The sequence below is a fragment of the Pinus tabuliformis genome, chromosome 9 (genome assembly GCF_031772625.1).
Source record: "Pinus tabuliformis cultivar Carrire ecotype Pingquan chromosome 9, CPIR1, whole genome shotgun sequence".
NCBI lineage: Eukaryota > Viridiplantae > Streptophyta > Pinopsida > Pinales > Pinaceae > Pinus > Pinus tabuliformis.
Window position 1 is genome coordinate 1,415,028,200 of NC_142307.1, and position 72,089 is coordinate 1,415,100,288.

A 72,089-nucleotide genomic window follows, 5' to 3' on the forward strand; every position below is an offset into this window, starting at 1 on the left:
ATCACTAACAACCGGTGCCTCAGGAGCAATAGAAGATGGAGACCCTTGGTCACTTGGAACGGGAGACGGGATCGGTGATTCCGCCAGGATGATTCAATTCAAAAATCCTAGGAAAACTTAACGAGAAAGAACCCTACACAAGCTAAAACGCAAACAAGATCTAATAGGGTAAATGTGAACGTGGCCGAATAAATTTTAAGACATAGGAACAGAACTTGATCTTTTCATCTTTAAAGAGTTGAGAAAAGGATGAAAAGATGACTCTAGTCGCCTTCGAATATTTAATGAGCCTAAAGTGACAAGTGCTCAAATGGACCTTTTCTTTTAGGGAGTCCGAAAAGGAATGAAAGTGACTACTCTGGAGGAACTAGGCAAAAGGTTTACCAAACAACTCGTAAAACTGCATATACACCTTGGCAGTCATATGAAACCAAGGACTTTCTGTACGACAGTCAATCTTCCTGAATGCTGTGTTCGGTGTGTTATGGTTTGCAAGGTGGAAGACATGGCTTCCTAAGGATAAAGGATGATAACCTAGTGGGGTCTCCCAACATATACTCGACGGTAAATGGGAGCACAATTCCGTACTAGACCAATCACCCAACCTTGAGTGCAAACAATAGTGTTTAGGTTTAATGACGCTGGAGCACGTCTCTAGCCTAGACCTCTAAACAGTGTGCGTTATGTTCCAATGCATTGTTAGGTTTATTCAGTTCATTTTAGAGTTGATCTTGAATTATGTTTCAGTTTTCAGGCCTTACCGTATGTATACAACAAATCCTAGGATGTAGCTAGAATGAGCGAAATATCCTTTTACTTCAATGAATACCTATGTTATCGGGAAATCTAGTGTCTATTGAGAGCTGCTAGTCCAACTAAGACGGGTAGCTATATTAGAAACAAACAGATTAAAGTGACTTATTTTTCCTTTACGAGAGAGAGATGAGAAAGAAGTAGAGAGTACCAACCTCAGTCTTCTGCTTGGCTCCTTGCTTGTTTCCTTTCCCCTTTGACAGAATCTCGCCACTGCTTCCTTACTTGTCCAGCTTCAAAGAGCACCTGTAGATTCAAAACAGCATAATACCATCAAAGCATAGAGATCTTTCACTGTAAACAATATAGGATAAGATATATATTGACCATACAAATGCATACAACAAACACAGTATTCAGAGATACAGAAGAATATGGAGGAAAACTCAAATAGCCTTATTAGTAAAAGTCACGGAAGAGAGGATTACAACCACTTGGTCTAACCCAGCGCCATCCTCCCAGCTTGAAAGCCCTCTTCACCTCACACAAAGCAAGATCACCCAACAATGTCTTCAAAGAGAAACCAACAACACCTCTTTGCAAATTACCGAATTCCAACCTCTGGATCTCTTGGATGAGGGATCCATTTATAGATATTTGCAGGGGGGTGAGTCAGCTTCTGGGATTTTGATTAGTGTCATCTCTTTGATAGTTCCTAGTTCCACATGGAGATTTTAGATCTCTTACTCATCCCTGGGCGAACTCAGGGAGGAAATTGTCAAATGAGCAGTTTCTAGAAGATTCTCTGGGTTTCCACCTAGAAAACTGCTTGTGCCATTTGTCTGCTCTCGCTCATCGCACCCTATAAAAGGGATTTCTAGTATGCATCGCACTTTTTGCATGTGGTAGGTGAGATGCATTGCACCTTTAGCACTGGGCAGTCTGTATGGTCTTGCTTTGACTAGTTCTGAGTAGCTTTTCATGGAGAACTTCTAGGAGATGATGTAATCAGCTGACCTTGCTCCTTTAGGGTATGAAACAACACTTTTAAGGACTTAGAAGCCCTTGGTTTATGGACATATGTGATTAGGGTTGCAGTGCCCAAATATGTCTATAACAACCTACCTATGGGAGGGTAGAGAGATCATTCCCAAACCAAGAAAACCAAGATAAACAAAGACAGTCACTCAATGCATACATACATCATTTCCTAAAGTGCACAGATACTACTAATGAGAGATTTTATCATTCGATTTCCAATATGAAAACTTGAAATGCAAATTCAATTTCACTTTCGTATACTAAATGAATGTAATCTTTTTGATTTTGATGTCTTTAAATCTAGGAGAAACAAATAAGCAAACAAGCAAGTGTAGAAAAAACCGGTTGATCCAAAAAATTGTGATCTATGTTCGGTAGTGAAAAGAAATCGAATCAATACCAAGGATTGGTTCAATAACAGTCACTAAATAATCAACCAAAAACGAGCAATGGGGAAGGCTTAATCAAACCAACAAGAAAGATGCAAACAAACCTTGAGCAAACCAGCAACCAAGCCAACTGATTCAAGAAACTTGAAATAATGAACTAGGTCACATAGGAGAAAATGCAAGATTCGTTCAACAAAGCTAACGAAAGAGTGCCTTAACCATAAATAGTGAAAAACAAGCTACTAAGAAAGTGAAAAAAATCAAGGGGCCAGTAGGACTGATGGACTCAGGAGGCAGAATTGAAAAAATCAATTCTACAGCAATCAGCATGGGACATACACAAGCAACTAGCGCTGATAAAGAACTAACTGCAGCAACAGAGCAATGTCATCGCGGAAGTACATGACTTTTCCGCGATGGATGGATTTTCAGAGTCGTCGTGACTGTGTGACGTTATTAAGCGACGCACAAGATATTACAAAAGGGTGAGCGCGATGACAACGTGACTGTTAAACTATTATTCGTGATGATGTTCAAAACAATGACAGGCGAACAAAAACTCCCAAACCAAAACCAGTCAATCCTTCAATCAAATAGAGGTATTTCCCAGATCAACCCAGGAAACTCAAAAGACTAATAGTTAATCCCAAACTTCAAGAGAGACCAAATCAAGATCAAGACAAGAGAAAACAAGAGAAAAACATAGGCCAAACTCCGCAGCGGAGTCGCCAACTTGTGATGCAGGAAAGTGTTCCCTCTGCGGACAGAGACAACCCCTCTAGCCCTAGAGTGGGTCTAGTCACAACAAGGACAGATCAACAATAGATTTCCTTAAATAGTCATAGTTGGAGGCCTACCTCAATCGGTGGTCGATGGGGTTTCGTTGCACTGCTCCAGCTTTTTCTTCCTTCTCCTCGATGAGTGATCAACCTGAAACAATGCAAAGGAAATACAACAAAGCACGTAACCGGAAAACAACAATGATCTATTTACTCACAAAGTCAAGAAGTCATGAGCTATCAAGTAAATTACATACAAGACATAAGAAAAAATCATTGATTGTATTAATAATGAAATGAGAGCAAGCTTACAACCAAAGTCTTGATGTCGCAAGCCTTCTCAGAGGGTCCAACTAGTGTATTTCTCAAGCATTCACTATTTGAAGATGGATCTCCCAACATACAAAGTTCTCTCTCACTCATAAGTTTTACACAAAGTTAAGGGCACTTCACAACCTCTCACAGGCTATCAACAATCCCACACTTGTCACACCCACACCAGCTATCTAGTAAAAACACTAACAGCACAGCTCAATCCAAGAATTTACCAACTAGCCAACTAGTAGAGCATAGCAATGGTGAGAGTTTAAATAGGAGAAGGAGTCTCCATGAAAGGTTGAAAAGAGAGCTTATCCCCAAGGAAGGTAGCACAATTGATGGAATTTCCATACCAGAGAAGGAAGGGCAACACAAGCTATGCCAACGACCAAGTCTAGAGACATCCAGAAGGCCCATTGTTGGAATGAATTCGCCCAATCTGAATCGTCATGAGTGTATAACAGATCCTTAGCGCTGACATCACTAGTGAGCTATGTAGCCAGTCAGATCATCGCTAAAGATAATAAGTATCCCCGCGCTGGAGCATGAAATCGGTTCGTCACGGGAAACAGATTTACTTCCGCGCTGGAAGCGCGATAGACTATTTACAAGCGCTGTTCATCGCGTATATTAAGTCCAGAGTCGTGATGAGGTAGAAAACTTAGGAAAAGTGGGTCATGGCAACATCATAGTGCATTTGTTCAGTATGAGCATGTTTCATTGGGACACATGACACAGTAGAAAGACTGGGATGAAGGTAGTGACAAATTACTATGTAACAAGCAACAACTGAGGTGCGGGCAGCATTGGAAACGACACAGAAAGTAGCTGAGTAGGAAAAGGCTGCAGTAGCAGCAACAACACAGGAAGAAGCCGCGAAGGTGGGCAAGGGCCAAGCAACACCTTCGCAAGAGCAGGAAGTAGAGGAAGCCAAATCAAAAGAAGGAGGCATGGACCCACGTACCATGTCCACACAGTTGAAGCACCAAGACCTGGTAGAGTGAGTAGGACCGAGGAAGAAGGTCAAGGCCTCGAAATTGGCCATTGACTCGATCACCCTAACCGAGGGTGATCTGCATGACATCGGCAAGACGGTGCATGATGTCACAAATGAGGCTCTTTAGGATTTCATGCGAGAGAACCAGATTGTGTTGGGTGCCCTCCAAGTGCAGTTGCAGGAATTACATGTGTGCCCCCCTCAGGTTGGTACCCTTTCAACCAACCTCGCAGTAGGATCCTCAGCAGTAGAGCAGATGTTGCATGCGAGGACAACAAACACAATAGTGTTGTTGGAAGGGGCGCTAATAACATCAAATGAGGCCGATAGGTTTTTGGTGAGCACGATGAAAGGTCTCAGTGTTAATCTGGCTGCCCTCCTGCGTGAGACACTATATCTGTTGCAGGATGGGATAATAATTGAGTTGCGCGCTAGGGAGAGCCACGCGCTCCAAGTCCTCAGTGAGAAAAAGATAAATATGGAACAACTCAGCTTGTAGTGCGATGAATTGGTGTCGTAAAGTCAACAACTCGTGCAGGTGGTAGGCGATGCTTGCCGAAGTGTCTCGGAGCTGGCCATCCTAGCAGTTCTACCAACGGAGGTGTGGAACCACAGGCTAGCATGAGGAGTCCGCAAGGCCAAGGAAGAAACGAAAAACGTTCAGTTGGAGTTGAATATTCAAATTGCCAAGCTACGGTTAAAGGCGCAGCCATCCACTCCCCCGGAAGTCAGGGAACAACGCGCTAGCGCTATCACAACGGGATTGGAGGAAATCATAGGTGCAGTGCGAGACTGCACCAATATGTTAGAAGAACCACTTGAGGTCCTCACAACTCTGTAGGAGGACCCCAACATCTAGTGCTTAGAGACAAAGGCGCGTGAACTCCAATAGTAGTATGATAGTGTTCGAGGAACTGCACAGATAGTGGTCCTCACCCAGAGGCTTGTGAGGATAAAGTAGGATAAGGCACTAAAAGAATAGGTGGACGGGACATGGCATAAGGAGGCAGTTCTAAAAGCATGCGTCCAGCCTTGGATTGACCAGGCCTTCACCATCATGGTAAGCATCGAAGGCAAGCTCATGAACATACAGAGGATGAACACATTGATGAAGAGAAGCACCCCAGACACAGAGGTCTCAGAACAACGGATGTAGTAGATCCAACAAGCAGCAGCTCAGTGCGCTGTGGACCTCAGCACAATTCGAGAACAGTTGGAGGGACTCCGTGCCAAGATCACCGCGCCGACCGAGTGACTCGAGGGCGAGTCACGATGTTTGTGTTTGGGGCCTGTTGGGCATGGAATCCCCCCAAGGCATGTTTTGGGGCTCAAAGCCCAAGTTTTGACCTAATCTTGTTGTAAAGACTCCGCGAATTGCGGGCGTGGAGCACGAAATGTATGATAGAGTCACAGGGTTGTCTGCCCTAGTTTTGTAATGTAATATCGGCCTACCCATGGTCCGTGGACCATGGGATTGTATAAATAGAGTGATGCTCTAAGTGTAAGAGATAGCGAAGTAGAAGAAGTAGAGAGAAAGAGAACGAGTCTGAGTGACTAAGTGTGTCTTTGGGTAATAGAGTAGGAGAAGGATCTGCAGTTGAGTGCGCAGAGGCCTAGTAGTCCGCAACTGAGGGTGCGGACCCCTGCAGCTGAGTGCGCAGGGTGGAGTCGAGTCTATAACCGAGGAAGAATTAATAAAGAGAAGTTTTGTTACCAATTTGTGTATCTGTCCTTGGGTTAATGCATGTTTGATATAAATTGCAAATATACTATTTATTTACTCCGTGCACCTGTATGAATGGTTTATATTGTTGAGTATAACTTAAAGTACGCAAGTAGGCTAAGTTAATAAACTAACAGTAGAATATCAGTGAAGTCTTGGGTAATAACGTAGAAGAACAACGTTCGACTCCTGAGTAGGGCTATGCGAAGGCAGCGTCTCAGGCTGTGAGGTACAGGAAAGTGTGCGTAGCGACGTGCGTGCAGGGTCGAACTGCCGACCACTTGAAATCATCAGACATCTCTAGGGTGCGGAAACCTGATTCTAGCACCCTCCCATACTACTTCGAGTGAGACCTCAGTCTGTGCTTCGTGAACTGTTGCTGAAAGAGCTAGTAGTACCGGGATTTGTTTGGCTAACTTAAATCTGAACCTGGGTCAGGCCCCAATAAGCCAACAAAAGGCCATAGCAGTAGTAGCACAGGATGTAGGCAAGAAGGTGCGTGAGGGCCAGAATTCACCTTCGAATGGGCAGAAGAAAGAGATGGAAATAGAGGAAGAAGAGGGCGGCACAGACCCACAAACAACGTCAACACTACTGAAGTGCCAGCACCCGAGCAAGCAGACAGGGCTGCGCAAATAGGTGAAAGCCTCCAAGCTGTCGATTGACCCAATCACCCTTACTGAGGGTGATCTGCATGACATAGGTGAAACCGTGTGCGACGTCATCACTGAGCCCCTCTAGAACTTCATGGAGGAGAACCAGATTATGTTGGGGGCCCTCAGAGCGCAAATTCAGGAGTTGCAGGTGCGCACTCCTTAGGTTGGTACCCTTTCGACCAGCCTTATAGTAGGGACAGTTGTCGTCGAGAAAATGCTACGTGCTCGAAAAACCAACACCATAGTGCTGCCAGAGGGGGCACTAGTTACAACAAATGAAGCCGACAAGCCTACGGTTAGTGCACTAAAAGGGATAGGGATCAACATGGTTGCGCTTCCCGGGAGACACTCTATGTTATGCAAATGGAATTACTGCAGAACTACGGGCGAGGGAGAACAACGTGTTGCAAGTGCTGAGGGAGCAAAAGATCAACATGGAGTAGTTGAGCTTGCAACGCGACGAAGTGGTGTCGTAGAACAGGCAGATGGTACAGGTACTAGAAGAAGCCTGCTAGATGGTCCCTGAGTTGGCCATCCCAGTAGACGCACCAGCAGAGGTGCACATCCATAGATTAGTAGCAGGGGTGGGAGAGGCGTGAGAAGAAATGAACAAGGTTCAGCTGGAGCTGAACCTTCAGATAGCAGAGCTGCAGTCTAAGGCGCAACCGTCCACCCCTCCGGAAATAAGAGAACAATGCACCAGCGCTATAACATCGAGGATGGAAGAGATCAGTAGTGCAGTAAGGGACTGCACCAGGATGTTGAAAGAGTCATTTGAGGTCCTCACCAATCTGCATGAGGACCCTAACATCCAATTCTTAGAGACTAAGGTGCGTGAGCTCCCGCAGCCGTATGACAGTGTCAAAGGGACCGCGCAGATGGTGGCCCTCACTCAGAGGCTCGCGCTAATGCAATAGGGCAAAGCACTGAAAGAGCAGGTGTACACAGCACGACATAGAGAAGAAGTCTTGAAGGTGCACGTTCAGCCTTGGACCGACGAGGCCTTCATCATTACAACAATAATTGAAGGAAAGCTCGCACAAATGCAGGGGACGTAGGAACAGATGTAAGGAAGCAGTTCCGACACCGCGGTCTCGGAACAACGTGTACATGAGATTCAGTAGGCATCCGCTTAGTGCGCTGCCGACCTTGCAGCTATTCGAGCGGAGTTAGAGGGTCTTTGTGTGAAGATCTCTACACCGATAGAGTGACTTAGGGGCAAGTCACGATGTTTGTGTTGGGGGCCTGTTGGGCGTGGAATGCCCCCAAGGCATGTTTTGGGGCTTAAAGCCCAAGTTTTGATTAAGTCCATTGTAAAGACTCTGTTTTTTGTGGGCGCAGAGCGCGAAGTCATAATAGAGTCACAGGGTTGTCCACCCTTGGTTTTGTAATGTAATGTCAGTTTGAAAGATCTATGCATGGTCCGTGGACCATGGGATTGTATAAATAGAGCGAGGCTCTAAGTGTAGAAAGAACATCTAAGGAAGCATGATGAGTCTAAGGGATTGATGAAGCGTTGAGTCAAGTGTAAATTGTGTCTTTGGGTCGTAGAGTAGGATAAGGCTCTACAACTGAGTGCGCAGAGGCCTATTAGTCCGTAGCTGAGTGCGTGGACCCCTGCATCTGAGTGCGCAGGGTAGGTCGAGTCTGTAAATGTGGGAAGAATTAATAAAAGAGAAGTTATACCATATTTCTGTGTATATTTTCCTATTTTATGTATTATTGGGTATGAATTGCAAGTTTACTATTTATTTGCTGTGTGAAATCATATGAATGTGTTGTATAAATAAATATAACATAAGGCATCCATTTACGTGAAGATAACTAACTGGTGTAAGAAGATAAGTAAGATCTCGGGTGTGACTTAGGGAAATAGTGCAGAGCGCTGCTCCAGTAGCACGAAAGCTCCACAACCATGGTTAGGGCTGCGTGAAGGTGAATATATTAGGGCGCGAAGGCCAAGGAAGTGTGCGAAGTAACCTGCGCGAAGGGACTAATAGTTGGGCCAAATCAAACCATCAGACATCTCAAGGGTACAAAAACCTGGTTCCAGCACCGCCCCGCCATACTACTGCGGGTGAGACCTCAGTCCACGCTATGCGGACTGTTGCCGAAAGGGCCAGTAGTATAGGGATTTGTTTGGCTAATTAACTCTGAACCTGGGTCAGGCCCCAACAAGCCAACACCTGCAGTCTATTCTAGGATATTGAATGACCTAGAATAGTCCCCACAGTCATCAAGAACTCACATTTTTCGGGACTAAGGGACAATTTCATTTCAATGCATTTGTTTAGCACCTTACCCAAGTTGGACAGAGCCTCCTGGAAATCACACCCATAGGGTGTAAAATCATCCATATAAATTTCTACTGCCTCATGGACTAGCTCGGCAGAGATACTCAGGACTGCCCATTGGAAAGTGACAGGGGCATTTCATAGGCCAAAAGGAAGGACCCTATAAGTGAAAGTACCCCAAGGATAGGTGAAGGTGGTTTTATCCTGATCCTCTAGGCTAATATAGATTTGATTGTCCGTTGAATCCGTCCAGGAAAGAAAAAAACTTTTTCCCTGCTAGGCCATCTAGCACTTGGTCCATAAAAGGTAGAGGGAAATGGTCCTTCTTGGTTGCTTTATTTAATTCTCTGTAATCGACACAAATCCTCCAATTCCCATTTTTCTTTGGAACCAACACCAAAGGATAAACCCACTCACTGTCTGAGATAGGGTAAATGAATCCTGCATCTAGAAGCTTTTGTAGTTCTTCTACTATATCCTCGAGAGCTGGATTCATTCTCCTTTGGGGTTGTCGAACTGGTTTGCAACCTTATTTGATATAAATATGGTGAGTACACACCAAGGGGTGCACTCCATTCATTTCCTTGCAACTCCAAGCAAAGGCATCCAAATGTTCCCTTAGCATGTTACACAACTTTTTTTCTTGGTGTACAAAAAGAGAGGGGTTGATTTTCAAAGTTCTCTTAGGGCTGAATTCTATTATTTTGAAACAAGTAGGGTTTGAATCAGATAAGCATAGATCAATCTAATGGTTTCTCTTGGTTTCCTTTACTACTTCCTCTAAGGACAAGGTGCTGGGAGTTGGACTTTGGAGTATGTGTTCAATTAAATCATCTTCAATCGACTGTCCACCTCCCATGGCAATTTCTAGGGTATAGAGTTGGGCTGAGTAGATTTCATCTTATTCCTCCTCTTATAGCCATAAAGGTAAGTCATGTTCTAGAGATGGTTGAGTAGGAGGGTACAATACCAAGTGCTTGGAAATATGCCCATTTTTGATAATCATATTTTCATCCCTGCAACTGATGTAGGCATCGACAGTGGCTAACCAAGGCCTCCCAAGTATGAGAGGATGACCACTAAGCTTGGCCTTAGGTTGGAGAACTAGGAAGTCTGCAGGGTACTCCTAGGAGTCAATGGAGACCATCACATCCTCAACAATCCCCTCAGGGGCTACTGTGGAATGGTTTGCAAGTTGCAAGACTGTTGTGGTCTTTCTTAATGAACCTTGGAGATTGAGCTTGAGCATGGTTTCCTTAGTCATTACATTAATGGAAGCCCTAAGATCAATCAAAGTGTGTGGGACAATGGTGCCATTGATGTGCACATCTACTACAGGGCTTCTAGGGTCCAAACACTTTGGGCAAATTACCTGCCCCAACATTAAGTTAGACAACTTTCCAATGACATTAATGGTAGGGGTGTCTCTTTTTCGCCTCCCTGGATGTTTGAAACACTTCTCTGTAATGGCTTGGAGAAGTGGAATTTTGACACATAGACTTTTCAATTCACCCAGAAGTTCATTCTATTCTGGGGTAGGCTAAACTGGATGAGTTAATCTCTCAGGAAAGGGTGGTGGGTTCACTCTACGCATGCTTTCCTCTCTTTCCTCCCCACTCTCCCTAGGTGGAGATGGAGGTTGGTTTTCCGGGAGTACTCTCCCAGATCTTAGGTTGATTTCCTGAATCTCCAAAGCATAAGAAGGATAGGATGTCTCTCCACTGTATACTTGCTGTGCCTGTCTGTTTTCAAGTTTGGATTTGGTTGGGCAGGCATCTGAGCTTGTTTAAGTGGAGCAGGGTGTAAAAGCTGTTGTTGAGTAGGAGGTGAAGGCAATAAAGCTGGAGAATTGTTGTATGGGGGCCTCCACCCCTGGGGTGATGCATTCTACTGAGGCTGTGGCGGAGTATATGGCTAAAATGACTGGTTGGTCAGCTAGGAATGGTACTGAGGTGCAAAAGACCAAGGAGAAGGTGTAGACCAGGAGGGATGAGCAGGGGGCCCCTAAGAGGGAATGTATGTGTTCTTGTTAGGGTTGTAATATGCATGGGATGACCCTTGCATGCCCTGCTGGTATGGCTGAGACCCATGGGGTCTCCTTTGATTTATGTAGCAGAGATGTTCAGTCACTCCTTCAGTTCCTTGATACACAACTTTTAGTCCAAGTAGAGAAGGGCACTTGTCTGTAGAGTTATTTTCTTCACAGACTGAGCATATTTCAATTAGGTTTAATGGAAATTCATTCCTAGGGTGCCTCCTTATGCATCTAGGGTAGAAGATGGCTAATGCTCTCTTGGGTTCCTCCTGCTTTCTCTTGATGTGCATAATGTCCATCTATAGGGAAACGGTTTGTAACATTTCACTCTTGAAATCTTGCAGCATATTTCCAATTTCACCTTTTATGGATGTGTTGGAAGAGGATGAGCTGGCCATTGGTTGACTACCCCTACCCTTTTTTCTAGCTACCCTAGAATGGTTACTAAAGAAAACCTTGATATCTTCATAAGGTAGCTGGTAGATGTCCCCTCCTACTAGCAGGTTCAAGGTATCCAGAAGATATTCCCTTACCCCTCGGAGCAGGACTAGCTTCAGCGATTCAAGATCAAGTGTGCAATTGGCCCTTTTGTTGGCTTGATGGGCCTTGACCCAGGTTCAACATTAGTTAGCCAAGAAAATCCCCACACTACTGGTCCTTTCGGCATTGGTCTGTGGAGTGCAGATTGAAGTCTCACTCAAAGCAGTATGGGGGGGATGCAGGAACCAAGTTTCCGCACCTTGAGATGGTTGTGATGTCTGTTCTATACCTTAAACCCTTCCTTCGTGACAATAGATAATCCCTTAAGGCTTATCAATGTACTTTCTCTTCCATCTCTTAGAACCTCCACGAAGGTATATGATCATCCTTTGCACAACCCTAACCAGTGACTCAAAAACTTACATGCCTTTGTTACTACGTTAATGTATAATTTCCCGAATTATCTTACGTGTTCGCCAATTTTACCATGCAATTAATATTATTTTCGTGTAAACATATATCCTTATTTTGCATTCATATAACAGATAGAAACATATATATTCACGCATCAAATTAACATTATAACATAAACCCAGAACTTAACATAACATAATCGCATGTAATCCACAGAGGCAAAAAACACAGTAACTTCATAATACTTCTCTTTATTGATGATTCGGATTTCCAATACAGACTCTATCTGCCCTGTGCACACAACTACAGGGGTCCACACACTTAGCTACAGACTTCTACCCTAGGCCTCTGTGCACTCAGCTGCAGAGCCTCTTCTTATGCTAAGACTCTCGATGTTAGCTCCAACTTACTTAGAACTCTACTTCCTCCCCTTAGACTCTTCTAAGACTCCCTTTTTATACAATCCCATGGTTTGCAGAGCAAGGGAAGATCTCTAAAGCCGACACAAGCTATCTAAACTAAGGGCGGAAAACCCTTTTTGACTCTTGATATCTTTGTGCTCCATGGCCACAAAATGCAGAGACTTTACATTCCTTCATACAAAATTCGGCCTTTCTGCCCCAAACTTGGGCTTTTATTCCAAAAAATAACCCTAGGGGACCCGTTCCTAACAGGCCCCTAACACAAACATGGTGACTCGCCCTCGAGTCACTCAACTGGTGCGGAGATCTTGTCGCGAAGACCTCCTAGCTCAACTTGGACTACTGCAACTTCGACGGTACACTGCGTTGCCTCCTGCTTCATCAGGGAAAATTTTAAGAACCCCCCATAAATTTATAAATATAATAAATGGGCGAATCTCCATGGTATATAAGAAAAATGGAAGGCGATTTTATCAATAATATAATATGTATATATAATTTTTTGGCGAATCTCTCACCAGGCATGGCGAATATTTTACTCAATTATAAAATCTTTTAAGATCTTGGCGAGTCTTTCACTATAGAATGAAACTTTGTAAATTCCCCCATTTAAATAGGCTACATTCCAGGTGAATACCATGGGTCAATACCATGTGCCATTTTGGTGAATACCATGGGTCAATACCATATGCCATTTTTATTTTTATTAATTCTAATATTAGGGTTAATAATGGTTTTTTGCATGGTATTAATAACAATCTAGTCCATGGTATTTGTCCCATAGTATTTTGGCCATAGGTTTCACCTAAATATAACCCATTTTTTGAGTGTTCGTAAATATAAGGTGACTTATGGAGTAAATATAAAAAAAATGTTTTATTTGTTTACCATACCTCTCGTTTATTTATATTTTTATTAATTTACCATACCTCTTTTACAAATATGATATTTGGCCCATAGGATTCACTTAAATAAAACCTCTTTCTTGAGCCTTCATAAATAGAACGAGGGTTATGGACTAAATATAAAAAGAGGTTTTATTTATTTACAATACGTCTAGTTTATTTATATTTTTATTTATTTACCATACCTTTTGAGTAAGTATAAAAAGACGTTTTATTTATTTACCATACCTCCACTTTACTTATATTTTTATTTGTTTACACCCTTACATGTATATAAGGTGACTTATGGAGTAAATTTAAAAAATGTTTTATTTATTTACCATACCTCTCATTTATTTATATTTTTATTAATTTACCATACCTCTTTTATAAATATGGTATTTGGCCCATAGGATTCACTTAAATAAAACCTATTCTTGAAAATGGGCGAATGGATTCACTTAAATAAAACCTATTCTTGAAAATGGGCGAATTGAAGGTTGTAAGTCCTAATTTCAAGGGCTAAATTTACCTTTTTTACCCCCTCCCTTAAAATAAGGTGGGCTATTTGAGGTGATTTGTAAAAATGTACTATGATACAAAATATTCGCCCACTAAAAATTTAAAACCCCTTAATCTCGCCAAAGGGCGAACATTCGCCCCTAAAATTATCCTTGTGCTTCATATTCTCGATCAGCTGCTCCATTGCTATCCTTGCACCGTTTGACTGAATCTTCTGCTGAGTCTTCTAGAGACTAGCTAGCTTGCCTTTAATAGCAGCTATGATCAAATAGGCCTCGTCCAACCAAGGTTGTAAGCGAGCCTTCAACATTGCTTCCTTGTTCTAAGCTGCATCTACCTTCTCTTTCAAAGCCTTGGCCTCCTGCAGCTTTGCTAGCCTCTGTGTGATGGCGACAGTGCGTGTCGTTGCTTTAACTTCGTCGTAGCATTGTTGTAGCTCCCACACTTCTGTTTCCAGCCTCTACATAGTGGGGTCTTCTTGCAGGCTGGTGACCACCTCGAGCGACTACTCAAAGAGTGTTGTGCAGTCCTTTACTACGCTGTCCACTGCTACTACGACGTCTTTCACAACTGAATCACATTGTTCTCTGATTTTTGGTGGAGTCGAAGGCTGGGCCTTCAACTACAACTCTACGACTTTGAGGTTTAATTCCAACTGGACCTTTTCCAATTCTGTGCGTGCGTTGTGTACTCCAGTAGCGAGCTTTCGAAGTTGCAAATCTACTGGCTTAGCCTCGGGAATGTCCAGCTCCGGGACAGATCTGTATGCCTTAACCACAATCTTAGCTATGCGCTGAATCTTGTTCGTAAGGTCTTTCATGAGGTCAATGGCGGAGTCTCGCTGTATAACCATCTGGGAGTTGTTGATCTTCTGGTCATTGATTACCTATAATGCGCGTTGTTCACGGGCCCGCAGTTTCACCATCACACCATGCGGCAAAAGGTGAAGCACCTCACTGGGAAGTGCGGCCAAGTTAAGTCCAACTCCCTTTAGGGTACTGACAGCGGGCTTGTTAGCTTCTATCTCTGCAGTCAATGCTCCATCCGACATCACTATTTCTCGGGGATCCCGTGTGTGCAACATTCTTGCGACTTTGGAGGTGCCAAGTGCCAAAATGGTTGACACCACACCGGCCTATACCTGTGATGTGTGGACTGCAGCTCACACAAACCCGTTTGGTTAACACCCAAAGTGTGCTGCTGCTGTTGGTCGAACTGGTGCAGCAGTTTTGCGGTGGCATCCCTCACTGTATCACCTATGTCATTCAATTCCCCCTCTGTTAGGGTGATCGGGTGGAGAGACGTATTGCTAGCCTTAGACTTCTTCTGTAGCCCTACTTTTTCTGGATCTCTGTCGTGCTTGGTGTGGAACAGAGTCGTCTCCGGGTCCGTTCCTCCCTGCTCCGTCTGTCCCTGTGCATAGCGCCTTTTTGCATCTAATTTTGGAGGCCTTCCTGTGCACAAATTTTGTCCAAGTGGGCTTGTTGGAAAGATCCGCCTGTCTAATTTCTAGAACAAGTGGAATTTCTGAATTTGGAGTTCATTTTCCCTCCAAAAATGAGTTCCCCCAACACTGCTTCCTGTGTGGCCAAAAAGGGGCAGAAAGGGCATTTTGAGGTGTTTTTGACCCTTTTGGAAGCTCAAAACTAGACAAAATTTCTTGGTCGTTTGTGGGAATCCATATTTTTGACTGAGAAATCCAAAAATGTTGAGTTTTCCTCCAAAGGAGGTCCCTAGAAAAAGCGCGCGCCAGGTGGCGCGGTGCATCAGGCAGAAAAACCTGTGTTTTGCTCCAAAAATTCAAAATTGGAAAAAAGTATCCCAAATTTCTTGAAATTTGGGCTGAGTGTCCTACATCAAGTGCTATGTTTGGCTAAGGAAGCCTCAACCAAAATCTTGAGCTTGTCTTGCTCTTTCCTCTTCCTCAAAGCTTTCCTCAACTTGGCCTTCAAAATCCTAATTCTTGCTTTGCAAACTTTGTTTCTCGCCAAATAGTGATAGGTCATGTGCCTCAACATATTTTTCTCTTTTTTGGCCTTCTCCAACATCTTTTCCAAGTGCATGTTTACCCTCTCAAGCCAATATTCACAATCAGCATCAATTTCTTGTTCAAGTGGTGTTAACTTGACTTTCCTCCTCTTGGCATCTTGCCGGTTTTCTCTTATGTTTTGGAGCTCCATGATGGTTTGCTAATCCTCTAGTTGTTTGTTCCTCTGCTCAAGATAGTTGGTTATCCACTTGGCTCTTTCCAGGTTGACAGACAAGTCATGAATGTCAGCTTGCTGTTCCTGAACGATCTCCTTGAGCTTTGAGCTTTGAGAGCCCAAATCGGTGTTATCATCCTGAATGAGAATGAAATCTCTCTCTTGACCTTTTGAAGGCCCCTCATCATGCAATGGATGCTTACCCTTGTCCTGTACCTACTTTGCTGTTGAAGGAAACGAGACCGCTTCCACCCCGGGTGGAGATAGTACTCGTTTTGCTGCTGCAAACAATCTCCTTGTGCCCTTTTGGTAGGTGACAAACACTGACACACTGGTGATTTGAGTCTCATGCATCTCTTGCTGATGTGAAGACTCTCCTGCCTCATGAAAAATTGGTGGAGGTACTTGAGAGCTTGCGAAGACCTCATGTGAAATGAAATCCTCCCATGAAACATTCAGTAAACTAAGCTGATGCAATACCACAATCTTGATTAATGAAAAGTGATAGATGCTGTTATACTGCTAATGAGGAGGTTTCCTTTGCACTAATGTGGTCATTTTCTCAATATTCCGGCATATGAAATAGGGGAGTTTCATCATCCTCACTCTAGTGAAATGCATCAATAATCTGATATGGTAGGCATACAGGCGAGAAAATCTGCCTTCACAGCTGAAATATTTGATTATAAGCTTCATCAATGGAGCATTTATGTCCTGAAGATACCTGAAAGGGAAAACTCTACTAATCTGCCTCTGAAAACTAGCCTTGATATAAGGCTCATAATGTTCCCTGTCCACCAGCTGTCTCTTGTTCCATTGCTCACCCACATTCGGAATACCTGTTGCTTTAGCTATAGATGCCGATTTCAAAGTGAATGTCACACCTGCCAAATTGACCTGACCGTTATGAAGATGGAGGACAAACAATCTGGCTGGCTCATGATGGTATTTGACTCTTTCCACCATCTCACAAAATTGATAGCAGGACTGATGTTTGAAGCATGCTACAGCAATTGGACAAGCCAACAACTCAATAAGTGTAGTGGGCTCCTCCCGAATATGTTTTCCACCCTTGTGAGGTCTCCTTGGTGCATGAATTTCTTCGGAGGAGTCACTTACTGTTTCCTCATTTTTGTCATAAGATGAATCTGACTCCAAGTTTTCCATTGTTTGATGTTTCTTAGATGAGTATTAAGAGATTTTATAAAGACAATAGGTATTTAGGTATTTGTTGCTAAATAATAGGGATTTAATATGATAGGGAATGTGAATGAGGGGTTGGGATGCTGCTTGTAGGGTTTCTAGGAATGACAGGGTTTGGGGAATGATATTTAGGGATTAAAGATGTTAAATAGGGTTTGGGAGAAGTGAGGTTAGGGATTAGGGTTTTCAGTTTTGGGGATAGGGGAAATATGTAGTTGTAAGTGAAAGAGGTAATGGGAAAAGAGGTGAATGAAATTGTAGTGAGGGGATGTGAAAATGGTAGGATGGGAATTTAACAGCAAAAACTGTAACTTTGCAAAACCTAGGCAGCTTTCTTAATACAACTGTGCAAGGAACTAGGGTTTTGTTTTAACCTATTTGAAACACCATGCTAATTGATGAAAACCCTTGCAATGGAAATATGGAGATGTTAACTTACTTGTGGAATGAAGAATTTGCAAGTTTGAAGCTTGGAGGAGGCACTTTGAATGAGTTCGGGCTTTGGAGGCAAGTGTGCCACGCCCACTAACAGGTGCACCGCGCCTCACTGGTGCGTCGCGATAGTTACAATTTCAATGTAAAACCTGCGTTGTATGCGCCGCGCTGGTCGAGTGTGCTGCTCCTTGACCCAGGTGCGCCGCGCCTTGAAATTTTTAGGGTTTGGCTGCAAATTCACTCCTTCGGCTCAAAAACGACTTGAATTTTGTTCTCTTTCAGTCTTTGGACACAAATAAACTTCTTCAACATGACGAAGACTTTATATACAAAGGATTTTAATTTTCCACTTATAAAAACCCAATTTGTAATGTTTGCCTTTCACTTATAATCTAAAACTCTGTTTTGGCAGTTTCACTGTTTTTTGCTTTTGATGGACTAAATGCTTTGACTTTTTGACTCTTTTGCAGGTGATGGAATGCAGAAGCTTGGCAAAGTGACTAGGGCTGCATCTCAAAATTATTACATATAGGAAAAATGAAATTACATAAAACATAAAAAACTCTATTTTTCCTCAAAACAGGGCTTTGAGGAAAAAACAATCACTGAGCATGTGATTATTGAAATATTTGTTGCAGAGACTTTACTTGACCTCCTCATGTACCTGCTGACCATTATTGAGCTTTTACAAGATCTTGAGGACAAACCCTAGACCTAATGAGACCTAAAACCCTAAAAATGACTTTTTGCAGATATAAAAACAAAAATGACTATAAATGACCTGAAAATGGGCCAGCAGGTAAAGATCATGAGGGAAAAATTTATAAAATGCCACTACCATCAGATGATCCATGATCCTAATGGAATGCAGCTGATCAGATGAGACACCTAAAATTCAATGCAACAAGAGAATTTTGATCACTGATGGAGGGATGAAGATATCAACACTAACATGATGGACTTGCTAGATCCAACTGTCAAGTCCGTGGCAGTGCGCCAATATGTCAGCTAACGATTGAGGACTGCTGCAATTGTGTCGTTTGTGTCCAAGTATGGCAGGTCATGCCACTTCTATTGAGGGTCCTTTTGCACACGTATTGAGACATGGTGTAAGTCGGCCTTGAATTCCACGTACTCTTACAACATATGAAAATTTGTTGGTGACAACCGCGGCTTACGGTTGATGGCCTTATGGATACTCATATCCATCAAGATCCAGAAGATCTTGCTATCCTTGATCTACTAAGGATCCTTCATAGCCCATAGCAAAGCAAACTTCACTTCTTCCGATAGGTCTGGCGCGACCGGAGGGAACTGGCTATCCTCGGGTAGCTCCCATGCAACCAACACTATGGACAATAGTAGCCATGCATAGTGGAATGTCTTACTATGATCCTACGCTTCGTGAAAGTTCATGAGGAACTCACTGCAGAGGTAGTGCACCTAGTTAAACTGTACACCCTCTGTGCATTGGGCCACCAAGGCTATCACTGGTGCCGGCACTTCATCTGCGCGACACTTCCTCATGACCTTTCCTGCCAAGATTTGCGTCGCCACTTTGACCGCGGGGTCATAGATACTCGTGATGGCGTAGCCACACAGATTCTTTACTAGCTTGAATTTTTCCTTCATCGCCTCAGCAAGGGCATGCTCGCTGACCTTTCTGCCAAATGCCATGGTCAGGTTTTCTCTTAAGTGCGACAGCCATGTGATCTTATGGATCAACATGTCAGTGATGGGTATCGACTCCTCCAGCCATAGACACCCATAATGCACCAAGCACAATAGTTACTTGAACATGATCATCATGATGGGCACATGGTTGTAATACTGCACCCACAACAGGTTTAGTGGGCTTTCCTTATTCACGCCTTTCAACCACTTCTTTAGCTCCAAAGCGGTCACTCCAGTGTTTTTGTGGAAGACAGGGTGCATAAGTTAGCCTATCGCTAAATGAGGGAAACGCTCCATGTCAGCTAAATCCTAGGCTTCCAATTTTAGAAGGGGGACACGCCCCAAGCACGGTCCCTCAAAGACAATTTTCTCTAGCAGTAGGGGTGTGTGCAGGGTGACCTTACTCTCATCAATATCCTTCAGCACCTTCATTTTTCCCCTGCACGGAGGAATGTACTCAGGTAGCTTAGAAATGGGGTTAGACCCCTCAACCTCAACATCCTTTGTTTCCACCGCAATATCCTCATCTTCCATGGAGATTTCTTCAACCTCTTCTTCCGGCTCTAGGTCAACCACCTTTCCATTTTCCTGTTCGGTGGGCTTATCCTTCTGTGGGTGCTTTCTAGGTGATGCACGCACCAGCTGTGGTGTCACAACCTGCTTGCCTTTCTTGTTCTTTGGACACTCCTTGGTTGCGGTAGGCCTCAACCTGGGCAACCGTGGTGACTTAGGTACTGACAACCTAAGTAGTTACACTACAGATCCTACCATGGCTCTTCCATGAGCCTCAACGAGGATGCTGCTTCGTTCAAAGTTAGGCACATAATGTCGCAATATTTTGTCTTATCCCATTTTGTACAAGTGCCCTGTAATGATAAAAAAGTCTGCTGCGCGCACTACCAGTTCCTTCTTCTGTTGACCTGCATAACCTTCCAGAGCTGTTCTTGTCATTAGGAATTGGATAATATCTTCAAAGTGACTATCCACGATCTGCACTGCAAAGAGATGTGTGTCAAGTAGTCATTCCTCTAAATTAGTAAGTTCCTCTCTAGTTTCAATGCGTGACAGATGATCAGGTCTTGCATTCGGTCATCCTGGCTTCACAATAACTTGGAAGTCGTACTCCTGGAACAACAACAACCACCTACATATTTCCACCCCCAACACAAGCATGTTGACCATGTACTTCAACATGGAATGATCTGTGTATACCTTAAAGTGTTCGCAAAACAAATAGTGCCTGAACTACTTGAGCGCGTACACCATAGCTAATTCTTCGTGCTCTGTCCTAGAATAATTTTTCTCTACTTTAGACAACTTCCTACTTGTGAACGCTATAGGATGATCCAATTCTCCCTCAACGGCTTGTGTCAATAAGACTCCTAGTGCAATACATGATGTGTCCATGTGCACATGAAATTCCTTCTTCCAATATGGGAAGACTAGGATCGGCGTGGTGACCATTTTCTCTTTTAGCACATCCAAGCTCTTCTGACATTCATCATTCCAACAGAACGTAGCATCCCTTTTTCAATAATTTCTCCTTAGGTGCGGTGATCTGGGCATAGTCCTTGATTAACTTCCTATAGTATCTGGTATGCCCTAGAGTTGTGCGTAACTGTTTCACACTCCTCGACGCCTCTAAGTTGATTATCACTGTGATCTTCGTGGGGTCTACCATCTCTCCTACATGTATCTAGCATCAAGCATAGACTTTCCACATGGTGCTTGAACAATCAAACACTGTCCAATCTTCAAAGTATACCTCTAGAAATTTATGAATGAAGTCCTTGAATGCTGCAATGACTATGCATGAAAAGATTGCTGGCACATTCTTCAGCCCAAAAGGCATTACGTTGTATTGAAAACATCCCCATTCAGTCGTGAAGGTCATCTTGCTACTATCCTTAGATGCGATTTTGATCTGATGGTACCCAGAGAACCCATCAGTGAAAGAGTATGCTTCTTCGCTGCCTATAGTATCCAAGACCTCGTCGGTGAACGGGGTTGGGATAGGATCATGCACACAAGCATCATTCAATTTGCTGAGATCTTCACATATCCTTATTTCTTCCTTTTGTTTCTTCTTCTGAACCACTATTGGGCTTACCCAATTAGATTCTTCGACTGGTTCAACAATACTCACCGCGAGCATCTTATCTAACTCAATGCGGACCATTTCCTTATACTTCGGATTGAGGTAGTAAGGTCTTTGTTTCACAGGTTTCGCGTCTGACTTTAGGGTGATATTCATGACACCTAGGTCTCCTATTATCCCTTTCAGATCGGAAAACTTCGTGGGGAATAAGTCCTGATATTTGCGAAGCAGTTCGACAACCTTATTTACTGTCGTGTCGTCCCAATAGTAACTAATCTTTGCAAACTTCGGTTCTGCCTCTGTGCCAATGTTCACTTGCCTGGTCTTGAGTGGCTCAATTATGTTTGGGTTCTCTAGCTATGGTCCTTCAACTCTGCGGGGACCTTCAGTCTCCAGGATATTAATCTTTCTCAGTTCTTTGTCTTCTTCTTCTGTTGTTACATTGTCACATTCCAGCGTGTGGCTTAGCTGGGTAGACTAATCAGGTTGAATCAGGTCTAGAGGATCCTGCGGTATCCTAAATATGGCTATCTTAACCTCATGCAACGCTTCATCGATGGACTCAAATCCATCCTCAAAACTGAACGTCATCAAAAATCCTTGGCACAAAACATCCCATTCTTCAATGCCATGACAGAGTTCTGTCTCCAAGTACCAATTCATTGGTATAACCTCCAAGGTATGAAAAAAAAGATGGACCCACTCTGGCTGAGACTTCACTCCATATGCTTCAGTCCATTTGGCCAAATGATCATGTGGATCATTCCTCCCATCATACTTTTCTATTAATCATACCTTTGGGTGGCCAAAGCGTATCCTCAACATCCCCCTATATTCACACTAATCATCGAAACTACCCTTGTGCGTACCCCACCATCTTGCAGGTGTAGCATGCAGTGACCAATCTAATGCCTGGAAGTGATGCTTCTTGGGTACTTCCCTTTTGAATGCATCCAAAAAGTGATCAACGTCAGTTAGCTCATCATAGTGAGGCAGATTTCTTACCTTTGATGAGACGCAGGCAACGACTTGGTCATCATATTACAGTGCATCGCAGATACTTCATGCAGCCCGTTCTGTGAGTGCTCTAATTCTTCATCTGAATCTGATGTGTAGGAGCTCTCGCAGTCCGATGCAATACGTCCGTCTGCTGTTGGATTCACCCAATCCTGGTTTCACACCGTTATCTTGTAAATCTGATCCAAATTTTCATCACTTTCATAATCATGGACCAGTTCTGTATAGTGCGGTCCTTCTGCAGGGTCCAGTGGCACCACTATGTGGAGTGATTTCTTTTCAAATCTCATCGTTCGCTTCTTCAGATTGATTACCCCATTTATGTCAGTGGCCCAATTGATCCCAAGGAGCGCGGGGTGGGGATTTCTATCATCCACAATCTCTGTTACTTCAAAATCCACCAGTGCGCTCGTGCCTTCGATGTCCACTGTTACCCCCTGCAACCTCCCCATTGGGATGATTTTCTGTTGATTCACCATTCTTAACAGGATCAGAGACCACTGTAGCGCAGGTCTCCCCATCCGCTCCCATGTCTGCTTAGGCAAAACATTCACGTACAACCCTACATCCAGAATAACTTGATCCATCTCATATTTTCCTATCTGTGCGGTGAGTCTCATCTCACGTCCTGTCCTTTCCTTATGCATACCAAGCTTTCTGACTATGCGCGGTTCGCCAGTAGCACTGTCCTTGCCAACGCACCTATTGATCAGTTCCTGCAGTCCCTTCATAGCCTTACTATCGCGGAGTAGTTTCATACAGGTCTCCAAGAATGTGGTAATCATGGATGGGTCCATTTCTTCAACCGGTTTATCCTAACTTCCTGAGGTAGAGGCCTCAACGAAGCTTTTCTTTGCTTCCATAAATGTTTCTTTTGCGCGCTCCAGATCAAACCCGATCTCCTTTTCTGGTGCTTTGCATACCCACTCACCTTCTGTAGGTTGCTTCCCTTTATCCTCACCAGTCGTCGTTCCACTTCGCAGCATAATGTTTACGTTCGGGTCTTCCTCGCGAGGCTCAACCTTCATCATCTGGAGGTTCTGCATTGGCTGCGGAGGCTGTGCCCCCTTTTCGCGAATCTTAGCCAACAATATAGGGAAATACTTAGTCACATGGTCAAACTGAGTATAATAGCGGCTTGAAAGTTGCGTCGGGTTCGTGAAGTCTCTCAGTAGTGTCCTGGTCCTCCATAATTGTAAAAAATAAGCTGCTCTCGGCCTCTAGCAGGCCCTCCTCCATCTCGGCCTCGACCACGCCCCTGATACTCACCTCGTGCTCCCCAAGCACCTTGGTCTAGAGGCCGTGTTCCTACCTGCACCCTGTATGCAAGTGTCCTGTCCATCATTAATTCATAACTATGACAATTGCGCTCATCATGACCTATTGATTGGCAGAAATTGCAGAAGAGCTGTTGTGGTGTATGTACAAATTTCTGCGGCAAATGGCAATTGTTAGTCGCATGCTTCCCAACTACTTGGCATATAGCACACCATAGTGCGGGCCCTGTTGCAACATTCGGCCTTAGAGGCATTGGTCCCCCTGTTGCAACATAGTTTGCAAAGACTGGACAATGATCCTTGTCATGCCCCTGACCTTTTCATTTCAGGCACCAGACTTCTTCGCGTGCCTCTAGCCGAGATGTTCTGTCTTTCTTTAGACTTTGAATTTCGAGGCAAAGGTTCTACAACTGCGTGTGAATCTGCTGAACCCCCATATTAGGATCTTGCATTGGTGTCTCATGCAGTCTCATCATGATATCCAGAGCTTCTTCCTGGGTCCCGATCTTTTGTTGTGATAACACAACCCTTAGGTGAGGCAAGAGCAAGGCCCCAAACCATTCGCCGTGCTACCCATCAGTTAGGTTCATGTTGGCTTCACATATTGTACACTTCAATCGTTGATCCAAATCCCAGGGTGTCTCCCCAGGCTTCATCATGATCTCCTTAAATCCCACAATGGATTGCGCTTGAGACTTAGGTCTGCTAAATTCCCTATTCAACGCAATTTAGATATTTGCCAACGCGGACGTCGAGTTATCAATACTGTACTTAATGTACCACGTTAGTGCATGGTCTTGCAAGGAACTAACCAATGTTGATTTCTTCATTTGATCGTCCCTGATACCCTGAGCTTCCCATATAGCCTTCACGACGAACCAAAACTGGTCCAGATCTTCATTTCCTATGCCCTTGAATGCAGGTAGCTTTACGGAGTTTGCCATGTTGAATAGTGGTGGAGGTGGCGGTGGTGTGGGTGATGGGGTAAGTGGTGGCGGTGAGGATGGAGGTGGTGTGGATGGATGGGATGAGGATAGAGGTGGTGTAGGTATTCATGGGAACCCTTGTCTTATCAACTGAATAACACTCAATGGAGAAGCCTGCGCTTCTCCTTCGTCGTCACTCAAAGGAGGCTCAATCAGTGGGCTATACTCAGGACCTTTTCTCCTTTATTATGAGGAATTTGGTATCTATGGATAAATACTAATTCCCTAGGTAGGTAGCTATACCTAGAACAAAAGATTTAAAGTGCTTATCCTTTTTCTATAAACGATAAATAAGACAAAGGGATTAGAAGACCTACTTGTTCTTTCGCTTTCCTTTTGTCTCCTTTGTTTGACTCACGTCGCTCCTTTTGGAACTTAACTCACTCCAAAAGTACTTGCAAGCATAAACAGAAGACAGAGAACCAATCAAAGCAAGAGATCTATCAAATATAAGTAAATGGAATCAGATACATTCACACATATAAACATCATATATCAAGATAAGCATATGGAAAAAGGGTGTAAACCACTTTATTAGATTGAAGGAAGAATTACAACCATGAAGTCTGATCCATTGCCACTCTTCCAGTTTGGGTTCCAACCAACATCATATCAATAGCACAACACTCCAACAATATAACACTACTCACTTACAAACTCAATTCTCACTCCAACCGTATCTGTTTACAAATTCTCAAAGTCCAGCCCCTGATCACTTAAATGAGTGCTCAATTTATAGGCCAAAGGAGGAAGTTTTGTCATAAATGAGGGTATTGAATGACCTTCCATAATTAGAGTTAGTTTCCATGGAGGAAGGGATGAGAGGATAAGAGGTAACTTAACTCATTCCTCATCCATTTTCAAGCTCATAGGAGATGATGAGTGTGGGAATCATTTAGATGGATCCAAAATATGAGAATATTCCCAGAACCCTTGTTTAGTCAATTTAGTGTTATCTAAATTGCTAGTATTTATTGTCAACCCGGGGCTCGTAAGCTGATGAAGTGAGGGTGTACTATATGTACTTAAGTAACCTCTTAGAGTTTTTCTTATCGTTGGGGGGTGTTGTTGTGGTTAATTATGTTCCTAAGATGGAGTGAGAATTTATAAACAAGTGAGTGATGGTGTGTGTGTAGAGTGAATTCTAAATGAGTGGAAGTGTGTGTGGAGTGATCTCTAACTAATTGCTTGAAAGGAAATGCTTGGAAAGAATAAATGAATTGAAATGACTTGAAATAAACTTGAAAGAAAATGACCACTACCAATGGCACTAGACACCGTTCAAGTTGCTGCTAATAAAAGAAAAGAGAATCACTTTTAAAACCCAAGAATAAAGATTATCTCTCTCTAACTCGATGCCTCAAAGCACATGTACTGTGTAAAGCACGGAAAGAAAGTAGCTTAAGTGGAATTATAAAAGTGAGAAAAATATGCTTGAAAGACTAATGATAATAATTTGCTATTTCTAATTCTCTACTTCAACCATATGTACTATGGAAAGCATGATTAGAAAGTAGTGAGGAAATAGTCTAGGAAGCACTTTAAAATCAAAAGTTCTACTTTAAAGACTAGTGGTAATGATTTACTCTTTCTAACTCGATACTTCAAAGCACATGTACTGTGTAAAGTACGGAAAGAAAGTAGCTTAAGAACAGTCCAAAAAGCACCCAAACAAGCTGCAAGTTAGTGATATTTTGATCTTAAAAGATAACAGTTTATGATGAAGATCATTCATGTATATTAACAACTCTTTGAGAAATAAGATTAAAAACTAACTATAAAGACAAAAGGCAGCACTTGAATTGTCAACTTCAAATACCATTAGCTGTAAAGCAAACACAACACATATAAAAATAAATCCCGGGCTAAAAGAAACCTGCAAAGAAATAACACTGATCAGCTGAAAAGAAAGGAAAACAAGTAAATGAAACTATACATGCTTAAGGAAATAAATAAGAAAATAATGAAATGCTGCACAGGAAATACTTTACAAAGGCTGAGATGAGCAGGGGCCCTCTGTTCATTCAGCCACAAGAGAACTCAAAGATCTGGAAACTTCAAAACAGTGCTATATTGATTTCTCCATTTGCAAAAAGTTTACAAAACAGAGTGCTGGAATAGCACTAGAAAACAGAGTTCACAAAAGCTTCTAAGTTCAACACATGTGCAGCAAATTACAACTAATCCAAAAGTTCTTTGAGCGTACGCAGACGCATCAATTTATAGGAGCTTCTAAGATAGCCTACGCGTACAGCTAGTTAACAGAAAAACAATAAAACAGTATGCGTATTAAAGGTCCTTTGACACATCACGGCTGCGTGGACGAGTTTAGTGGTTCTGTCGACATGGATAATAAATCCTATGTTAGATTGCGTCCTCTGCCATCTGTAGAACATAGACAGATCACCATTTAAGGTGACGTGACCAAACAGCTCTCAAACACCGTTTAAACCACCTTGAGTTGACCGTGGCTAAACCAGCTTTGACCATGGGTGAAAGTGACGTGGATGGCTGGAACAATGGGACAGGAACCTCGAGCACACTGATACCTGAGTGCCCATGTGGCCCGTCTAGCAAACCGACACGTGGATCATAGTGTTTAACAAAAAGGCTGCAGGATCTTCAGATAGCTGCGGGATCATCAGATAGCTGCGGGATTTCTGCAAGTAAGTCAAAAACTAAACAAATAGTCATCCATTAGCAAAACTTGCTTGATCATGCTTATTGACACTGAATGTAATGATCTGAGAGGTTTTATGGTGAGAATGAGGCAAAAGTGAAGAAAAGATAAGGAAAAGTGGAGGAAAATGGTAGACAAATAGGTGTAAAATAGAGGTTCTACATACCCCCACTCCGAGGGTATTGCATGTCCTCATGCAATGAAAACACAATTCAGTCCATCTGCTGGGATGCCTCAGCTAGGACATCCAACCTCCTTCTCTTCCTTTGTGTAGAAACATTAACCTTTGGCCTCTTGAACATGCATCTGAATTTCAAATTAATTAAGGCTCTGTTCAGCCTTCTGCATCTCTTCTTGAGTCTGCTGTGTTTCTTCTGCCACATGCTCATGTGAAGATAGGTATTATCTTGGATTGCCTTGGCAATATCAGCTTGCTGCTTCATTTCTTCATTTCTCTGTTTAATGTGACGGTTCAGCACTTCAAGTTCATAGATTTCTTGTTTAAGTAAATCTATTTGCTGCTCATGAGGTATGACATTACTTGGGCCAGCAGTGTTTTGCTCCAATGTCTCATAATAGTTGTACACCTCTTGTTGAATTGGGTCAACAATTGGTGACTTCCTTGGACTATATTCATGTTCAATTTCAGTTTCAAACTCCGGCTGAAATGGACTGTCTTCTCTTGGAGGAGTAGCTGCCTCACGTGATGATGGACTATCCTCAAGGTCTGCTTGTGTAGCACCCTTCTCAGGTGTGCTAAGATCAACGAAGAGTGTCCTCGTGGCTTTCCTTTTATTCTGCAGTCTACTACTCCTTCTTACAGTGGCAGCACTCTGTGTTTCTTTTTGTGCCTTTTCCTTTGGTTTTTGAACTTTTATTTTCTCAGAGAGGGCAGTTTTCTCATGGAGTTTAGCTACCCTTTGTGCTAAAGGCTGGTTATCTCTTTCTTCACCACTAGAATGCTCTGGGGTCTGGTCAGTTTCTCGGATTATGGATTTCCCCTTATCTTGTTTTTGTTTCTTTTTGTCCTCTCTTTTCTTTTTGGCAGCTTCCTTGGCAAGTTCAGCGAGGGTTTCTGAGATGACCTCTTGAGCACTGTCTTCCGTGGGTTCAATCTCAGGTTCAGGATGATGGACTTCTATTTCTTCTATAGTTTGTCCTTCTAAGACATCAGTCTCAGAGATACTTTCCTTTCTCTTCCTTCTGCTTTTTCTAGGTATAGAAGACTCTCCAGGCTCTGCAAAATGATTCCTTACAAGGAATTTTTCCCATGTGTCTTGTTTTTCTTTTAACTGTTCTTCTATCAATAATTTTACAAGACCATGGTGACAGAGGTAAGCTTCTACATTTCGTGGATTTCGTTGAGCCATGGAACACATTTTCCTAAGGCTTTGAAATAGGAAATAAGGAAGATTTATATCATGTTCTCCTTGAAACTGCAGCATAATTTTACCATGATAGACATACAACACTCCAAATCTCCCTTCACAGGTGAAAAACTTTTGTACTAATAACAATAGAATTTTCCATTCTTCTTTAACATGGGAAATTGGAATTCCTTTGGTGAAAACACTTGTGTCCATACCTGGGTTTTTAAAAATCCGCTTCCATTGTTGATCCTGGACTGCCCGGTTTTTGAACCAACGTTCACCGGTTTGTGGAAGAGAGGTAGCCCTTGCTATGCTTCCTTCGCTGACTGTAATTGTTAAATCACCCACAATTGCCTGACTGTCTTTATCCTCAAATGATCTTGCAAAGGCTTTGGTTACTTCTTTATGGTAGCCCTTAAACTTTCTGATACATTGTAACCAATTGGCTCTTTGTAGTGCCTCCTCAACCTGAGGATATGCCTCCAAGAATTTCGAACCTTCGGGTTCAGCCCTCAAAAGCTTTCCCATCGACTCCTCAGCTCTGTTTAAACACAAATTTGATGGTGACCTTACACAGTAACTCCGTAATTTCACACAGTAACTTCTCGGTCTCTGTTCAGACTCTGTGGAACAGAGGGTATACGGTGCATAAACAGCCTCAGACACCGGGAATTCACGGCTTGAATTTAGAGTTAAGCGGTGGAATTAGCGTGGACACGGTAAAAACGGTGACTAACAGTCGTAATACGACTGTATCACAGGTTTACGGGCTATACGGCAGAGGGAAAACAGAGGATGGTTTATGAAGGTAATCGTAGTGAGTGAAAACGAAACAAGGGAGATAATGGCGAGGAATAGGGTGTTATGAGCATAGAGGGTTTTGAAATGATGAACGGAACAGCTACATCCTCCAATTTCGGCTGTGGAATGACACATGGCTGCGGAACGAGAACTGAGAGACGTAATGCGGTAGGTTACGTCATTAGGGTACAGGACCTTAATGACCGAAACAGCCATATGTAATTTCAAAAATCGTGGTTATTATGAGCTGGTAGACGTGGAGGATTCGGAGATTTGTAGTCGCATGGGAAAAAGAAAATGGGTAATCATTACGTTTAGTGGCCAACAAGACATAACCCAGAAAATTCCGCATAATGAAATAACCATAGGTTTAGAGTTTTGAACATACCTCGGATTACTTTTGATTTGGCTTCTGATGATTTACTAACCTTTTGTAAACTTTATTGCTAGCACATGATCTTTTCTCCTTGTCTTTGATGATTTTAAACTGTAAATATTTTCTTCAGACAAACTGTGTTTCTTGTGCAGGTACAGAAGGCTGCAGGAAAGCTAATCGGCTGCAGGATTGTCAAATGGCTGCAGAAACTGTAATGAAGTCTTCCAGCTGCATAAAATACTTTAGTTGCCTAAAAAAAACTTTATTAATGAAGTGAAATGGAATGAAGGAATGAATGAAAAGCGGTGAGGTGAAGTGAAGATGGTAAGATGGAAGAAAATGGTGAGATGAAATAAATGAAATGGAAATGAAAGAGAGAGAGATTTTTTTTTTTGGAAAACATTAGGTGTCAGGTGATCCTGATTTTCACCTTATGTTTTCTGCATGAGACTGCCAATCAGAGATTGGTTTTCAGGCTCATACATTTATTCATTTTTTTCTCCTTTTTTTTTCTTTTTTTTTTTTCTTTTTTTTTTTTTTTTTTTTTATTGAAATTGAAAGAAACAGAGATTAGGCTGATGGAGGAGAAGAATTCTTCTCCACCAGCCTCATTTCAGAATCGCCTTGGAATAACTTAACAAACTCCTCTTTTGAGAGTGGCTTGTGGTAGACTTTTAACCGGTGGCCATTCACAATAAAGGGAGTTTGAAGTTCATCAATAGTCTTCACTCTAACTGCTCCATTATTAAAGACTTCATCAATCTCATATGGCCCAAGCCAATGAGTTTGAAATTTTCCTTTGAAGTCCTTAAATTTTGAATCAAACAAGAGTGTCCAATCACCCTTTTGAAACTTCTTCTCTTTGATATGTCGATCATGCCATTTGCTTCTTTGGTGCTGAACTAGATCGGTTCTTAGAATTGCATCTTGTCTCATTTCATCTAGTTCATTTAATTGGTCCATTCTGTGCTTCTGGGCTTCTGATAAGCTCATCCCCAATTGAACTGCTGTCTTGAAGGTCTTGATTTGGAACTCAATGGGGAACAAGACTTCCTTCCCATAAACAAGTTCATAGGGAGAATGTCCTGTAGTGTTCCTCCATGTAGTTCTATAGGCCCATAAGGCTTCAGGAAGCCTTTCTGCCCAATCTCTTCTATGAAGATGAACAGTCTTTGTGATGATGCTTTCAAGAACTTTATTTGTAGATTCTACTTGACCATTCGCTTGCGGATGGTATGGAGTAGATGTTCTATGCTTAATTTTATATTCCTCCATAAGCTTTTCTACCATCCTTGATGTAAACTGGCTTCCCTGATCTGTTACAATTTCTCTTGGGACACCAAAACGAGTGAAAATATCCTTGAAAAGAAATTGAACAACTGAATTTTCAGTAGCAGAAGTTAATGCTATAGCTTCTACCCACTTGGTAACATAATCAGTACAAACCAGTATATATCTATTTTGCTTGGATGGCGGATTAATTGGTCCAACAAAATCTAGAGCCCATTTCTCGAAAGGTTGGATGCATACCTGTGGCTGTAGTGACATTTCATTTGAAAGAGTTGGTCTCCCAGTTCTTTGACAACTGTCACACCTTTTAACATATTGCTTTGCATCCTTAAAGAGAGAAGGCCAATAATATCCTGATGAAAGGATTTTATAGGCAGTCCTCTTATCAGAAAAATGTCCGCCACAAGGTTCGTCATGACATGCCTTAAGGATGTCAGGCATCTCATCCTCTCGTACACATCTTCTGATCATCAAATCTGGCCCTGTTCTGAACAATTCATTAGAAATCCAAGAATAAAGTGAACTATCCTGAATGATTTTCCTTTTCTCATTAGGAAATAAATGTAAAGGTAATTTTCCAGAAACTAAATAATTAGCAATATCAGCATACCAAGGGTTTTGGTAGTTACTGCAAACAAATACTCATCTGGAAATTTATCCTCTACCGGAGAGTCCTCATTAGTGTTTTGGATTCTAGACAAGAAGTCAGCTACTGTGTTCTGTTTACCTGGTCGATCTAACACAGTTATGTTGAATTCTTGTAAAAGCAAAAGCCATCTTGTAACTCTACCATTAGTGACGGGTTTGTTCATGAGGTATCTAATGGCAGAGTGATCAGTGTGGACAAAGGTTTCATAGCCGGTTATATAGTGTCTAAACTTGTTTATAGCATGAACAACGGCTAGAAACTCCTTTTCAGTAACAGTATAATTTAACTCAGTAGGAGTCAAATTCTTACTCGTGTAATAAATGGCATAAGGGATCAAATCCTTTTGTCCCAAAACAGCTCCTAAAGCTGTATCTGAAGCATCACTAGAAATGTGGAAAGGGAGTTTCCAATTTGGACCCCTTAAAATGGGTGCTTCAGATATTCTAGTCTTTAAAGCTTCAAAGGCAGATTGACATTCAGGATCCCACTTAAATTCACAATCTTTAGTGAGTAATTTGAAAAGAGGGGATGCTATCTTAGTGAAGTTCTCAATAAATCTTCTGTAATAACCAGTAAACCCAAGAAAACTTCTAACATCTCTTTGGCAATTTGGAACAGGTAACTTAGAGATGACTTCTACTTTAGATCTATCAACTTTGATTCCATCTCCTGAAATATGATGTCCTAAAACAATCCCTTCAGTAAACATCATAAAACACTTTTCATGACTTAAAGAAAGATTTGTTTCCTTACATCTTACCAGTACTTTTTCCAAATTTGCCAAAGCTTCTCCAAATGTATTACCATAGACTGTGAAATCGTCCATGTATACCTCTACACAATCATGAATCAGATCTGAAAAGATTCCTAGTACAGCCCTTTGAAATGTAGCAGGTGCATTGCACAAACCAAAAGGGAGTACTCGATAGGCAAAAGTCCCCCAAGGACAAGTAAAGGTGGTTTTGTCTTGATCTTCAGGTGCTACCTGAATCTGATTGTAACCACTAAAACCATCCAAGAATGAGAAATACTTTTTACCTGCTAAAGTGTCTAATACCTGATCAATAAAAGGTAGAGGAAAATGATCCTTTAAGGTTGCTTTGTTCAATTCTCGATAGTCAATGCAAACTCTCCATTTACCATTCTTTTTGGGCACTATAACCAAGGGAGAAACCCATTGGCTATCTGAAATGGGGTAAATGAAGTTTACCTTGAGCAATTTCTGAAGTTCTTCTTTCACAATTTCCCTAAGATTTGGATTCATCCGTCTTTGTGGCTGCCTAATAGGTCTGCTGTTTTCTTCAATGTAAATATGATGAATACAAGTCTTAGGGTCGATTCCTTTCATGTCAGTATATTCCCATGCAAAGGCAGTGGAATGTTTTTGCAACAGTTTAGTTAATTCTTCTTGTTGTAGTCTTTCCAAGTTCTTGTTAATATTTAATGTTTTTCCTGGAAAGACTTCAACTGTAGAACTACCAAACTCTTCCATTGAGAAGAGAGACATCTGTCTAGAGGAAAGATATTCAATATCTGCATCTAACTGGAATTGTGAAGAGTCATATTCTAAAGGTGCCTCAAAATTTTCTAATGTATTTAGAATTTGACTGTCCTCACTGATTTCAGAGATGGTTAAAACAGGTTGAAGAGTATCCTCATCATCAATCCACTCATCTTCTCCTATTTCTGTTATTGCTTTTGCAGGAGGATACAAGTTGAATTTCTTGGTAGAATTACCATCTGATATATACATGTCTCCCGACCTACAACTTATGAAAGCATCAGCTGTGGCCAGCCAAGGTCTTCCTAGAATAAGAGGATGTCCTCCTAGATTGTTCTTGGGAGTTAAAATCATAAAATCAACTGGATATTCCCAAGAGTCTAGTGAGACTGGAATGTCTTCCAATACACCATCAGGTTTAATGATTGATCTGTCTGCAAGTTGCAGCAAAGTAGGTGTAAAGAGAAGGTTAGGAAGTTTTAACTGATCCATGGTCTGTCTACTCATAATGTTGATAGCGGCTCCTAAGTCAATCAAGGTATTTGGGATTTCAACCCCATTAATGTGAGTTTTAACAATAGGGATACCGGGATCTACATATTTTTGCATGGTAATTTTACCCATCATAATGTCTGCAATTTTTCCAACTAGATGTATCCTTTTTGTGTCTCTGGTTCTTTTTATTGTTTTTTTCAAACTCATCTCCTTTATTGTCTTTGCTAGAATGGGAATCTCCTTAATGGCTGTTAACAAGGGAATCTTGATACAGACATTTTTCAATTCATCTAGAAAGCTATAGTCAGGCAACCAAATCTGCTTCTCCACTCCTTTATCAATTTGCAATCTTTCAGGAAAAGGAGGAATAGCTGAAGATGTGGGTTGCTCTACTAAGGGAGTTGATTCTTTTTCTTTTTCTTTAATGCTTGGGTTTTGAAGGGATACTTCAGAACCCTTATTGGCTTTGAGAGATTCTTCCTTAGAAATGTTTGGTTGTTGAGCACTTGTAGAAGGTTGGTCTAGGATTCTACCTGATCTGAGTTGGACCTCATTGAGAGGGACAACCATATAGGTAGGGAATGGTTGACCTTCCATAAGTGGTTGACCTTCCATCACATAAGCATTTTGAGGATTCCTATTATTGGGGTTTGGTTGAGGTTGAGAGAGAAGTTGATTTGGCCTCTGCTGAGATTGTAACAAGAGTTGAGAATTTTGATTTTGTGGAGGAGGTTGTTGTTGTTGAGGGAATGGTAATGACAGTTGTTGACCTTGATTTGGAAGTTGGGGAGCTTGCTGATTCTGAAAGGATTGAGGATATTGATAGAATTGGGCAAATCTCCCATAAGGATTTTGCATTTGCATGCTTTGCAACCATGCTTGGAAAGGATTTTGTGGTTGTGACCAAGGTTGTTGCCAAGGATTCCAATTTGGTGGGGGCTGGAAATTCATAGAGTTGTTAAACCCTTGATTTTGCTGCCCCTGCCAAGGTCTTCTTGCAACAAAACAAAGAGATTCAAGCGTACTTGGATCTTCTTGAAAGACTGCTTTGAGGCCAGGGATTGAAGGACATTCCTTGGTCTCATGAGTTTCTGAGCAAATTACACAGGTTTCCACAACTTGTGCTTCCAAGGGACATTCCCTTAAAGTATGCTTCTTTCTACACTTCGGGCAAAAGATGGTCATAGCCTCGGCTTCTGCTTTTTGTTTATTCTGAATCTTAAGGGTATCAATTTGTTCACTAAGACTCCCTAAGATGTCAGTTTTAAATTCATCTAGCATATTACCGATTTCAGCCCTACTCACTGATCCTGTTGCAGATTTATTTGCCCTAAGGAGAGAAGGATCTCTAGGCCCTTTTTGAGTTTTTGATTTGCCTCTTGAGAGATGGGTACATAGTTCTGCTATATCACTGAGAGGAAGTTGGGAAATATCCCATTTCCCCATCATGTTTAAGATATCTATCCATTCATCCCTAATGGCTTTTAATAAGAGGGCTTTTAAGGTCTCTTCATCCAAGGTGTTCATTTTTGCTCTTTTTAAATTATATTGAAATCTCTCAAGTAAATCTTCTAAGCTCTCATCTTCTTTTTGCATCATTTTAAAAACCTCATCCTTATGATTAGTAGGCATACAATAGTCCAAATACCTATCCAAAAAGGTTTGTTTCATTTCATCCCAGGTCCTAATGGACTGAGTAAGTAACCCCATGAACCATTTCAAAGCTTGATCTTTTAATGTTGATGGGAACAGTTTGAGTTTCTGAGTATCATCTAGATAGTCATAAGTTCGACACACAACTTCAAATTCAAACAAGAATGTTTCAGGGTCCTCAGTTCTTAATCCATGAAAATTTGGGAGAACGGATGGTGATATGTTTTTCATGGTGGCTCGGGAGTCCTCATCAACAATGGGAAACCCAAATGTGTTATCCCCATCTCTATTTCCTCCAATGGGACCTCTACCTCCTCCATTGTTATTGTTATTTCCTCCTCCTCCTCCTCTACCTCTACCTCCTCCTTCTTCTTCTGCCATGATGATTCTCCTAGGGATTTCAAAATCTTCTGGTTCTTCTACAAAGGGTGAATGAGAAGAGATTTCTCCTTCCTCTTCAGGTGAGTCTATTTCTTCAATTACAATTGGTTTTCTGGTAGGAGAAAGAGAAGAGTCTCTTCCTAGTTCAAACTCAATAGAAGGTATAGGAGAGTCAACTCTTGGCTCTTGAATTTCAGGACTAGGAGTTTCGGTTGGAGATAAGGGAGGTGTCTCTTGTCTATTTCTTGAAGCAGATGGACTTGTAAAAATTGAACTTCGAGCTCTAGCTAAAAACCTTCCCCTAGAATCTCTAGCTCTATGCATGTCATTTTTATTTTATCTTCAAGTCAAGTTAAATAGTTCTTTTTCTGATCTTCCAGTTCACTCTAGGTGCAAGAAGAGAGCATACTCAAGAAACTATTAGATCAATAACTTTCTCCTTTTTGATCCTCCAGATCACTTCAAAGTGCAAGAGGAGAGCATACTTAGATAGGTTATTAACTTCTTTTCTTGAAGTTTTTTTTTATATTTTTTTTCTTCTAAGAATATGGCTACTTAATTTCACTTCCCCGGCAACGGCGCCAAAATGTTTAGTCAATTTAGTGTTATCTAAATTGCTAGTATTTATTGTCAACCCGGGGCTCGTAAGCTGATGAAGTGAGGGTGTACTATATGTACTTAAGTAACCTCTTAGAGTTTTTCTTATCATTGGGGGGTGTTGTTGTGGTTAATTATGTTCCTAAGATGGAGTGAGAATTTATAAACAAGTGAGTGATGGTGTGTGTGTAGAGTGAATTCTAAATGAGTGGAAGTGTGTGTGGAGTGATCTCTAACTAATTGCTTGAAAGGAAATGCTTGGAAAGAATAAATGAATTGAAATGACTTGAAATAAACTTGAAAGCAAATGACCACTACCAATGGCACTAGACACCGTTCAAGTTGCTGCTAATAAAAGAAAAGAGAATCACTTTTAAAACCCAAGAATAAAGATTATCTCTCTCTAACTCGATGCCTCAAAGCACATGTACTGTGTAAAGCACGGAAAGAAAGTAGCTTAAGTGGAATTATAAAAGTGAGAAAAATATGCTTGAAAGACTAATGATAATAATTTGCTATTTCTAATTCTCTACTTCAACCATATGTACTATGGAAAGCATGATTAGAAAGTAGTGAGGAAATAGTCTAGGAAGCACTTTAAAATCAAAAGTTCTACTTTAAAGACTAGTGGTAATGATTTACTCTTTCTAACTCGATACTTCAAAGCACATGTACTGTGTAAAGTACGGAAAGAAAGTAGCTTAAGAACAGTCCAAAAAGCACCCAAACAAGCTGCAAGTTAGTGATATTTTGATCTTAAAAGATAACAGTTTATGATGAAGATCATTCATGTATATTAACAGCTCTTTGAGAAATAAGATTAAAAACTAACTATAAAGACAAAAGGCAGCACTTGAATTGTCAACTTCAAATACCATTAGCTGTAAAGCAAACACAACACATATAAAAATAAATCCCGGGCTAAAAGAAACCTGCAAAGAAATAACACTGATCAGCTGAAAAGAAAGGAAAACAAGTAAATGAAACTATACATGCTTAAGGAAATAAATAAGAAAATAATGAAATGCTGCACAGGAAATACTTTACAAAGGCTGAGATGAGCAGGGGCCCTCTGTTCATTCAGCCACAAGAGAACTCAAAGATCTGGAAACTTCAAAACAGTGCTATATTGATTTCTCCATTTGCAAAAAGTTTACAAAACAGAGTGCTGGAATAGCACTAGAAAACAGAGTTCACAAAAGCTTCTAAGTTCAACACAAGTGCAGCAAATTACAACTAATCCAAAAGTTCTTTGAGCGTACGCAGACGCATCAATTTATAGGAGCTTCTAAGATAGCCTACGCGTACAGCTAGTTAACAGAAAAACAATAAAACAGTATGCGTATTAAAGGTCCTTTGACACATCACGGCTGCGTGGACGAGTTTAGTGGTTCTGTCGACATGGATAATAAATCCTATGTTAGATTGCGTCCTCTGCCATCTGTAGAACATAGACAGATCACCATTTAAGGTGACGTGACCAAACAGCTCTCAAACACCGTTTAAACCACCTTGAGTTGACCGTGGCTAAACCAGCTTTGACCATGGGTGAAAGTGACGTGGATGGCTGGAACAATGGGACAGGAACCTCGAGCACACTGATACCTGAGTGCCCATGTGGCCCGTCTAGCAAACCGACACGTGGATCATAGTGTTTAACAAAAAGGCTGCAGGATCTTCAGATAGCTGCGGGATCATCAGATAGCTGCGGGATTTCTGCAAGTAAGTCAAAAACTAAACAAATAGTCATCCATTAGCAAAACTTGCTTGATCATGCTTATTGACACTGAATGTAATGATCTGAGAGGTTTTATGGTGAGAATGAGGCAAAAGTGAAGAAAAGATAAGGAAAAGTGGAGGAAAATGGTAGACAAATAGGTGTAAAATAGAGGTTCTACAACCCTATGTCAATTTCGCTCAATCTCGCCCAGTGCAGGTCAAAGTGGGCCTAGGTGCTCTGCAGATCACCCTAACATGGGCCTACCTGCACTGAAGCATACTTACCCCTATCCAAGGCTACGCTGGTCCCTCAAAGAGGCAATTGTGTAGGGTTTCAAGCCGAAGAACTCTCAGGGAAGGAGGCATTCAAAGAGGTGACTTGTCTAGGGCATGTAGTAACTGAATTAGGGTTTGAGGAGCCCTAATTGTATTGATCTGAATGATGGGAGTGATGTGCCCAAATGAATCTGTAACATCCCTCCATCCTTGAAAGACCTTCCACTTCGCATAGCTCTGAACATCAAGGTAACTGCATGACCCGATTTTCACACAAGAGCATCTTAAACCAAGTATTTAATGATTTCAAATTCTTACGATGCGGCCCCTTGAAGAAGTGGTGCTCTGCTTCGCTGTAGCTGACCGAAGTATCAACCACGAACTCTGTCACAAACCCTCCTATGATACGATCGAGCCAATGATCGAAAACTCACACGATCTTATCTTTAGAGGCTTCCAATCTATGCACTAACTCTGGGTCCAGAAAATCAGATTGGCAAGCCTCCACCTTCCCTGACTGTTTGCAAACTTCATGATCCACTCATATAATTCAACTGGGAAAGAACATAAGAAGATTTCATGAATTTCTATGTACATATATCTGTCCAACCACTGTTCCTTTTTCAATCGCGGATTCCTATTTTCTTGCGCCGCGAATTCATGGATCTTTCTATCCAACCAGTCTTCAATCTCCTTATTAGTTGGATTCCAATGATGCGCCATCACACATCTTGTTATGAAGATCCCAGTCCCGGTAATGGAACCATTTGTTAGCTTGATGGGCCTGACCTAGGTTCAACGTTAGTCAGCCAAGTAAATCCCTACACTACTAGTCCTTTCGGCATCGGTCTGCAGAGCGCGGACCGAAGTCTCACCCGAAGCAATATGGGCAGATGCAAGAACCAAGTTTCCACACCTCGAGATGGTTGTGATGTCGGTTTTATACCTTACACCCTTCCTTCGCACATATAGATAAGCCTTTAGGGTTTATCGATGCACTTTCTCTTCCGTCTCTTAGAACCTTCGCTAAGGTATACGATCATCCTTTGCGCAACCCTAACTGGTGACTCAGGCACTTATGCGCCTTTGTTACCGGGTTATTGTATAATTTCCCGATTTATCTTAAGTTTTCGCCAGTTTTACCATGCAATTAAGATTATCTTCGCGTAAACATATATTCTTATTTGCGTTCATATAACATATATAAACATATATATATATTCGCGCATCAAATTATCATTATAATATAAACCTAGAACTTAACATAACATAATCACATGCAATCCACAGAGGCAAAATACACAATAACTTTAGAATACTTCTCTTTATTGACGATTCAAATTTCCAATACAGACTCAATCTGCCATGCGCACATAACTGCAGGGGTCCACACACTCAGCTGCAGACTTCTACCCTAGTGATCCAGGTTTGGGTGTGACAAAGGACTCTTCCAAGACCTTTTACTTTAGTGATGTGTTAAATTGCATTTTTAAAAGAACATAAATGAATACATCTGCATGTTGTAAGGAAGAGGAACATGACATTCATCAACAGATGAAAGCATAAGCCGTTGATAACGGAGTTCGTCCATGAGGGACTACGTCTTCAGGCCCCGATGTCAAGATGGTGTAGGCCGCTGCATTAAGTGCTGTCAATAGTGATGATGTACATAAGAGGTGACGTAGATATCATACAAGGAAAGTGCCCTCACGCAGGAGTGGCACCAAGAGATATTTCGCTATAGGAACTCTCAGTAAAAAAGGACTCTTATCAGTATGACACAAACTCATGCATGATGATAATGAGCATCCCGCCAACATGGCATAAAAGGGATCTCAATGCAAACATACATGGCAAAAACATGAGTATCCCATCAACATGATGACAAATGGATCACAAACAAAACAAGACGAATCATGACAACAAGTACATCCCACAAATGATTCTGCATCACATCAAGCAGGAATCATGAAAACAAGTAAGAAACAAGATCCCTCATCAAACATTAAACATGGATCTGTGCAACACAATGCATAGCAAAAGAAGTACATGAACACACTGCATATACCTCACATCCTAGGGCCATCTAAAGAAGAGGATGTCAAACTGATGAAGCTGTTCGTGCCATCAACCTTGCGGCTTCGAATCGCATGGAATCACTGCTCGCACATGAATGCTGACACCTACATTCCACTTTGAAAAGTGGCTGAAAAATGAAATGAGAAAATGGAAAATATGAACACAACATTAGATTTGTGGCATCGAATAGTGCAAAATCGACTTTTAAATTTCTGAATTCTGAGAAAGTGGAAATCTGGGGCTCAAGGAATCTTTTAGATTCTCCCTAGATTCCTCAAAGATTCCCTCCTCCGGGTTCTTTGTAAATCGACTGCTCAAATCAGGAAACTAACTGTGCCATCGGGTTCGTGTCGCTGAGAGGTGTAAGATCGACATAAAGTTTGTCAAATTTGGACACTGCAAAAATTTCACCCTCCTTAAAATTTCACCCAATCATGGTTCCACCTGCAATAAATTTAAAAAAAACTGCGTCTTGGTTTCCATGCCCTCTCCTAGTTCCTCCATGCTCGGGCGCACTGATGAAATGACAGGTTTATATCAATTTATGGGTGGAGTTTACAAAAAGCACCGTTGGTGCATTTGTAATAATAACAGTTTGTTGAGGAGGGGTCAGGTGGTCAAACCCTGCCCCTCCCTTTTTTAATACATTATAGTTAAAAAAAACATCATGTGTATTTTGCTGGGGGTCGAGTCCGCATTGGGCGGCCCACCCCATACCCTCTGCAGTTCTACATTGAATTAAGGTTGGCACATTATTTTATTTGGCGCGTTCTATGAGGGTTTGGTTACATATTTTGGGGGGTTTCGTTGTTTAATCAATGGGGCCGCCTAGTGGGGCCCGGCTCACGTGGGCCGGGCGGGTTCGATCCCCATTGGCCCCGCTATCACTGTTTGCATATTACGTAAGGTGGACAGGGGTGTGGGCCAGGTCCACCGGAGGTGGCCCGCCAACCCCAAATACAGTTTAACGTTATGGTTGCTCCGGTGGTGAGGGAGGGTTCAACAGGGTAATGGCCGCCGACCCAAAATAACATAAAAATTTTATATGTTGGTTGGGGGGGTGGCGCGGTTGGTGGCCCGCCACCCCAAAAATATTTTATTTTTTATTTTTATAGAAATAGGGGTGGTTTTTCCAAATCTTTAGAAAATAAGGGATATTGGGCAAATTAATGAGGCCACAATTTTAATAGCTTTCAGGAGCTAGGTTTCATGCCCCAGGGCTAGTCAAATTGTAGGACACTTAAACCTGGCCCACAACCCAACCTTTACCAAAACTTTTATTGGCTCGTTCTCCCTCATACGAGCTCGGATTGACGAACCGTTCACACCGTTGCGATCAGGACGACAAGATATACGCTCTGGTCCTAGTTTGAAAGCATTCTGATCGGTTCCGTTTTCGAGCTTCCATAAGCCCTCTTTATCCTGTGTGTGTCTCTGGAGCCACTTGGATCAATCCTCCTCACTGAGGAGCTTTTGGTCCTCCAAAATCATGATAAATAATCCACAACTTCTCTGTACCTTGTCTACATCACAAGCATCCTGAAAGGTCTCGCTTCCATCTCCTTCACCTTTGTTCTTCGGAGCCTTAAGCGATGAGCCGACCCCCGCAACCTTTGCAGCCTGTAGTACATTTTTTTGCAAATTGCATGCTTGAATTTCATGACCAACTAATGACCCAAGCATCCCACACTTGCCACGAGTTTATAACACATACTCAGTGATCAAGTTTACATCCAGATGGACACAATACCCCAGCTACGAAAATAAGGCCAACATATCATTGTTGCTCCAACAAGTGATGGAAAATACATCATCACTGCAACACATGATTTACAAAAATGAGGCCAAACACTATTTCGTTTTGACAAGTGATGGAAACACGACATCCTTTCACAGTTTATCATGCAACTCAAAATAAGACCAGACATCATTGTTGTTGAACAAGTGATGGAAAACACATCATCACTTTTACATTTTAAAATGCAACAAATGATTTGCAAAAACATGACCGTGACAAGCTAACATATCTAGAAACCATTTTTCACTTATCAATGTGAATGGGTCACCTCCTTGTGGCAGTTTTCCTTGTCGAACAATTGCTTCATTTGCCAGAAAGCAACCAACAAGGAAGTCATTTCCCAGAAAGAAACCAACCAAGAAGTCAGATACCAACATAGATCTGGACAACCAAACCAGTAAGCAACCAACAAGGAAGTCAGATACCAACGCACCGACACTTTGTTTTTAAGGTGCTACTCTGGATGGAGCCTCCAACATGTGGCTCTTTGATGGCCACTTCTGTCGCAATGACTGCAATAGGTCTTCTTCATCCAGATATGTTTAACATGTTTCTTTACCTATTGTTGAGAGGGTCTTTCACGCGTCATCATTTTGTGTGCTGCGATTCTTTTCCAACACTTAGAAAATGTATGGTTATGTAATCCACAAAAGGTACATGTTTTTCGATGCCATATTTTATGTCCATCTTTAACAACATGATTATAATCTAAATGAACATTTGAATATCAAAACTGGTTATACCTTTCCTTGCTGTCGCTGGTGCCATTGTTGGCTACATGGGGCTTGACCCAGGTTCAACAATGAGTTTAGCCAAGCAAATCCCAGTACTACTGGCCCTTTCGGCAATAGTCCACGGAGCACGGACTGAGGTCTCACCCAAAGTAGTATGGGAGGGTGCTAGAACCAGGTTTCTGCACCCTAGGGATGTCTTGATGAAGATTATGGAGGTTCGCGATCCTAACCTGCGTGCTGTGTTGCTTTGCGCAACTTTATATCCTTCACAACCCATGCACACCTTTGTAAATACAATATTATTCTGATCTGATCTTTACTGTGCTATTATATTAGTGTTTAACTTAGTTTGTGCAGGCCCAATATTCTTATTACTTATTCAAATTTCAGATAAGCACGCGTACTCGAAAACAATATAGATGCATAAAGGTAACCAAAACATAGAAATAAAGATCTACAAACAGATGCACAATATTCTGAATCAACCTTATCTTTATTAATACTCAAGTTCAGTTACAGACCCGACTCCACCCTGTGCACTCAGTAGCAGGGGTCCACACACTCAGTTGCGGACTCTACTAGGCCTCTGCGCATTCAGCTGCAGAGCCTCTACCTACTACTATGACCCACCACCTTCTGATCCACTTCTATCTTCTAACCATGCCTTCACATCAATCTATTTATTTTTCAAAAAATCAGAACTATCTTTACACTTAGAGCTTCGATCTATTTATACAATCCCATGGTCCACGGACCATGGGTAGGCTGACACACTTTAAATTAAATTACATTATTTTAGGGTGGACAACCCTAGACTCTCGCGCTCCGCGCCCGCATTTCACGGGGTCTTTACATTACATTAACCAAAACTTGGGCTTTAAGCCCCAAAAACATGATATGGGGGGATCTGCTACCAAACAGGCCCCCAACACAATCATCGTTACTCGTCCCGAGTCACTCTGCTAGTGCGACGATCTTTTCACAAAGTCCATGCAGCAGGTCTCGTGCAGCTTTGGTGTCTGCAGCACATAGTTCCCGCATTTGTGCCAGCTTCCCTTCAATGGTAGCTGTAATTGTGAACGCTTCATCGATCCATGGTTGGATGTGTGCTTTAAGCAGGGCTTCCTTTTGGTGCGTGGCATCTAATCGGTCCTTAAGTGCCATTGCCTGCTATATTCTGGCAAGTCATTGAGTAAGGGCAACTGTCTACACGGTGCCCCAAACACTGTTGTAGTCCTGTTGCAACTCGCGCGCTTTTGTCTCTAGGAGCTGTAGGTTCGGGTCTTCCTATAGGTGCGTAAGTATGGTTAGTGCTTGCTCCAACATCCTGGTGCAACCCTGTGTTTCCTGACCAATTTTTTCCAACCCCATCTGGATAGGGTGGGTGTGCTGCACTCTAACTTCTGGGGGTGTGGAGGGCCGTGCCTTTAATCACAGCTCGATGATCTGTAGGTTTAGTTCCAATTGAACCTTTGCCGTTTCCTCCATGCATCCTCTATGGCCTGCTCCAATCCATGAGCCTACACAACCAACTCATCCCATTGGATGTTGAGCTAGTCCATGTTGATTTTCTATTCATTCAGGACCTAGATCGCTCGGCCTTCCCGAGCGTGGAGCTCTGCGATGACCCCATCCTATAGTTGGTACTGAATTTCACGTGGTATGGTGACCAAGATCAAGCCAACGCCTTTCATGCTGCTCATCATAGCTCAGTCACCCTTGCTTGCTGTTGTTAGCGTGCCTTCGGGCAAGACGAAGGTGTTGCCCATATGGGCACGCAGCGTCTGTTCGGCCTCGGAAGTTCCTGATGCAACATACTGGGCCATTGTACCTGTTTGGGGGCGTTGTACCTGTAAGCCTTGTAGCTGTGCGCTAAGCGTCCCTGACACAGTGTTCTACTCCAGTCGCAATTCCTGGAGTGCGTCCTTTGTGACCTCACGAATCGTTTCGCTGATATCCAATAGATCACCTTCTGTGAGCGTGATCGGGTCAACGGATGTCTTTGTGGATTTTCCCTTATTTTAGGGAACTGTTTTTTCAGGGTCGCGCAGTCACTTGAGTTGGGTTGATGTGGAACTAGGGTCCGCGCGTTCCTCTGTCTTGTCCCCTTCCCCGGTCTGCTACCCCGTGGACCTCTCCTAGCCCTCCTTGGGCTTTCTGGTTGGCGCGGTTGTGTTCTCTGCTGTTTGTGTTGCTGCTGCTGTATCAACCGCCTTCTACTGTGTGGTTGCTTCTTGTTCTTGGCACCTCCTCTCAGACAGCTGCGCGATGCGCAGCTTAGTGTCCTTCTTTCGTTGCTGCGCTGCGACCTTCTCCATTTCTGCCAAGTCTGGGGCATGCCACTCCGGAGGCCATGAATCCATGACTGCAAAGATCGCATCATCCATTGCTATGAATGGAAGCTTCACCCATTTTCGTGTAGGATCCTTGCGCGCCTGGATATATGGGTTATGCATATCCGCCTTGAATTCTGTCACACTTTGCAAGCTGCTATGAACTGTAGGGGACAAGCATGGCCTGTGGTTGATCCATGTTCGGATGCTCACCTCCACGAACACCCATAACACTTTTATCTCAAAAATCCTGTTCGCGTCTTTTGTAGCCTAGAGCGAGGTGTAGCTTGTGGCTTCGGGCAGGTCACCCTCAGTAGTGGGAAACTAGCTGTCCTCCAGCAGCTCCCTTGCAACCAACAGGATGGATAAGAGCAACCACGCATAGTGGAAGGTCTTACCCTACTCGTGGGCCTCCCTGTAGTTCGTCAAAAATTTGTCGCAGAGGAACTACGCCCAGTTGAACTGGACCCCCTCTGCGCATTGCTCTGCCAACGTAATCATAGATGTTGGTACTTCATTGGCACATCATTTCCTCATTAGCTTGCCAGCTAGTAGCTGGGTGGCTACATGCGCCCCTTGGTCCTTAATGCTTTCTATTATGTAGCCCCTCTTTCTCTTTTCTAGTTTATACTTGGCCTTCATTGCTTCTGCGAGGGAAAAGTCGCTGCTTTTTCCTGCTATGGCCGCGGGGTTGTTTCCTTTGACTGGCAGCCAAGAAATTCGGTGAATTAGATCAGCCATGATGGGGATTGGCTCTTCCAGCTAGAGATACCCATCATGCACCAGGCACAGCAGATGCCTGATGACAAAAATGGTGATGGGCGCGTGGTGGTAGTGGGGTATCCATCGTAGATGGAGTAACCTAGCCCTCTCCACACCGCGCAACCATTTCTGCTTCAGTAACCTCTCTGCGACCAACTGTGGGAACTTCTCGCTATCCACAAGGTCCCAATATTTGAAATTCATAGTAGGTACTTGTCCCAACGACGAACCTTCAAACCTTATATCATCGGGGAGGAGCGGGGTCTGGAGCGCACTCTTTGTGGCCTCCAGGTCTTTCGGTATCTCGGCTTTCCCCTTCGATGGGTGGATGTAAGGAGGTAACTTTGTCGCGGAATGCATTTGGGAGACATCCTCTGCCTCATCATCTTGCACCTAAATTTGGGCGATCAGAGCTTGCAAGTCTTCCTCCTCCTCCTCTATTTCAATGGTGATGGCTTTTCCTTTCTCTGCCATTGACAATTTACCAAACCGTGGGTTTCTTGGGGATACATAGACTGGCCCCATCTTTTGTTTATCTTTCTATGGCCACGATGTGCGTGGTGATTTTGGAACTTCTAGCACGGCTGCTGTCTCTCCAGGCTCCTCCTGGGCCATACAGGGTTCTGCGGTAACTTCAGTGAATCGCACTCTTGTTCTAGCAGCCGTCATTGTGTCTACACTTGAGGATGGTAGGAGTACGTGGTGCTAAATGCTCTTTACTTGCTCAATTCTCAAACAACCAAGTGTTGCCTTGTGGTTGGCCCTGGGTGTTTTATAGCGTCTTTTGAATTTGAATTCGACCCTTCCCCCCACTTCTGAGTCATTAATGCCTTCTTGGTGGCAGATCGTCCCAAATCTAGCTCTTAATTTGTGTATTAATTTCCCACCAACCGCTCGTTTTTGCCTTAAATTGGACCTCTTGTCATGAATAGTGACACCAACGGTCACCTCCCAGCCTACCCACACAGCAGCGTAGCCCCATATGTGCGGCTGCGACCTCGGTGACTTACCGATCCTGCGCGCAACCGCCATATCGCGCAGCTCCCATACAAACTCTTTTATAGTCCTGTGCTCTCTTTAAACTATTTGGAGCATTGAGACTATGCTCTCCACAGATAGTTAGGTGGTCACACCACCTGTGCGACGCTTCAATTCAATTTCCAGCCTAGTCCACGAGCACTCCTCAATTTCCCTCGCGACAGTCAGCGCTGCGCATTCTTCCTTATGCGGTGTGCTCCCAAGGTTACTTTGTCGGGTAATGTGCGGTCATAGCCATGGTAGCAGAGCCATAAATTCTCAGCAGAAATCTTCTAATGTAGTAGTATTTCAGCCCATATCTTGCTCAGTCATTCTTATTTGATTGACGCAACATGCTTGGGCGGATTCGGTTTCCAGTTCTTTGATTTTTGCATCCATTAACACACTTTTCTTCCTCAATCATACCCGATATTTGAGTTCGCGAATCTTAAGGTTCCCCCATTGAATGGCTTCCTGATTCTTCATATGTTTGACCTTACGCGACTGCATAATTCCTTCGTCCTGGTCCCCGCGTATTGTTCCAACTATGTGAGGATTCCTTCCTCCCAAAACTATGGCCTTGACTCTGCCCGTCATCTTCGGGATCGTCCCTGCGCTTAGATTCTTGTACATGGCCCTAGAGGCCCATCAGACCGCTGGGATGCGCAGGTCCCAATCAGTTCGTCTGGCCTAGTGAACCTTGTTAAGGATCCCACATACCTTCCTGGATGCTTCTACGTGGGATGTTTGTGGTGCGTGTCGCTTTTCCTACTGCTGCGTCTGGTTCCGATTTTTGATCCTTAGTCTAGGGTGTGCTTATGTGGACTGCGCAGCACACGTCTGCACCCATCGACACAGGTGAGTGCGCAAGCTACTCTGTCGTGGTTGCCTGATTCTCGTTCAATGCTAGGGGATTCCAAACCGTAAGCGCATCCACCTTCGACATTCGCACTAGTTTACAATTGTCTCCTGATGTGTACTCCACCATCATGCGGGTGTTGTGCGCAGTGCCCATTCTATCGCACTGTACCGCTACTGTTATTGTACTGTGCTTTCAAATTTGTCTAGGAATTCATCCACCAGTGTCACTCCATCATATGTTGGCAGTTCCCTGGCCTCTATCGTCATGCAACGCAGTGATCTAATCATCATGTTGCAATTCAGAGTTGTCACTTTGTGCAACCTGTCCTGCCAGTGCTCTACTTCTTTGTCTGAGTTCGAAGTAGAGGAGCTGTCACACTCCGAAGAGATTCTCCCATCTATAGTCAGGTTCACCTAATCCTGGTCTCACGCCGTTATCTGGTAAATACAATCGAGCTCATCGTCGCTTTCATTGTCGCACACTGGTTCAGTGTAGCGCGCTCCTTTGACTGGGTCTAGCAGGACTACTACGCGTAGGGAATATTTCTTGAAAATCATCTTCCGATTCTTCAGGTTGATGACTCCATTCATATCAGTGGCCCAGTCTATTCCTAGCAACGTGAGATAGGGATTGCTGTCATCGACAATCTCTATTACTTCAAAGTCCGTCTGTGTGCTCGCGCCCTCGATATCAACTGTTGCCCCTTGCAACCTCCCCATGGGAAAAATCTTCTATTGGTTCGTCATTCGTAATTGAATAGGGGACCACTGAAACACTGGCCTTCCCATGCGTTCCCATGTTTGATTCAGTAACACATTCGCATTCGATCCCAGATCTAGGATGACCTGATCCATTTCGTACTCCCCAATCTACCCCGTCAATCTCATTTCCCTCCTGGTGCGCAATGCATTCTTTCCCAGTTTCCAGACTACGAGCGGTTCCCCTGACCCTGTGCACCTAGTGATCAATTCCTGTAGTCCCTTAATTGCCTTATTGTCGCGCAACAGTTTCATGCATGTCTCCAAAAAGGTAGTGAGCATGGAAGAATCCATTCCTGTCTCTGGTTGATCCTTAGTACCTAAAGTGGAGGCCTCCATGAAGCTCTTCTTAGCTTCCATGAACGTCTCCTTTGCGTGTTCTAAGCCAAACTCAGGTTCCTTTGTGGGAGCCTTACGAACCCATGTATCTTCCTCAGGTTGCTTCCCCTTATCTTCCCCGGTGGTCACACCGCTTCTAAGCATCATGTTCACATTTGGGTCTTCTTTGTGTAGTTTAGACCTCATCATTTGGATATTTTGAGTCGGAGGAGGCTGGAGTACCCCTTTCTCACACATCTATGTGATCAACGTAGGACAATCTATTATTTCATGATCAAATTGAGCACAATATGAACATGATGTTCTTGTTGGGTTGGTACAATCGTGGGCATAGTGCCCTGGTCATCCACAATTGTAACAAATTAACTGTTCACGGCCCCTTCCTCGTCCCATTCCTCCTCGTCCTCAACCTCGCCCTTGAAATCCAACACGCGCCATCCCCGCAGCTGGGTCGAGGTCTTGCGTTTCTGTCTGCATCCTATAGGCTTGTGTCTGATCCATCATTAACTTGTAACTACGACAAGTGCTCTCGTCGTGGCCTACTGACTTGAAGAAATTACAAAACAACTGATGGGGAGTCTGTTTATACTTCTGCAACAAATGAAAATTATCCATCGCGTGTTTTCCTCCTATTTGACAGATCGCGCACCATAACGTGGGTGTCCCTCTTGGCCCTTCCTGTGCCTTTGGTCTCAATGAAATTGGCCCCCTCCTACCAAGTAGTTCGCGAATATTGGACAATGGTCCTTGTCATGGCCTTGGCCTTTGCATTTTACGCACCATACTTCTTCGCACGCCTCTGGCCACGGTGCCCTATCCTGCTTCAATCTCTGCATTTCCAGGTAGAGATTCTGTAGTTGTGCCTGGATTTGTTGAACCCCCAACCCAGGATCTTGTATTGGGGTCTCATGCAACCTCATCGCCATTTCCAACGCTTCGGCCTAGGTTGAAAGCTTCTGTTCTGACAACGTCGTCCTCATGTGCGGTGTCAGAGATGCCACAAACCATGCACGATGCTGTGCATCTGTTAGCATCATATTAGCCTCGCGGATCGTACTCTTCAGCCGCTGATCTAGATTCCAGGGGGTCTCGCTTGGAAGCATCGCGATCTCTTTAAGCCTGATGATTAACTATGTTTCTGATTTCAGCCGGCTAAATTGTCTGTTCAATGCATTTTAGATCTCTGCTATCCCTGTGTTCGGGTGGTCATTAGAGTGCTTGATATACCATGTCAACGCATGATCCTGTAACACGCTCACCAATGTGGCCTTCTTAATGTTGTCGTCCATGACCCCTTGTGCTTCCCACACTTCTCTTACCACGAACCAGAACTGGTTTGGATCCTCATTCCCTACTCCTTTGAATACGGGTAGCTTGATCGTGCTCACCATGCTGAATTGCGGGGTTGGTGGAGGTGGAGTGGATGGAGATGGAGCTGAGGAGGTGAAGTGGGTGGTGGCATGGGTGGAGGTGGTAACTATGGAATGCGCTGCCTTATCAAGTTGACAACACTTCTCGGAGAGACTCGAGCGAGCTCTTCCTCACTCTCTCGCAAAGGTGAAATTAACGGGCTGGTTGCTAATTCCCCGCTACCTTTGTAGATATTTCTGCTCCACATCGTCCCAAACATTAATGTATTCACATAACCCGTTTTTCACATAAAAACATCTTAATCTAGGTATTCAAAGATTTAATATACTTACCTCGTGGTCCCTTGAGAAAATGTCATTCTGCCTCGCTGTAGCTCACGGTTATGTCCACCACAAACTCAGTGATAAATTCCCCTATTATCCGGTCGAGCCAATGGTCCACAACTCGCACGATCTTGTCTTCTGATGCCTCTAGTATGTGCACTAATTCCAGAGTCCACAGTATCGGTTGGTTGAGCTTACACCTTCCCTGGCTATCGGCTAATCTCACGATCCACTCATACAGTTCAGAGGGAAAGGATGGAAAAAAAATGTCGTGGATCTCCATATACACGTAACGATCCAGCCACCTTTTCTCAGATACTTGCGGAGTTCTATTTTCCTGTGTCGCGAACTCATGAATCTTCTTGTCCAATCACTCTTCAATTTCCTTCTTTGTTGGGTTCCAGTGGCACGACATCAGACATCCCTTAGGCAGATCCCGGTCCCGACAATGGAACCATTTGTTGGCAATGTGGGGTTTGACCCAGGTTCAACAGTGAGTTTAGCCAAGCAAATCCTAGTACTACTGGCCCTTTCGGCAATAGTCTGTGGAGTGCAGACTGAGGTCTCACCTGAAGTAGTATGGGAGGGTGTTGGAACTAGGTGTCCACACCTTAGGGATGTCTTGATGAAGGTTCTGGAGGTTCGCGATCCTAACCTGCGTGCTGCATTGCTCCGTGCAACTTTCTATCCTTCACAACCCGTGCGCACCTTTGTAAATATAGTATTATTATGATCCGATCTTTACTGTGCTATTATATTAGTGCTTAACTTATTTTGTGCAGGCCCAATATTCTTATTACTTATTCAACTTTCAGATAAGCGCACGTACTTGAAAATAATATAGATGCATAAAGGTAACCAGAACATAGAAATATAGATCTACAAATAGACGCACAATATTCTAAGTCAACCTTATCTTTATTAATACTCGAGTTCGGTTACACACCCGACTCCACCCTTTGCACTCAGCTGCAGGGGTCCACGCACTCAGCTGCGGACTCTACTAGGCCTCCGCGCACTCAGCTACAGAGCCTCTACCTACTACTACGACCCACTACCTCCAGATCCACTTCTATCTTCTAACCATGCCTTCACATCTATCTATTTCTTTTTCAAAAACTCAAAACTATCTTTACACTTAGAGCCTCACTCTATTTATACAATCCCATGGTCCGCGGACCATGGGTAGGCCGACACACTTTACATTAAATTAAATTATTTTAGGGTGGACAACCCTAGACTCTCGCGCTCCGTGCCCGCATTTCATGGGGTCTTTACATTACATTGACCAAAACTCGGGCTTTAAGCCCCAAAAACATGCTATGGGGGGATCTGCTACCCAACAGCCATTATGGTGATGAGAGCTTGCCTCATCTCTTTTCTTGCAATGGACACTACCATGGGATGATGGGGATGTGTTCCCATCATTCTCCTTCCTCGACGATTTCGACGATGTCTCGAAAGAATCTGGCACCTTCAAGAATTCTCCTTTGGTGTATCTCAAGCTTGCAAATTGAGGTCTCTGCACAACCTCTAATGGTTGAGTTATGTCTTGGTTATTAACACCAAGTTCTTTTTCCTCCTTGAGCCTTGTCCTTGTAAGGAGCCTCATGTTTGTCCCTGTAATTGGGATCTCCAAATCTCCAACAGAAATCATACCATGTGAAGACGAAATCAAAAGGAAATCAACATCTTTTACCTCCTCTGTTGATTTGGAAAGAAATAATGAGGGCCTCTCGTCATCTATTGTTGGTGGTTCTCTAGCTGTTTCGACGCATTCCCCAACTTCCTTTCTGACATACCCAAGTCCTATCTGACGGGGTAATTCTTCTACTTTGATGGGGTTGACAATGCCTTGGCCATTAACACCCAAGGCTTTTGCTTTATACCCCATTTTCTTCAATAGTTTGGAGACAATTCCTGTGGTATGATTTTCAAAAACAACGAAATCATCATCAGGAAACATATATGAAGATGGAGAACTAATTTTTACCTCTCATGGGTCACGCTGCAGCTTTTCCAAGGCCTCATCCTTTGCTTGTAGCTGTTGTAGAAAACTATGTTTCTCCTCTTTCTCTTCATGTAGAAGCATCTTCAATTCAATGTTATCTATTTGAAGACTTTGGTTGTTGTGTTTCAGTTCTTCCAGGGCCTCTTCCGTGGTTTGCAACTGAAGCTACAGTCTATCCTTTTCCTCTGTCTCTCTCTTAGAGTTTCACACATTATTTCAACCCTTTTGGAAATTTTGAGTTTGGTCTCGTACATCGCTTTTTCATCCTCTGTCGCTGCATCTTCCATTGTTCATGCTTGCAATTCACATCCACGCAAAGACCACTCTGATACCACTTTATCCAGGTCTGGGTGTGACAAAGGACCCTTCCAAGACCTTTTACTTTCATGATGTGTTAAATTGCATTTTGAAAAGAACATAAATGAATACATCTGCATGCTGTAAGGAAGAGGAACATGTCATTCATCAACACATGAAAACATAAGCCATTGACAACGGAGTTCGTCCATGGGGGACTACATCTCTGGGCCCAGATGTCAATATGGTGTAGGCCGCTGCATTAAGTGCTGTCAATAGTGATGATGTACATAAGAGGTGGCATTGCTATCATACAAGGAAAGTGCCCTCACGCAGGAGTGGCACCAAGAGATGTTCTGCTACAGGAACTCTCAATCAAAAAGGACTCCTATTAGTATGACAAAAACTCATGCATGATGATAATGAGCATCCCACCAACATGGCATAAAGGGGATCTCAGTGCAAACATACATGGCAACAACATGAGAATCCCATCAACATAACGACAAATGGATCTCAAACAAAACATGACGAATCATGACAACAAGTACATCCCACAAATGATTCCGCATCACATCAAGCAGGTATCATGAAAACAAGTAAGAAACAAGATCCCTCAGCAAACATCAAACAGGGATCTGTGTGGCACAATGCATAGCAAAAGAAGTACATGAACACACTACTTATACCTCACATCATGGGGCCATCTGAAGAAGAGGATGTCAAACTGCTGAAGCTGTTCATGCCATCAACCTCGCGGTGTCGAATCGCATGGAATGATTGCTTGCACATGAATGCTGACACTTGCATTCCACTTAGAAAAGTGGCCAAAAAATGAATTGAGTAAATGGAAAATATTAAAACACCATCAGATTTGTGGCATCGAATAGTGCAAAATCGACTGTCAAATTTCTGAATTCTGAGAAAGTGGAAATTTGGGGCTCAAGGAATCTTTTAGATTCCCCCTAGATTCCTCAAAGATTCCATCCTCTGGGTCCTCTGCAAATCGGCTACTTAGATAAGGAAACTGACTGTGCCATCGCGTTCGTGTCACTGAGAGGCATAAGATCAACATAAAGTTTGTCTAATTTGGACACTGCAAAAATTTCACCCTCCTGGAAATTTCGCCCAATCATGGTTCCACCAGCAATAAATTAAAAAAAACTGCGTCTCGATTTCCGTGCCCGCTCCTGGTTCCTCCGTGCTCGGGCGCACTAATGAAATGATGAGTTTATATCAATTTATGGGTGGATTTTACAAAAAGCACCATTGGTGCATTGGTAACAATAACAGTTTGTTGAGGAGGGGCCGGGTGGTCAAACCCCACCCCTCCCTTTTTTCATACATTATAGTTTAAAAAAAAAACACACCACATGTGTATTTTGTAGGGGGTCGGGTCCGCATTGGGCGGCCTGCCCCATACCCTCCATAGTTCTGCAATGAATTAAGGTTGGCACATTATTTTATTTGGTGCATTGTATGAGGGTTTGGTTACGTATTTATGAGGGGTTTTGTTGTTTAATCCATGGAGCCACCCGGTGGGGGCTGACCCACGTGGGCCGGGCGGGTTAGATCCCCGTTGGCCCCGCTATGGCTGTTTGCATATTACGTAAGGTGGAAAGGGGTGTGGGCTAGGTCCACCAGAGGTGGCCCGCCCACCCCAAATATAGTTGAACGTTATGGTTTCTCCGGTGGTGAGGGAGGGTTCGGTCGGGTAATGGCTGCTAACCCAAAATAACATCAAAAATTTATATGTTGGTTGGGGGGTGGCGGGGTTGGTGGTCCGCCACCTCAATTTTTTTTTTTTTTTTTTGCTTTTAATAGAAATAGGGGTGGTTTTTCCAAATCTTTAGAAAATAAGGGATATTGGGAAAATTAACAAGGCCAAAATTTTGACTGCTTTCGGGAGCTAGGTTTCATGCCTCGGGGTCGGTCAGATTGTAGGACACTTAAACCTGGCCCACAACCCAACTTTGACCAAAACTTTGACTAGCTTGTTCTCCCTCATACGAGCTCGGATTAACGAACCGTTCGCACCGTTGTGATCAGGACGAAAAGATTTACGTTTTGGTCCTAGTTTGAAAGCATTCTGATTGCTTCAATTTTTGAGCTTCCATAAGCTCTCTCTGTCCTGTGTGTGTCTCTAGAGCCACCTGGATCACCTAGGCCTCTGCACACTCAGTTGTAGAGCCTCTTCCTACGCGAAGACTCTCGCTCTTAGCTCCAAATTACTTAGAACTCTACTTCCTCCCCTTAAACTCTTCTAAGACTCTCTTTTTATACAATCCCATGGTCTGTGGACCAAGGGTAGATCTCTATAGACGACACAAACTATCTAAACTAAGGGTGAAAACCATTTTTGACTCTTGATATCTTCGCACTCCACGACCACAAAATGTGGAGACTTTACATTCCTTTATACAAATTTCAGGTTTTCTACCCCAAACTTAGGCTTTTAGTCCCAAAAATAACCCCGGGGGACCCGTTCCCAACACCTTTTGTAGCTAAGCTAGAATCTTTCTTCATAATCCTCTAGGGATTCATCATGCCCCAAGGTCATCATAAAAATTTCCTCTTTAGTGTCTTTGGACCTTCAGTAGTCTCGATATTTGTTGTTGAAGGCTTGATGCATCTGAGCCTAAGTTGTGATGATATCCCCAGGTAAACCCATTAACCACCGCAAAGCTACATCCTTGAGAGTGGATGGGAATAATTTCAACTTCTGCTCATCAGTGGTGTAATCATAAGTTTTGCATATGACAACAAACTCAAACAAGAAAGTATCTAGATCTTCTGAGGTCAGGCCATGGAAATGAGGAAGAGCAGAGGGACTTATGTTTTTCATCTTGGTATCCCCATTAATTTCTTTGATGGGAAAAACACCCTCAATTATTTCTCTATCTCCTCTATCATTTCTATTTTTAGCCATTAGGTCAGTTGGAATGGGTTCTCCTTCTTCTTCTTCCCCTGTAGGCTCTTCAAAAATATTTGGTTGTTCGCTTAAGGAGTCCTCCAATTCACAGCTATCGAAGAAGAGGGAAGGTTGGCTGTTTGAAGTGGTGGGGGTATTTGGTAGAAATTTTCCTAAGTTATCCCTATTCCTATGAGGCATGAAAGAAGTGTTTTTGTTTTGTTTTGTGGCTTTTTCAAGCTTTGAGACTAATTGCAGAATTGAAATAACAAACTAAATGGAAACTAACTGCTAAATGAAATCTCACTTGTAGAATATAGAAGAAAGAAAACAAACTTACAATTACTTTTGCAGAAATGAAGCTAATAGCAGTATGTTAGAGATAAGAAATGGAAGAAAGAAAGCAGAAATCACATCTTACTCAGAAAACTCCCCAACAACGGCACCAAAAAGTGATGAGCACCAAAATTGCAGCAAGAATGCTGCAACTCCAGGGGCTACCAACTTTACTTTATCAATCCGGGGTTTGTACAAACTTGGAGGTGATAGTGCTATATACACAAGCAAATGTAATGGGTCCACTCTTTGTCACTACTAGGCTGGCGATAAACCACTATGGTTTCTCAAAATAGCCTTCTATTGATTCAGAATAAGTTTTATTACAAATGAGGAAAGGGGAAATTTTCACTAACTGAAATATTGTCTACTGTAGTAAGGAAAGACTGAAATCAAATGCTTAAACACACCACTCATCTAACTAATTTCCAAGAGGATTTACTTCAAAAGAATGCTAAGTTAACATGTGTGTAATCCTACTGTCCTAGGCATGCAATCTGAAATAACCAAACACTCTACTACTGTACATGTAAATGAACATAATAACTCTTTTTTCGTTTTTGTCCCTTTTTTGTGTGAAAAATATGAATGCTAAATCCTCTTGGTGATGTGACAGGTGGGTTAGAGAAGGTGGTGAAAGGTCAGATGGCTTGGGAGGCAAGTAGGGGTCTTCTCTTGTCTTGCTGGAAGATTTTTCCATAATTTGGCCTCAAAATAGGCCACTACAGGTCATCCTACAGAATGCGCTAATGCTTCCTACAGGATGTCCTAATGCTCCTACAGTATCCGGCCAAGAGCAATAGGAGTGATTTGGAAGGTGGTGTAGGGCTTAGGGAAGGTGAATGATGGGAGAAATAAGGCAAGGGAGTGGCTAAGACTTCTTCAGAGCTCAAAACAAAGTTTGTAAGATGGTTGGATTTGCTCAACAAACCTGGAAAGTTGTTCTTATGGAATGATGAATTGGTTGAGGGACTTAGTGGCTTTTGATGATCATGGATGGATGAGGTTAGGCTGGGGTTGCTGGTCATGAGATCTCCCTACACTGTTGAAACTCCCTCACTGCATCAATCGTTGGCATTTATCCATGAATCATGTTAAACAAGAAGTATTTTCAATCAACTAAAGAAAACATAATTTCATTATCTAGTTGCCTAGTTCATGCATGGATATACTTGTAGAATAATGTGAAACACTATGAGATCTAATACAAGGATAAATATATCAGAAATGACAATTGAATCCTATTGTTGAAAACTAAAAATATGCCAGCCTAAGTAGCAGAAAACCCTAAATTCCATAAGAAATCAGAATTCTATCTTTTTGGAGCTGCATAGGAGTTCTTTCATCAAACCATGGTCCCTAAACGGAGGAGTGAGGCCAAAGCCACCTGCTAAGAACTTTTTGGTATTCCTTTATCTTTATAAGCTACTTCTAAAGTAATGCACAAATGGAAGCAAACTAATCAAATTCACAACTACTTCAATGAAATAATTCTAAAACCAATTCAACCATTAATCTATGAAATCAACTAGGCATACAAGTACAAGAAGAGGAGCCTTTGCTACTAGGGTTGGGACCTAACCCTTTGAGTCAACTCAGTTCTGGATCAAGGAAATTCTCATTCTCATTATCATATCAGAAAAATTACATAACAATGTCTTCCAAAAGTCTTGAACTCGAAAATGCTTAGTGCTCTTACATAAAAAATCCGAATCCTAATGAGGCTCTAGGCCTCCTTATTTATACAACTGAAGTCTCCAACGACTTCCTTAAATCTAGGGAGGCTTGGCTCCCAAACTCAAGATGAACTGGCTCTTAACTGTCACTGGCTCAGTTGCCCATGATCTTCATGACTCGGCTGCTTGCAACTCCGAGATAGTGTGATTTGATGGAGGAATATTCGAATGAGTGAGTATTAAATGAGGAGGATCTATCTCCTACAATATCTCCTCCTTGTCTCATTCGAGTTTCTTCCCTTAATTAGCCAAAATTGCCATGATTTTCTCTCAAAAGCCTACAATCAATGCACATTAGACCACTAGACATAACATCTTACTTTTACTCATCTCATTAAGCAAAATATAATTAAAATATGTAAGGAATTATGAGAAGAGTTGATTTTAATAAGCTTGGAGGTGTACTAAGGTCCATATAGTTACCCAATGATGAGGCTCATCACCAAGTTCGATCAGACTAGTGGCACTGGAAAGAGGACTCAGAGCGATACCGCAGGATGAAATTTCAAACCTTGTAGATCCGCAATTACAGAGCTACAACAGATTCAATACCGAGCTCCAACAAAGTGAAAAAAAAGTCTGTAATCTTTTTAAAATTTTGCATAAGTTTGGGTTGAAAAAGTAGTTTGAAGTGATTCAAAGGGCATAGTGAAGCATAATTATCATTAATTGATGCCCTGAAGAAAGAAAATGGAAACACCTAGTAAGAAACCTGAAAGCTCTAACATGACTCATGAAGAAGAGGAAGAAATGAAACAAGATATATCAAAATTACGAGACCAAGTGAAACTAATTTCACTCCCACAAAAGGTAATAGAAGCTAAGATGGATGGTTTAAAGAAAGGCACGGAAGCTAATATGAATGGTGTGGAAGCTAAGATGGATGGCATGGAAACTAATATGAATGGCGTGGATGCTAAGATGGATGGTATAGAAGAAAAATTGAAAGGAAACATGGAAGATTCGAAGATAGATTTGACAAAGATGCTATAAGAAATGCTTACTAATGGCGAAACGGTAGTAAATGAAACTCATGATGAGAGCAAACAAAATGTTAATCATGATTTCACAGACTCTAACGTTGGATTGAAGACCCACCATGTTCCAAATATCGATATGAGGAAGTTTGATGGCAAGGATCCCGTAACATGGATACTACAGATGGAGCAATATTTTGATCTCCATAATGTGAAAAACACACAAAAGGTATGCATTGCAACTTTATATTTGGAACCAAATCAGTTTGTATGGTATCGATGGATTTTCTCTCATAAACAAATTGTCACTTGGGAAATTTTTACGGAAGAAATGATAGCACATTATGAGGATACAAAAAGCAACACCTTTTTTAGCCAACTGATAAATCTCAAACAAAAGGGTTCAATGATGGAGCACATTGAGGACTTTCAAAAATGAATATAAGGGTAAAAGATATTCCAAAGGAGCATAGGATTCATGTGTTCATAGGGACTTTAAAGGATAACATCCAACATGAGGTTCGCCTTTGGGAACCTGATTAATTGGAGAAGGAATTTAGGTTGGCAAGAAAAATGGAAAGCAAAATTATGGCAACAAGGAAGCCTACCACTCACAACTATAAAGATTGATGCAGGAGCACTTAGACCTAGTCAGAAATGTGATGGTATGATCACATGTTGTGGCTAACAAAGGGTTGGAAGACAAGAGATTAATTAATTTTATTAATTTAAATGTATGAGAGTGTTTTATTTGTTGTCAAAATTTGAGCAGAAAAGGGTATAAGTAGCTGATTGATCCTCCCTACGTGGAGAAGTTAGATTATTTGGTTTGAATAGGATATGAGGGATGTGAAAGCTTAAATTAACATTTGTTTGAGAAAAGAGTGGAGTGAAGAGATTCTTTAGGGAATAATGAGAGATTTCTGGATCTGAACCAAATCAGTTCATGAATCCACATTTTGTATAAATTGTAATCTTTTGGAAGGAGTGAGGGATTAGATTCAGATGGAAAGATAGGATGGATGAGCGAGGGGAGAACTGAAAATAGTCGAGTGTTACTGTTTCTTCTGTAAATAGTTATCAATATGAATACAATGTGGATTTTGTATTTCTTTTTGTAATTCAGTATTAAGTGTGTTAGAGTAGGCAGCGTGTGTTACACAGAGGTTAGATAGTGTAGAGAGAACAGATTAGAGCACGAGATGTTTTGTACATTATGTAAAGACTATTATGAACAAAAGGAGTTTGTGTACAAAGCTTTTTTTGTGTGATCTTTTGTTATGTGATTGGTTTGATAGATCGTAGGCCGAATCCTCTGTAATTACAGTGAACAATTAAGAGCTTGGATATGTTTCAAGAAACCAAAGTGTATAGTTTAGAGACTGAATAACTCGACAGAAGTGATAAGTCTTGGCAGAACTTGTTAAATTTGTGAAGAAACCCCAGAATAAATCAGGACCGTCCGTTGGCTGGCAGATCCGACGGTGATCAACAATTGCGGGGGTAAGAGTGTACGGATTTCTTGATCATGGCTAAAGCCCCGCACTCACTCCTAGTCGTCGATCTCATATTCAACTCTTAAGTCACAGTCAACTACGGGAGTTAAGCCATTTTTAAACCGTGTGCTAGTTGAAGTCCCGCAAACCGTAGATTTGATGGCCTCTTATATCCAACGGATATCGGGTCATAAAGTGATCGATATTTAATTTCAAAACCAGACCTGAACATTTATAGATCAAGGATTTATATTCCTTATCAACTCCGTAAGGGCGGTTAAATGTCACGCATGATCCCCGTTCGATAACGCTGCTGACTGTTGGATCAAGTGTGTTTTGCTCAAACAGTGGGGGATCATCGATGAGGTTGGTTGATTGGGTGAACCATCAACCGTCAGATTGAAAGGGTAAGATCAACGACGGATAATTAATCCGATAATATTTTTGGGAAAGGCGGATTCGATAGGAATTGAACTGGGATTTATTTTATTTGGGTTTCGGTTGTATGCGTTTGGAGTGGGTCAGACGTTCGTTGGCGGGTTTTGTGTTATTTCGCTGTTTGGTGATTGGTCGGGTTTTGTTAAAATACACCAATGCAAAGGCTTCCGTTTTATATGTGGACCCATAACTCATAGGTCCACATGGGATTTTTAAAGTTTGTCAGTTATGTGGCATCATTTTTGGTATCAGAGCATAAAATGATTCTGCATAGAAGTACAATAATGTTAAATATTGGAGATATCTGCATGTTAGAATAATCAAAATAAAATTAGAGCTCAAAATAATTTAATGCAAATGCCACTGATATCGGAACAAGGAAAAGGTGAATCCTCTGTCAGCAGAGAGATTTGTTTGGATGTTTGGAGAACAACAAGGGAGTGAAAATTTCCTTTTAGATAAATCAAATTTCCATGTAAATTGATTGAATGATTGGTTTGATTTGAAAGCAAAATTGAAGTAGAAGGTTTTGAATTTAAAGTCAAATAGAAGAGTGGATTGCTATGGTTGAAATCATTTAAATGATTTGAAGAATTTTAATGATTAAGGATTGCTTAAAGTATTGTTGAAGACAATGATATTGATGGTTGAAAGAACAAAGATTGGGTTTAATAGGACTGAAAGAAGAACCACTACAAGGAATGAATTTTGGAATTTGTAGAAGCAAGACAAGATTTTCTTACAACAGATTATCAGAAGGAATTTGTAGTGTGTCATGAATTTGTAAATATAGGTGAATTTCAAGTTGAATCTTAATCGTAAGATGAATACTAGTTGTTGACTGTATGGAGCCTTTTGAATGGAGAAGTTTAAATGAAATAGTGAACAGATGAATCATTTGGCAAAGATTTAACTGATGGAATGGGAATTAGTTTAAGACACCTTTGAAGGAAAATTGGCAGGTTTGAAAGATGCTTTGATGTATCTTGAGATAAGATTGTACAGGTCAATGGAAGTAGCAAAATTGCTGGAAGGAAGAATGAATTGTATCAACATCATAGCACATGAGCTATGTTAAAGAAGATGAAGGAAGAAGAACTCTCAGATGAGTAAAGGTGACAGTACCCAACAGTAAATGAAATTACTGAATGAAAGAAGGAAGTGAGCAATTGAAGATGCAACAGCCTAGAGAAAGGAGTGTTCAAGAGAAGCTAAGAACAACTTCCAACTGCGGTTGGGTAGAAGTTGTTGAGGCAGCTCCACAATTGTGATTGTGGGTAGAGTTGTCTTAAAGATAACAATTCCAACAAGAGGAGTGTTGGGTAGAATTGCTAGTCAGTGAAAGGTTCAAGGAAAGAACCAATAGATGACAAAAGGCTAAACTTAGAAAATTTTGGTGAGGCATGAAGAAGACTTGTTACAGATGAAAGAAAGGGCTAGTTGCAGCTCACTAGTGAACAAGGAAATTTCACCAAAGGAAGAAATGGAATTGACTATTGATAGTAATAACAGGGGTACAGAGGAAAAAGAGTGCCAAAGTAGCTGGACTCAAAAGAATGAGTAAATAAGAAATGGACATAGAGTTGGTTGAGATGAAGGTAGAACTCAACCATTTGAAGAAGCTAGTACAAAAAGGAATCAAAGAATATTTGGAACAAGGAATTTATATGGGGAAAAGAGTTATGTGGCCTGTTAGAGAATTGTTTGCTAAGAAATTAATCCTTCGAAAAGTTGAGGATGAAAGAGTATAATCCATTTGTGAACCAGAGAAAGGATCTCTCCTTTGGGAAGGAGACAATGATGATAGTGATGATAATGACGAAGAGATGATCTATACAGATCAGCATGAGAGAAAGGTGTTGGTAGCATCTTCACAGGCAAGAGAATCTCATAATTTTGGGATTAATTATTTGTGTGAATGTAAATTTGTAGGTATGCAGCCAAATGAAATTGACTCTATGAAAGAGGCAGAGATAAGAAAAATAGAAAAGGAGGTGCAAGAAGACTTTCAAGACTTCGATTGGTGGAGAAAATTAAAAGGTATGAGTAAATGGTTGTGTCTTCTCTTAGTGAAAACTTATTGGATCATGTTAGAAGGAATATTAACATGGATAGAAAACCAATGGAAAATGGATAGAGGGAGAGAAGCTAATGCATTGCAGGGTTGTGAAGAGAAGAGAAGCAAAGCTGACACAGAGAACTCAGCTGAAGAAGTTAAGTCAAGGAAATCTTTGAAAGATAAAAGTATTATCATAGAAGAGAAGGAGACATTGTTGTCTTATTTGGATAAACTGAGTGTTGGAGAAAATTGTGAAGGACAGGGGGATGTTATGCAGACTTATGATGAAATTGTCAAGCAAAGTCAAGAAGTTGTAGTCCCAGAAGTTTTCTTTGATGAAAAGGAAATCAAAGATGTTGAGGAAGAATTTCTCAATAACTTAGTGAACTATCCAAATAGTTCAAAGGAGCATGAAGGTCTGGTCAATGAGAGTTCAGATGAAGAGCCTTGTATTTTTGAAACTGACATGATGTGTATATTTTCAGGTTTGACAAGTGATGAACAACAATTGGACAATGTGCTCATGCATGTTGATGAAGAAGTGAAACTGTTTGAGGAAATAGTTGAAATAGAAGGATATTTTGAGCATGTATTTAATACTTTTGAGAATGATGGTATTGACAGGGAAATTGTCATGATTAAGGAAGCTGAAGACAAACAAATGGAAATTTGTGATGATAACCAGAATGAAGTATCTTCAGTAGAAAATGCAAACAGTGTGGAAAATGTGAAGGAATGTATGATGATGTTGACAAATACAGAAGTTCAGGAATTCTATGATTTTAAAGTGGATTATTTTTATGAATCTGTAAACCATGAAGAAGCTTTAGAAAACCAGAATTTTGTTTTCGTTGTAGGTAAAGATGAAACAACATTAATTAGTTGTACAAAAGGTGAAAGGATACTTCACAATAATATATTTCAGGAGATTTTAATTCTTGAATTGTTGAATGACATTTTTGTGTCAAAATAGGGAATATTCTGCAATGAACATGAAAGTGCTCAAATGAAATTTATTGACAATTTTATAAATTTTGCAGAGGATCAATATAAGGACTTGATGGAAGAGTTATCTTTTGAGACAAAAATCCATAGTAACTTTAAATCTATTAATTGTGGCAGAAATTCAGTTTTATACAAGAAAGAGGAGTCATATGCAAATTATATGCTTACTGGAGATGAGGGAAGATTCAAATTACTGGAAAAGTTATTAGATAAACTTGATAACATAAAGGGAAATATTATCTTTAATGATAATGAAAGGGAAGCTATAGAGTACAAGCAACCGTTTGTAAATGACAGAGGTGAAGAAGAATTGGACAAAAATTTCATATTTTCTATGGTAAGGCAGAATGTTCAACATATAGATGTCAGTGGAGTTAAGCTAAGAACAAATTGTAAAGAGGAAGTTGAGAAGGTGTGGAAGATGAAGTCAGTTAAGAAGAGGGACATCAAGGAAGAGAAATTAACAAAAGAAATTTGTATCAGCAAAGAAAGTGGATAGAAACAACATAAGATTTGGAATCCTGGAAGAACAAAAGTGACAGTGGCAGAAGAATTGAATTAGCAGCATGATGAAAGTGATGACCAGTTACAGAGTAAAGTTTGGGATACTGGATGATCAACAGAAGAAACACATGACCAAGAGGTCATGAAAAATTTCAACTTTGGGAGTTTGATGCAGGAGCATTTAGACCTAGTCAGCAATGTGATGGTATGATCACATGCTGTGGCTAACAAAGGGTTGGAAGACAAGAGATTAATTAATTTTATTAATTTAAATGTATGTGAGTGTTTTATTTGTTGTCAAAATCTGAGCAGAAAAGGGTATAAGTAGTTGATTGATCCTCCCTGCATAGAGAATTTAGATTATCTGGTTTGAATAGGATATGAGGGATGTGAAAGCTTAAATTAGCATTTGTTTGAGAAAAGAGTGGAGTGAAGAGATTCTTTAGGGAAGAATGAGAGATTTCTGGATCTGAACCAAATGGGTTCATGAATCCACATTTTGTATAAATTGTAATCTTTTGGAATGAGTGAGGGGTTAGATTCAGATGGAAAGATAGGATGGATGAGCGAGGGGAGAACTGAAAATAGTCGAGTGTGACTATTTCTTCTGTAAATAGTTATCAATATGAATACAGTGTGGATTGTGTATTTCTTTGTGTAATTCAGTATTGAGTGTGTTAGAGTAGGTAGAGTGTGTTACACAGAGGTTAGATAGTGTAGAGAGAACAGATCAGAGCACGAGATGTTCTGTACATTATGTAAAGACTGTTATGAACAAAAGGAGTTTGTGTACAAAGCTTGTTTTGCGTGATCTTTTGTTATGTGATTGGTTTCATAGATCGTAGGCCGAATCCTCTGTAATTACAGTGAACAGTTAAGAGCCTGGATATGTTTTAAGAAACCAGAGTATATAGTTTAGAGACTGACTAACTTGGCGAAAGTGCTAAGTCTTGGTGGAACTTGTTAAATTTGTGAAGAAACCCCAGAATAAATCAGGACCGTTTGTTGGCTGGCAGATCCGACAATGATCAACAATTGCAGGGGTAAGAGTGTACGTAATTCTTGACCGTGGCTGAAGCCCCGCACTCATTCCTAGCTGTCGATCTCATATTCAACTCTTAGGTCACAATCAACTGCGGGGGTTAAGCCGTTTTTAAAACGTGTGCTAGTTGAAGTCCCACAAACCGTAGATTTAATGGCCTCTTATATCCAATGGATATCAAGTCATAAAGTCATCGATCTTTAATTTTAAAACCATCCCAAACATTTATAGATCAAGGATTTATATTCCTTATCAGCTCCGTAAGGGCGGTTAAACATCGCACATGATCCCCGTCCGATATCACTGCTGACCATTGGATCAAGTGTGTTTTGATCAAACGGTGGGGGATCACCGATTAGGTTGGTTGATCAGGTGAACCATCAACCGTCAGATTGAAAGGGTAAGATCAACAATGGAGAATTAATCCAATAATATTTGTGGGAAAGGCGGATCCGATAAGAATTGAACTGGGATTTATTTTATTTGGGTTTCGGCTGTATGCATTTGGAGTGGGTCCGGCATTCATTGGCAGGTTCTGTGTTATTCCGCTGTTTGGTGATTGGTCGGGTTTTGTTAAAATCCACCAATGCAAAGGCTTTCGTTGTATATGTGGACCCATAACTCATAGGTCCACATGGGATTTTTAAAGGATGTCAGTTACATGGCATCAAAGATGGAAGTGTTGTTTCCCCTAGCCTTCCACAACCTACAAGGTTGACACCACAACAATTGGAAGAAAAAAGAGCAAGAGGGCTTTGTTACAATTGTGATAGAAAATATAGTAAAGGTCATGAGTGTGCTGAGAAAAAATTATTTTACATAGATTGTGAAGAGGAGGAAGAAAAGGAATAAGAAACATAAAAGGAAGAGGATATACACCAAGAAAAAACCCTACAGAAAGAAGAAATGAATCCGACCATATCTTGTAATGCATTGACTGGAATTACCGCTCCTCAAGCTATCAAGATAAAATGACATATCAAGAAGAAAAAGGTAATAGTGTTGATTGATTCGGGCAGTACCCATAATTTTATTCATTGTAATATAGCCAAGGAATTGAATTGTGATCTGAAATTAATTGCTAGTTAATGTTGTGCTAGTATCATTTCCAAATATAAATTTTTCTTTGCTTTGGTTTGCTTATCCATAAAGAGTTTATCCATGAGCATGTGATTGTCAATTCATATAACTTGGTGAAATTTAGTGTTTTGCATGAACTTAAAGGCGTGAATTTAAATGGCTGAACAACAACATAAAAAAACACAGCAAGCACAAATAACAGAGCTCAATACAAAAATTTTTGTTGAAGGAGTTCACCCCTCCTGGGCTGCATCTCCTTGGTCCAGATTCATAGTGTGGGCCTTTGTATTAGCTTCAATAGTTCTCAAATTCCTATTACATGCATGCAATGCTCTTGGAACATATTCCAATGAGTTTAAAACATTCAAATCTATGAGTTTACTCAATTTGGTTACCAGCTACTCTGGGAATGGCCTCTAACACCTGGTGGCCCTAGGCTTAAAAAATATTCAAGTTTCTAAAAACACCTGTATTTGACCTCTTCTACCTCTGAAACCTACTCCAATGAGTTCCTAACATTCCAATTAGCCAAAAATGACTATTTTTTAACTCAATTTGGTTACCAGCTGCTCTAGTAATGGCCTCCAACACTTGGTGTCCCTATTCTTAAAAAATCTTCAAGTGACCAAAAACACCTGTAGATGACCTCTTCTGCCTCCGCAACTTGCTCCAATGAGTTCCAACATGCCAATTAGCCAAAAATGACTATTCATTTTCGAAATTTGGCTGAGAATTGAGTAAGTTATGGCTCAAACAGTTTTTCCTAGAAAACCTCTGCTAAATCTGGAGAGACTCCAGTTAAGTCCGCCAAGTTTGGTGGTAGTTCCGGATTTAGTGGCTCCACCATAAATTCCGCCAACTTAATTACAGATTAATTAAATGCTAAACTAATTAGTGGCACACTAATCCCGCTTAACAGTTGGCCCCTAGCTCCTGGTTCGGGCGCTTGGTCACATGGGGTGGGGGTTGGCCCCGCGGGGCTTTTTTTTACCTAACTTTTGCATACGATGTCAGTTTTTTGAACCGTTCATGGAATTGGAATCTTGGAGATGAACTCTATCCAGTCATTCATGTCTAAAGCAATTCTGAGCACTTTCATTGTTTAGCTAAAACACTGATCCTTGATTATTCCTCCCCACTAGAAGCCTTTTGGACCCCAAAAGCTTTCTTGATCACTGATTATGTTGATGAGGGGACTGTTCCATCATCCTTCTAGTCTTTATCCATTGAAGTTTTCCTAATTTCATCATTTGGAGCTTTTCATAAAAAGTCAAATTTTTTCTTGATTCCGACGACCATCTATTGCTATCTTTGACACCGTCATGCTGCAATATTTTTGAATTTACAGAACAACAATCTAATTTTGTAGAAAACATCTTGTTCCTACCTTGGTCAACAATCAAAGGAAACTTGGAATCTTTCTCACCTTGCACTTTGTCTCTATGGCGATTTTTAGCTGCTTTTGCCTTATACTTGAGTCGACTCTTGCCCAAGTTTCTTCGCCATTGTAATGTGCCTTTTGGAAACCAACAATGAACATTTGTGAAACCCATGCCTTCTTTTCCAAGCTGCTTTGTCCTCTTCTCTTTGACCTTTGCAACTTCTTGCACCAGCACCTTGTTTTCAACACCGCTCAACACCAATGTTGGCTGCTGCAAATGTTTTTCACCTTCTTTCAAAGGCAAACTATTATCATTTTGAAACAATCCATTACAAATATAAGCATCTTTATGAAAATTATGATTCAAAACATCTCTTTGTTTGATCATCAACAATGTTAAGTTTTGAGTTGCATTCACTAGCCTCTTCATTTTCCTTGCATTAACTAAAGAAATGTTCAATTTCTTGTGACGAGCTCTCACAATATACTTCACCCCATATTTAAGCAAATGATATTTGTGCTCATAGTGATAAAACACCGCTTCCCTATCATTCAAATATGGACTTCCAAAGATAATTCCAGAAATGTCAAGTGGAACCATGTCTAACTCGACTTCATCAACAAAGTTTGTAGTAATAGCAAATATAAAAATGCATTTCGTTGAAACCTGTAAATTGGCATCCTTAACTATCCAACCCAAAGGGTATGGTTTATGATGTGGTATGGTTTCAAGTTTAAGTTCTTTAACTAAGTCTTCTGAAATTAAGTTTGCTTGTGATCCACTATCAAAGAGTGCATCAATCTTGGTATGATTTGAGATTACTCTGACAGTGAACAACTCTTCCCTTTTGTCTTCATTTGGAGCGTTGTTGTGACTATTTGAGGAACTAGTACTTTCAACATGTTGACCTTTCAAACCCATAGCTGTAATTTTTGTCTCCTCTCCTGAATCTGACCCAAAGTCTTTTTTAGCTATAGCAACAATTTTTCCCTTCTCTTTGGCTTTCAATCTATCTAGTTTTAATTCTGGATGAAGTTTCCAACACTAGTGTGCATCATGGCCAGTGTTTGAACAATTTTTTCATGTGAGTTTTTCCTTCTCTTTCTTGATATTTGCATTCTTATTTCCTTCCATTTTCCTCCCTTCTCTTTTCCCTTACCCTCGCTTTGACCTTTCTCCTCTATGTTTTGTTTTCCCCTTGCCTCAAGATGCGTGGCTTGCACACATACTTCATCTAAGTTGATTGGGTTAAACATAAGGATAATATGCTACAAATAGGAATGTAAACCTCCAATATATTTCAAGAGTGTGTCTTGTGAATTCAAGTTTACTCCTAATAACAAAGCCTTTTTCCTAAACTCCTGTGTATAATCTTGGACTGTTTGGCCTTTAAGCTGCCTAAAGTTTTGCCAACTCATAATGGCTTTTTGCATATAGGCTAAAGGATAAAACTGTCTTTTAATTGCATAAACAAATTCAACCCAAGAAATGAATATCTTACCATGGATTCACATTTCCTCTTGAGTCCTTGCTTCCCACAAAACTAGTGCAGCTCCTTCTAGCCTTAGTGAAGCCAACTTGATCTTTATGTCGTCTTCTTGAAGGCTCTAAATTCTGCAGTATACCTCCAACTTTCGAATCCAATTGTCCAACTTTTCTGCATTCACTTCTCCATTGTACATGGGAAGTTCGAATTTTATGTCCAATTTTAGTAATGGAGTTTTTCATTTTGGGGTTTTGGAATGAGTATGGGCAGTGGTGGTAGTGGAATATGATGCTGTGTGAGATGGTGAAGATGATGAGGATGGTGGACATGGAGGTGGCTTTCCACCATTGCCTTTGGAATCCTTCTTTTCATCTTTTTTGTTCTCTGAGCTTCCTTCTCCTTGTGGAGGTTTAGAACTCTCTCCAACCATTCTGGTGTTCCTTTCTTCATAGAGGACTTTCACCATCTGAGTCAAAGTATAGAAAGCTTTCTTGAATTCTTCCTCTTCTGAAGAGGAACCTTGATGCTCTCTTTCTCCAGACATAATGGCTATGGATTCAGGCTCAGAAATTTGTACTGATTGTACATCTTTAATCACTTCAACCTCTTGTGAAACCTGTGCCTCTTGATTCTCAACTGATGGAGATGGAACTTGAGGTGATTCAGGTGATGCCTTGAGTGTTCCTTTGGTTGAGGATGATTCTTTCTCAACCTTCTTCTGTCCTAATCTCAGGACTAGTTATCAGTAGCTTCCCTTCTCCTCTCTGCAACTTCAATCTTGTAATCATAACAACAATTGAAACTATTAAACCGTTCAAGAAAATCAAGAAAGACCTTGTCCTTTGCTACCAATTTGATCTAAAATTGATTTCTAGTTAATGTTGTGCTAGTACCATTTCCAGATATAAAATTTTCTATGGTTTGGTTTGCTTATCCATAAAGAGTTTATACACGAGCATGTCATTGCCAATTCATCTAACTTGGTGAAATTTAGTGTTTGTATGAAATTAAAAGCATGAATTTAAATGGATGAAAAATTGCATATAAAAACACAGCAATAACAAATAACAGAGCTCAATGCACAAATTTTTGTTGAAGGAGTTCACCCCTCTTAGGCTACATCTCCTTAGTCCAACTTCATAGTGTGGGCCTTTTTATTAGCTTCAATAGTGCTCAAATTGATGTTACATGCATCCAATTCTCTTGGAAACCTTTTCCAATTATTGTAAAACATTCAAATCTATCATAAATGACTACTTTTTTACTCAATTCGGTTACTAGTTGCTCTGGGAGTGGCCTCCAATACCTCGTGGCCCTGGGCTTAAAAAATATTCAAGTGACCAAAAACACCTATAGATTACCTCTTCTTCCTCTGAAACCTACTCCAATGAGTTCCCAGCATGCCAATTAGCCAAAAATGACTATTTGTTTACTCAATTTGGTTACCAGCTGCTCTGGTAATGACCTCCAACACCTAGTGGCCCTAGGCTTCAAAAATCTTCAAGTGACCAAAAACACCTGTAGATGACCTCTTATGCCTCTGCAACCTACTCCAATGAGTTTCTAGCATGCCAATTAGCCAAAAATGACTATTCATTTTCGAAATTTGGCTGAGAATTGAGTAAGTTATGGCTCAAACAGTTTTTCCTAGAAAACCTTCGCTAAATCTGGAGAGACTCCAGTTAAGTCCACCAAGTTTGGTGGCAGTTCCGGATTTAGTGGCTCCACCATAAATTCCACCAACTTAATTACGGATTAAATAAATGCTAAACTAATTAGTGGCACACTAATCCCGCTTAATAGTTGGCCCCTGGCTCCTGGTTTGGGCGCTTAGTCACATGGGGTGGGGGCTGGCCTCGCGAGGCTTTTTTTTTACCAAACTTTTAGAAGCTCTAAATTTTGCATACGATGTCAGTTTTTCGAACTGTTTGTGGCATTGGAATCCTGGAGATGAACTCTATCCAGTCATTCAGGTCTGAAGCAATTTTGATCACTTTCATTTTTAGCTAAAACACTGATCCCTAATCAAATTGCTTCCTATATCCAACACCAGAGTGTCAAGTGATGGTTGCAAGTGGATGAACCATAAATTGCTCTGGAAAGTGCCATAATATCAAGTTATCCATGGGAGAATATATATTGAATAATCCAATGCTTTCGATTTCAATGGGTGGTGCTGATGTTGTACTAGGAGTCTAATGGCTACAATTTTTAGGTATGCATTAGAGAACTTTTGAGGTCTAAAATGGGCCTCCTAAGAAAATGTATAACCAAAATAAAATTTATAAGAACAAATAGGATTCAAGATGATGATGTCAACCATGGGGGATGATTCACCATTTTTTGGGTAAAAAAATAAAAAGATTAAAAAATAATAAAATAATAAAACTACTTTTTCAACTTGTATTTTCAACTCATCTCCATAATATTTTATTCAAATTTCGAGCTGGAGTACCTATTTGATGCAAAATTTAATTCCTCATCTAAGGAGTACCCATGTTGCATACTTTCGATGGACCTTACTACACAAAAAATGAGAAATACATGAAAAAACGTGATTGCAA